General features: G+C 42.6%; 2 protein-coding genes across 2 annotated transcripts in view; one reads left to right on the forward strand and one right to left on the reverse strand.

The window, feature by feature from the left end:
* Nucleotides 1-555, reverse strand: part of VPS18 (VPS18 core subunit of CORVET and HOPS complexes) — an 11,708-nt gene extending 11,153 nt beyond the window's left edge. The window contains exon 1 of the mRNA XM_089521923.1: nt 279-555. Coding sequence (XP_089378049.1) covers nt 279-369 — 91 coding nt within the window. The 5' untranslated portion in view covers nt 370-555. The remainder of the gene's footprint in view (nt 1-278) is intronic.
* Nucleotides 556-6,417: 5,862 nt separating this feature from the next.
* RHOV (ras homolog family member V) lies at nt 6,418-59,981 on the forward strand. Its single transcript, XM_089521926.1, has 6 exons — nt 6,418-6,549; nt 10,489-10,679; nt 19,652-19,901; nt 21,772-22,033; nt 55,498-55,556; nt 56,488-59,981. The coding sequence occupies exons 3-6, from the start codon at nt 19,800-19,802 to the stop codon at nt 56,926-56,928; spliced, it is 864 nt and encodes a 287-aa protein (XP_089378052.1). The 5' UTR covers nt 6,418-6,549; nt 10,489-10,679; nt 19,652-19,799; the 3' UTR covers nt 56,929-59,981.
* Nucleotides 59,982-60,948: the final 967 nt, after the last annotated feature.

A 60,948-nucleotide genomic window follows, 5' to 3' on the forward strand; every position in this document is an offset into this window, starting at 1 on the left:
AGAGAAACATCCTCCCTTTTATAATATTACTAAGCTCTCATCCTCTCCCTGATATTGACTGCCATTATGTTCAAGAATGAGCCAAGCAGGGGTGGGCAACTGAGGCCCTTTAGGTCTTTTTGCACTGGGGCTCCCATCATCCCTCATCACTGTCTCTCTTGGCCAGGACAGGCAAGACAGACAATGATAATCCCTGGCTAGGATTCCTCCTACGTTTCCCTATGATGGGCAAGTGGAGAGGCTGGAGCAGGGACCCTCCTCCTCCTTCTTCTTCTCACCCGTGTGGGGGATGCCCAGGCTGGCGCGGGTCTGTTGCGACGAGGCCGAGTGGGAGAGCGAGTCCACGTACTGGTCCAGAATGGAGGCCATGCTGGGGCCCCGACCCTCCTCAAAACACACACACAGCTGCCCTCTTCCGCTCTCTCTGCAGGGGCCTCTCAGCTGACAAGCAGCACCAGGGAGAGGCACTTCCTGTTTCCGGTTCTATATTTTGACCATAGAGAGGGTTCCTATCTAGGCCCGCAGGAGTAACCCTCACTGCTTTAAGTGTCTAGGCTGAAGGCTATGGAATTCTGGGAGTTGGAGTTTGTTGTGGGGCCCACAACAAACTCCAACTCCCAGAATTCCATAGCCTTCAGCCTAGACACTTAAAGCAGTGCCAAACTGGGTTATTTCTCCAGTGCTAAACTGGGTTTATTCCTCTCACCAAACTACAGTTCCCAGAGTTCCACATACACAGGCATAAGCTAGATACTGTGGCCACATTTCCACACTCTTATTATTAATAGGGCTGCTATTTCACTGTTAGCACTGCCCTGTTTGCCCCCACTTGCATTCTGGGGTTTGTAGTTCAGTCAGGCCTAAGGGCTCCCTGGCTTGAATGCTAATATCCCAGAATGCAACAGGAGGCAGCCAGAGCACTAGTACTGCAATAGAAGCACTGTAAGAGTGTAGTGAGGAAATGTGGTTATGTAGAGAGGTCTTGTCGCAGCTTTGAGACTAACTGAAAGAAAAGTTGGCAGCATGAGCTTTCCTAGACTAAAGTCTGCTTCTTCAGGTGGATTTAGGAAGTTTACAAGTCTAGCAAAGCACATGCTGCCAACTTCTTTTGTATATAACAACATTGCTTCAAAACACACTGCAGAAATAATCCAGTTTGGGACCACTTTAACTGCCCCTGGGACAGTGCTATGGAATTCTGGGAATAGCATAGTCAGCGTTTTGACCACTTGAATACTCATCTGATAAAGTAGGGTTGCATAACTTGCATGTCACAAAATAGTAAAGTCTTCATTGTAGATTGTTCATTGCAGCTTTTGTCCACTATGTGGCAACATGTACCCATGAATAATACAAGTATCAGGTAGGCAGATACTTGCAGAGTAAAATTGGGCCCACTACAGAAAGGAAGGCACATATGTGTTTGTGTTTTGCTGAAATGTTTAAAAACACTTAAAATATCTCCTTTTAGCTCCAGAAGTAATTTAAGAGATAAGAATCTGGAATATGCAATGTTTTCATGACTTTGTTTTAGAATTTTCCATGCTATTCCTTCACTGGAAAGGCAATCCCAGGACACAGTACTTTAAAGAACCCACACAATATAATGTAAAATGTTAATTTAGAATGTCAAAATTGCCCTTAAAATTCTTGGGGAAACAGCTAAAATTATACAGAAAGAGTGCTGTACACATTTATTTTGCTTATTTCAAGTCTGTTTAAATATTTATATTTAAAGTTATTTTATTTATATGGTGCATACAGTATAAATATGGCCAATATACTGTATAAAGACAGTGTCCATTGTAGTATAGTGGTTTGAGTGTTGAAGTGTGACTCTGGAGAACTGGGTCCTAATACCCACTCAGCCATGGACCTTGGGCAAGTCACACTGTCTTGGTCTCTGAGAGGAGGCAAAGACAAAACACTTCTCTGAACAAATCTTGCCAAGAAATTCCTGTCATCATGTCACCTGAGCATTGTCATAAATCAGAAATGACTTGAAGGCAAACGGCAACAAACAACATTGTGGGTCTTTATTTAGGATCAGGGTCTGATATTAAATGCCTTATCTTCTTTTCTTCTTTTTCTTTTACAACTTTTCTTCTTTTCCTCTTCTTTTACAGCTCTATCGTCTGTGCTGCATGAATAAACCAAAATATTCATTCTGTCCTTTATCTCTCATGCATCAGCAGAACACATTTTGGTTCCCCATTTACATTTTGGTGAAGAATCCAACTCTGCATGAACTGTGTAGGTACGTATTCTGCAGTATTTCCACCTGCATGGTTTCCAGATTTCAGTCTATTGTTATGTATAGTTTTTTTTTTTTTTTTGGTTCAAAAATATCCCATGTAATCTGTTGCTTTTTTGCCACTGTAGCATGTGTGTGTGCCTTCAAGGAACCTGTCAAGTTATGGTAACTCCATTAAGTTCATAGGGTTTTCTTAGGCAAGAAATAGCCAGAACTGGTTTTGCCATTGCCTTCCTCTGAAATATAGCCTACAGCACCCAGTATTTGTTGATGGTCTCCCATCCAAGTACTAAGCAGGGCTGACCCTACTTAGCCTCCAAGATCAGATGGCATCTGGTCCCTTTGGGGTACATTGGGACAAAAACATGGACCAAGCTTTTCTCCAACAAACCATCATGCAGCAAAGCAGAACTGATATACCTCTGATTGTCAATAAACTGGCCCCATTCAGAATGGGGGAATAGCAAGGGAATTCTCACTGGTCATGAAATGCAAGAAATGTACATTATATTGTTATTGTAACTCTCACCTTCAATACATCAGACTTCTCACTGAGGTAAGAAAATATCCATCAATTCTTTCAATTTAACTTTTTAAAAAATCAGTTATGGATCATGAGGCGTGATCCATAACTGGTCAGGAAGACACTGTATATTCTGAGTTTGGATGCCGTGTTATCACTATCTTAATAAAACAAGCAAACAAAACCAAGTGTCAAGTAGTTCTGGTTTCTCACAAATGGAATACAGTATACGTATCTAATTTTTCAACAGCAGGTTCTGTACCTGCATTAATAGCTATAAATACATATATTCACTTTGAAAATGGTAGTCGTTAACTGTTTGGGGAGAGACTTGGTAAACGATATTGAGATTTTCTGTCTAGAATCTGCAGAGCTGGGAAAATTAGTTGTTAAAAACAATTATTTACAGCTATGGATCTAAGGCCAAAAAACAGTAGTTATGCCCTGTACAGACTGACCTGAAAGGCTGGCTGGGGGATGGAGTCAGGGCGTAGCGTCTGCCCCCAGGGTGGCGTGACACTATGTGCCACATGCATGGTGTGCAGCATCACTGCGCTTCTCTGCCACAGCATCCACACGACACAGCGCCAAAGGAGCACTATAAAGCCACGGGGCCGTGGCTATGGTGCCCTTTCCAGGGTGCAAAAAGTAGTAACTTTTTGCAGCTCCTTTTTGCACTCTGGAAAGGCCAGATCTGGGCCGTGGCATATGGTTGCTGCAGCCCTGATTTGGCTGCAAAAGGGGCAGCCAGAGGCCGCCTCTTCAGAGCTGTGGGCATAGTTCCTAAACTACCATTACAGTAATTGATCCCAACGAGGCCTATATTTACTCTAGACAGGACCAACAGTTGGATTTAGGCTATTACTTATAACTACACTCGTCCCTCCACATTTGTGGCTTTGACTTTTGTGGATTCGATTATTCATGGATTGTATTAATATGTTCTCTCTAGGAATATCTAGGTCCTCCAGCGCAATTCTGAAGGACCTAGAGATTTCTAGAGAGAACACTCCATTAGGCCTTTGTAGCTCCTCCAGCACAGTTCTATGGTGAATGTCTGGCAGATGTTGACCACAAGAGTTGCACTGGAGGACCTTGAGATTCCTAGAGAGGTGTTCTCTCAGGTAAAAACATAGTGTTTTTGTTATTTGCAGTTTTTCCACATTTCAGCTGTCCTGTGCTCCTAACCCCAGCGAATGTGGTGGGACAAGTGTAGTTACTTGTAAGTTCTGTGTATCTCCCACTGAGATTTTGATGTTCAATTTTACCTTTTGAAATAAAACAGAGATAAGATATTCATTTGAGATAAACTTTGTACATTTCAGTGAGACTTTGGAAATGGCAAATCATCCTGGATAAGCCTTTTAAACAACAGTTTATACTGTTTTCCCTCTTAAACAACGTTTAAACAGCATAAACCTCTCCTTTTAAACAAAACTTTATACAATTCTGCAAAGTGTCATATTTAAATATTCACAGCTACATGCAATCTCACCACCATGAGCCACTTCTAACAAGTGAGATAATTTTCTCACCATCCATGGCCAACTTCTAACAAGTGGAGATTAATTATTTTTCTTTTTCTTTTTGAAATAAGGGAGTTGGCTTTTCACAGTAGACTGGGATGAGCTGTCAGAGAAAATGTATGATGAGTCAGCATTAGCTCTTAGCTGGCTGTGTCACTATTTAGGTGAGAATTAAGTATACAATTGGCGAGGGAGGCACATGTCTCATTTCCAGAATCCTCTGTCTTTTTTAAACCACATCCATTTATTCTACATTATTTGCTTACCATAGTTTACTGCAACCTGATCCCCTCAGATATGTTGGATGTCAAGTCACATAATCTTGCACTAGCTGGAGAATTCTGGGAGATGCAATCCAATCTAGTTGGGCTGCATCCCCATGGTAAAAATTGAGTTTGACACTGCTTTAACTACCATGGCTCAATGCTATGGAATTCTGGGAACTGTGGTTTTGGGAAACATTTAGCCTTCTCTGTCACAGAGCTCTGGTGCCATAATAAACTACAATTCCCAGGATTCCCTAGCACTGAGTCTAGACAGTTAAAGCAGTCTGAAACTGGATTATTTCTGGAGTGCATTTTGGACCTCTGTCAGAGAGCTCTGGGGCCATAAATTCCAATTCCCAGATCCCATAGAATTGAGCCATGGCAGTTAAAGTGGTGCCAAATTCCATTATTTTTGCACTGCGGATTCAGCCTTGGAGAATATCCTTTTGGTTGAAGAAGGCTGTCCTACTCCTTAACTTTGCAGTCTCTCCATTTGAGTTAGCAGAGATCCTAATCTTTTCACCCAACATCTTTTATTATTCTCCAAATGGAGCAGAGCAGAGGTTGCATTCCTGTCCATAGAGATTCACTTGGACATACAGTCCCACTGACTTCAGCATTCTTCCAGATAAACACACAAAGATTCTGGCTTGTATATGCCCTTTCAAGGAGATCAACACTAATTGGTTCATCAAAAACCACATGCTCAGCGTAATCTTGTGGAAATGCTTAATGTGAAGCATGTAAACCTTTGGGTCAATTTCAACCAGATCACTTTGAGACACACAAATCCTTGAGATTTGGAAGGAATAAGGACTTTATTAGAGGTTTTGCTTGTTTGTCAGGTTGATCTACCTGAGACTTGAACTAAAACATTTCCAACAGTGAATGAGCACTCCCTAGCAGTTTACAATGTGTAAGCCAATTGCCCCCAAGCTGGTACTCATTTTACCGACCTACAAAAGGATGGAAGGCTGAGTGGACCTTGGAGCTGATGACTGTTTGTCATGCTCTGGGTTTATATCAACTGATATATGAACAATCTGCACCTCTTTCTCCTTTTTCCCTCCCTCGCATCTGATTTCCTATTGGTCTAAGATCCTGGCTTGCTCCACACTTGGGGCCTATTCACACTACAGAATTATTACAGTATAAGTCTATATTAACTACATGTCTTCAGCCGATGGCATCTCAGGTTGGTATCACCTGGTGTGGGGGGGGGGGAAGCCACCTGCCCACCCAAAATGCTGTAAACTCAGGAAAGGCCTCCAGGGTCCAGCATGGCTGCAGCTGCACCAAACCCTGACAGCACTCCCCAGCAGCAGCCACTACTGGAGGGGTGGTGCTGCAACCTCTTGGCGGCCTCATTTAGGGTCCTCTGCAGCTTAGGGTGAGAGGAAAAGCACTCTTTCTCACTCGCTCCATAGCTGTGCCAATCCCTTTGGAGTGTCACCTGGTGTGGTCTGCACTCACCTAGTCCATTTACACCCCCTTAAAAAACTTTTAAAAAATCACATTTTACCAAATGTTAACTTCAACCATGTTTGAATTTGCTAAATGGCCAATACAGCTGCCCCTGCATATTTTCTGGATTGTGAGATACCACATTGTAGCTGCAACAGGGGATCCCTAAAGAACAAGCCAATGGACTGAGACCTTCAACCAAGGTAAAACAATATTTTTCTTCTTAAATTTGGCCTTTATTAGCATGTTTTACCTCTACACCTACCAAATTATTCCTGATGCAAAAACATGGGGGCTTCTTGAAAAATCGTTTGTCCTCTGCCTCCAAGAGGCCTGTGGCCTCACAGGAATGGAGACAGATTGGAATGCAAGAGAAGAGTCCTGTTGATATGCAAATGGACTTTAAATTTCCTGGACTCTGGAAAACACCCAATTCCCACATTGCCAGGAGGAGGAGGAGCCAGCCTGCAAAATTTACCCTCATACCATCTTAACTAAGGACAGAAAAAACAAAATGTAGGCATCTTACTAACATCTCTAATTTTTCTCCTGTTTGGTTTGTAACATCTTGCCTGATGAAGAAGTCAGTGGAGCTTGCAGCCAGTATACAATCGGTCCTTCTTATACACAGATTTGCCATCCGCGGATTTGAGCATCCGTGGATGGCAAACCAGGAAGCTGTCCCCAATGGCACGCACACCGCCATTGGGGACAACTTCCTTCTCCTCCTCTCCTCCGCGCCTCTTCGAAAGGAAAGGCCCGGCAGCGGCAGAGGCAGCAAAGAGGAGGAATGGAGCGTAGCAGCGCCAGAGGCCTTCAAGGTCTCCCACACCGTCACCCGGCCTCCTCGTCACTGCTGCGGAAGGGCCGGGTGTTGGTGCTGGGCCCTCTTGGCCTCCAACACCGGTATCCGGCCCTTCCGCTGCAGCGGAGGCATCAAGGCCGGATGTAGGCGCTGGAGGCCTTGAAGGCCTCCACGGCGGTTCTGCTTCATCGCCACTGCCATGGGAAAGGCCCGGTGGTGGTGTTGTTGGGGGCCAAGAGGCCTCCAGCACTGCCATCGGGCCCTTCCATGGCGGCCACCGCCGCCACCCAGCTTTTCCCGCAGCGGCGGTGAGGCCAAGCAGTTATGCCAGAGGCCTCCCAGGCCTGAAAGGTAAGTAAGAGGGAGGGAAAGGAGGGAGGCAGGGAGGAGGGAAGCGAGGGAGGGAAGGGAGGAGAGTGGGGAGGCAAGGGACTTTTGTTGCCAATGGCGGTGTGCATGCACATGCGCCGCCATTGGGAACAAATGGGATTTGAGCATATGTGGATTTTGATATACGGGGGGGGGGGGGGGGTCCGGAACGGATTCCCCGCATATACCAAGGGCCCACTGTATTGTGCATTTTGGTTGGCCAGTAAAGGGTATCACTGTTTGGTGGATATTTGTTTGAATTTGCTAAATGGCCAACATAGCTACGCCTGCATATCACACACTTGTCCCTCCATATTCGCTAGGGTTAGGGGCACAAGACCCCTGTGAATATAAAAAAACGCAAATAACCAAAACACCATGTTTTGGCCTGAGAGGACACTTCTCTAGGAATGTCTAGGTCCTCCAGTGCAACTCTGTGGTCAACATCTGACAGACACTGACCATAGAACTGCGCTGGAAGAGCTACAAAGGCCTAGTAGAGCATTCTCTCCAGGAATCTCTAGATCTTTCAGTGCAACTTTTAGTTAAAGTTGACCATAGAGTTGCACTGGAGGACCTAGATATTCCTAGAGAGAACATATTATTCAAATCCGTTAATAATCAAATCCACAAATATCAAAGCCGCAAATATGGAGGGATGACTGTATATGTAAATGCATTTAGGCTGTGCGTATGATAATGTAATTTAAAGATATAATTTTAATTTTGCTAGTCACATCTATTACCATTACATTCAGTAATATACATGAATTACAATTAATGAGTAATATTAGTACCAAAAACATTACTAAGGATTCTATATGGTGTTGTATGGGAGGAGGTCATTGGGGGATGACACCATGAATTACCGCATATAGTGCTATAACTGTGAAAGGGGCAGGGCCTCTGGAAAAACTATTTCCTACTCTGGACATAATAGAACACAATTATTATTGAAGATTTATGTAATTAACCCCAATGGCCTGGTGGTAGAAGACTCAATTTGTTGTTATGCCACTCAGTGGGGACTGGAACCCTAGACTCTTGCAGTCTTGGTCCAATACTGGAACCTCTGCATCACACTGGCTACTTCATGGGGAGGCTCAATATATACATAGACAGATATATATACATCTCATGTCTTCTGTTTCCATCCATTGGAGCAATGACATATTTCCTTATGATCAGACTAGTGCTCAGTTTAGAATCTTAGCCCCAAGTAACCACATGAGTGATGTTGCAGCTCTTTATTATTTTTAGTTTAGGTATTTTTGTATCACCTACCAGCTTGCAAAGTCTCCCAAGGTTATGAACAAATAAACACCAATTAAAACAATACGAATATAAAAGCATGTTCAAAACACATTTTAAAAGAGTACTCTTTAAAAACAATTAATTTTCAATTTAGAAACTAATCCTAGAATCCAGTTTTTAAAGTGAGGACCATGCAGCTTCTGGTCAGCTGTGTGAATGGCCTTGGATTTCCTCATTACGTGCTTCATTTTATCTGTTTCTGTTCTTTGATCGAAGGTTTATAGTAAGCCAAATTTACAAGGCAGATTTATGTAGTCTTTCTACTCAACAGACAGTAAGTCCTTAAGCCTTATCTATCATTAATCATTTTTCTATATGCAGGGCAGTGTAGCAACTTTTTTGTTTTTCTGGTTTCTCTTGTTGACCTTGGGTAATTCCAGCCAAGGCTTTTCTCATGCGGTTACCCTGCCATGTTCACGCAGATTAATGGGAGGTGGGTCTCTAGATGTCTTTTCTCATGCTTACCATCACATCTTTCCTCTTTTTTTCTAGGGAAGATAAATGTAGTTTTAAGGGCGGAAAGGTGAAATAGTTGCATTGAACCGTCTTGCTAGAAACCCAACATTCTCCCTTGCAGAATTTGGAAATGTTACTTTTTGGGCTATAACTCCCATAATCCACCAGCCTAGCATACGAATATTTTGAATTATCATCCTCCCAAAAGGAAGCAGAACCAATACTATAATATATACTATATTGAAAATTAGGCTTGAATGGATCAGGGAGACCATACTCGGCCATCTTGACATGATCACAGTTTCTACTTTTAAGTAACCTACCGTACAGGGTTGTTGCTAGGTACAACAGAACAAATTTAATGCAATCCTAAATTGCGAAGAGGGCAATATTAAAATTATCTAAATACATTGCCTTGAGGGAAATTAAAGGACATGGAGCCAGTGTGGCATAGTGGCTTAAGTGTTGGACTATGACACTGAAAACCAGGGTTCAGTTCCCTGCTTGGCCATTAAATTCACTGGGTGAGCTTGGGCAAGTAACATGTTCTCAACCTCAGGGGAAGGCAGTGGCAAACCTCCTCTTAACAAATCTTGCCAAGAAAACCCTGTGATAGGGATACCATAAGTTGGAAATGAGTTGAAGGCACACAACACCAAACAACAAGTATGCAAATACTGTAAAAGAAATAACCATATCTGCTTATTGAATTGTTCAGAAATGTCTGACCCCAATGGAGACTGCAATCATGCCATCACATAATTTTTTAAAAAATTACAAGTTATTTGGGTGCTGTAGAATTTGCTGTAAAAGAATCAAGTTTTACTTCTTCTTTTTTTCATATAAGCCATGTCCAGAAGCAAGTTCCTCCATGTTCAGTGGTGCTTCTTTCTTTAACTAATGTTCACAGGGATGCAACCGTAGGCAATCATGCAACCCTCTGTCTTTTGTTGAACTGCAAATCCAACAGTTAAGAATGCTTGGAAATGCAGACCAACAATACTTGGAGATGAGAACCAGGATGGTGTAGAGGTCTGAGTGGAGTCCAGGAGGTCATGATTTGAATCCTCATTCAGCCATAGATAATCACTGGGCAACTCTGAGCAAGCCACACTCTCTCCATCTTAGAAGAAGACAATGGCAAACTTCTGAATAAATCTTGCCAAGAAAACCCCTATGACATGGTTCCCATAACTTAGTCAAGGGACATAACAGCAACAACATCTGAACAGCCACATGTTTGCCACTACTGCTGTAAAAATAATGCAGTTTGACACCACTTTAAATGATGTAGCTCCATCCTAAGGAATCTTGGGATTCACAGTTTTAAAAGGTCTTTAGCCATCTCCGCCAAAGAGTGCTGATGCCTCACAAAACAACAAATGCCAAGTTTCTGTAGGATGGAGCCATGGCAGTTAAAGTGGTATCGAGCTACATTATTTCTACAGTGTATATAGATATACCCCTGGTTACGGTTATGACCTAAAAAAAACAATATGTCTTTGGTCCAGATTATGTGAGAGTCAGTATCTCCCCATATGAATCTGACTGAGTCTCAGAGGAGGGTATTCTTTCAGTCCCACCACCCTTACATCTGATGAAGACATGGGAGAGAATCATCTTGGTGTCTGCTCCTAGGCTCTGGAACTCTCTTCCACAGGAGGCTTGGTTGGCACCCTCTCTACTGTCTTCTCACCTGCAGGTAAACACCTTTTTATTTATGCAAGACTTCAGCTCATAACTTGCTGCAGAAAAGTCTTTTAATGGGGTATGCTGTGATTTTAACTTTTTGCTATGTTTCATATGTTTTAAGTGTTATAATATTTATTTAATTGTTTTTAAACTGTATGGTTTTAAACTATATTTAGGTTTTTTAAAGTTTATACTTTGTACACCTTGTGGTAGATGCTGGTATTGATTTAGCTACATTTGGTATTAGTTTATATGGCAAGGCACTATGGGTTCCACATTGGGGGGAACTGTGAGGGATTAAGAGGGTCAGTCCAGCAACATTTTACAGACCTACATATTCCCTGTTCCTGATCCATTGCACTAGGTGTTCAGTTCTGGACTTTTCCTGAGCTAAGAGATATTTTAGTTAGAAAAACAGTGTAGGGAGACTATTGTTTGAAAGTTCTTTGTATTTAAATCAAATTGTACCTGCAAGTTTTAGATACTAGGAGCCAGATAACCTATGAGAAAGAAACCAGTAGGTACAACGGATTTTGTTGTCGCTGCAAATAAATTAATTGTTCAGATTAAGAGAATTCCCAGAGGGTGAAGAAGTCACTTCATTGAGCTGCTGTCAGAATTTAGGAGTGTGCCAGTAAAAAGACAACAGATATTTCAAGAGAGATGTGAATAAACAATCAAATTAACTACAGCAGTAGCCACTCCCTGTTGACAAGCCAAAACTCAAGAGAGTATGGCAGTTGCATTGTTAGAATGGTGGTAACAAGTGCTTGATTCACCCTTCCTTTAGAATCATCTCCTGAGCCATCTCTAGATGGAAAGTTAGAACAGCGGGACAAATTGCAGTTTGCAGGTGGTCCAAAGGCCATTTTTGCAGCCTTCACCAATGCTGGAATGTACCAAAAAAGCTTTTCTTGTATTCCAGGAGACTTCCTGCAAGCAGTAGTTTTGGAGGAAGTGGCGGCAAGGGCCAAGGGCCCAAAAATAAAACCTACAAGTGCATTTTGGGTAATTTCCAGATTTTGTGCACTTTGTGGTAGATGCTGGTGTCAAAGATTTGGCTCCCAGAGCAAGTAAAGCCGCTGATCCCTAAGACAGATAAATTGTTCCTAGGATAGCATCAGCACCTGACATTCTTGAGACACTGGCTATTCTTGCCAGAGTGAAAACTGGAGAGACCTCATGCACTTTTCAATAGTTATGTAAAAGAGGAAATTCATCCAGTGTTACTTGTTATCTGGCTGCATGACAAGCCACTTGGAAGAGCCCACTGTTGATGCCTGGTCTGGAGGAACTGTAATCCTCCCCTCCTCTGGTTGGGCATTCTAGGGCTCTAAAATTTCCCCACAATGTCCCTAACTTAGCATCATTCAGGCATTGTGGGAACCTAAAAGGGAAATTAGACCCAGTCACCCAATAATGCTTGAAGCACTACTTTGACAATTGTGTGGGGATCCTACTAGATTATACTGACCTTGTTGGGGAGAGCAGAGGACACTTTACTCAGTGTCCCCTGCCCAGATCACTGAAGAGGAAAGATCAGAAAGTGGCCATGAAGCTTTAGTAAGGTAGAGCCATGCTGATGAAAAAGTCTGCTGAGACATAGAAAATGTTACAAGCTTTTAGCACTTTCAAGTTAGGTCAAACATGTACAAGGCATTCTGAACCAGATCCTCAAACATCTCAACATGCTTTGCTGATGAGGAGATACCAGTTAGAATAACATTTCCACATCAGATCTGTAAGGCTCCTCAGTTTAAGTCATATATCTGCATGCAAATTTGCTACATATTGGCCCCACAAGCATTCACACCAGACTTGTTGTACATGCGGCTTGCAAGATAGTTTAGACATGTGCAAGATCTAGAGTTGGGTTGAGACCTCTTTCTATACGGCTTTCAGGGATTAGCTATCCCTCAGTTCTCTGTGCAAAATGAGAATGGAACTTAGAGCTGTTGCACTAAGAGCATACAAAGATAAAATCTATTGCATTATCCTTAGTAAAAGCATCAGTAGCTATTGTTCCTTCTGATACGACCCCCAAAGTGGGTCTAGGATACTAATGTTCCCAAAAGAGCTTACAGAAGCGTGTGTGTACATGTCACTTTCCTAATCCTTCTCTGCTAAACATCCTATAGTTGTGGGATCAGCTGTACCAATGATTGTGACACTAGGAATTTTCACATCAGCTCATTACAATAAGTCACTTAGGGTACAATCCTAAAACCCACTTATCTGGAAGTAAGCCAAACTGAACTCAATGAGCTTTATTTCTGTGTACACATATAAGATGCTATCCTATTTGTTGTTGTTGTTGTTCTTATCTGCTGTCAAGTTGGCTTTGACTTATGGAGATCAAATTAATGAGATATCTCAAAAAGGCCTGGGGCCATTCACACTACAGAATCATAGCACTTATTTTACTTTGACTGCCATGATTCCATCCTAGGATTGGTAGTCTGGTGAAGCACTAGAGCTCTCTGGCTGAAAATTAGAAAAGCCCCTCCTTAAACTGCAAATTCCACAGTTCCATAGGACAGAACAATGGACCTTATCACACAGAGGAACTTACCATGGGTAAAATGCTTGCAAAATGTTCCTGAATTGTTGCAGAAGCAGGAAGGTGTGATCGTTCATCTTTGAAGCATCCCACTTCTCTCCCATTGACGAAGTGTTTGCGGAGAAGCTGTTTTTTGAATAACGGGATATCCCATTATTTAAAAAATGGCTTCTCTGTGAACAATTTGACAACTGAAGAAAAGTGGGATGCCTCAATGACATTTGAGAAGTGCAACGAACAATCACACCTTCGCACTTCTGCAACAGTTCAGGAACGTTTTACCCACGGTAAGGCTCCGTTTGATAAGGTCCAATGACAGCTAAAGTGAAACAGTAGTATTATAATTCTGCATGTTAGGAAGGATCGAATTAGGGGAATTTTAATTAGCTCAAATACGAGAGGCATGTCCTAACAACGCATGCACAGGATCGTGTCCCTATATGTATACCAGAGGTCGCCTAGTCCACCCCCAAGAGAAAGAGACTCGGATACCAATGAGGTGCAATTAAACTATGAACATTTATTAAAGTCACACAACAAAAGGGATCTCTCACACACACACACATTTAATGCTATAGCTGGGAAGGGGTGAGTTCAGGGAGTAAAGGAAGGAAGAGAGAGGCACCGTTGGGAATATTACCTTAAACGTCTTCTCCAGGAAGTCGGATGCAATGTAGGATGGATAGTGTATCACGGCCGTGGGGATGGGAAAAGAAAGGAGAGGCCGCGGTGGCTTAGGAGCTGAGTTCCGGCAGGCAAAGCTAACTAGAGGCCCGGTGACAGTGAGCTTGGCTTCGCTCAGTGATTTCAGAGGAGCAAGGATGCTCTTTGGAATCTCAGGCTCAAACAACTGAATGCTCAAAAGCCCAAAGTGGAGCTGAAAACTTGGATCTTATATAGGGCTAAACATATCCTCAGGCAATGGCTTGCCTGCAAGACAAAGGCGTTGATTGCTTGGGCTTTGTCTAAGCCGAAAGCTACACAATAGTTGCACAATGCATGAGGTCTGACACTTTTCAGGAGAGCAGCTACCTTGATGGCCGAGCCGTTAAGCTAATCACTGGCTCATTAAGAAGGAAGTCACAGCTATTGTCTTCCTTGTGCTGGTCCCTGCGAATCTGGTTTTGCAACTCCCAAAAACTTCCTCTGAAAGGTTTAAATCTACCTTTTTCCTGAGACCATGCCTTGGCAGGGCAGCTGGCTACGTGGTCTCCTCGCTCTTAGGTTAATGGCGGATCGCTGTGGGGTCAGTCAGGGGTCATGGCTTCAGACCGCATGGCACCCAAAATTTTATATAAATCCATACTCGGTAACATGCAATATGACTAAGCCCCGACAAACCACACACCCTGCTCATGTTTTCAAGCTCAAGGCCATGGTATCTTTGATTGAACAAATCCATCTGTAATGTGGGCTTCCTCTTTTCCTACTGCCCTCCACTTTACTGAACATTAACATCTTTTCTAACGAGTCATGTCCAATATATCCAAAGTACAATAACAAAGGCCTTTATCACACTAACCTGTTATCTCACAGCAATTGTGTTGTTTAAGCAAACGGAAACATACCAGTATGGAAAAATCACTATCATACCTTCTCTGCAATAGTACTGTGGTGCCACTTGGGTGATACACATTCCTGCAATCAGTCATTCCACATTGCTTTGCTGACACTTACTTCCTCTCCATGTCCATCCTATATAGTGCATGCATACTGCTTATTTTTTCTTTCCTATTTTTTGTCACAATTGCACAGTATTGATGTTTCTTTGCTCTGTCAATTGAAATTACATGCATGCTCAATGCAGCTCATAATCTACCACCTCATTCACATGTTTGCAACATGTGTCTATCCATCTGTTGAAATCATTTTTGAGTAATTGCAGCATGTTGGAAATCTATCACAGCAGCACTATAGTGCAATTATGGCAAAAGAAATTATAAAAAATAAAATGCTGGGGAAAAGAGTAAAAGAAAATGGTTCCTCCACACCATGATGCCCTCTTTGTCTGGACACTGAAAGTGACAGAAGTGACTCTGCCTGAGGACAGAGAGGGGAAGAAGAGAACAACTCATACCATAGCACTGCTGGAATATCAGAATGAATGTATCATACTAGCAGAATAAAACTATCACACCAGAAGCAATAGCTGAAGAGCAGTGATACTGGAGCCCTTAACAGGTTATTTCCATCAATGATGTGGTCCAATAATGATGGAAATGCAACGCAACAATGGGAGAGTCATGTAATCAGATAATAAAGAAAGATCAAACGCAGAACTAGTACAGTCGTGCAACAAACCTATAGTGAGATAAAGCCTTCAGTTTAGTCTTTTTGTGGTTTCTAGTGGGACTTAGAGTCTGACTGCTCTCATTTATTTATCTTTTTAGTCATCCCTATAGTCCTATACCCAGAGAGCAATCATACACATATCTGAGTAGACATGTGAGGATTGTCCTTTCAGCTGTTTTTTTGAGCCATTTATCTCATTCAGCAGCAGTACTCCGTCTCTTCTGCTGGGAATGAATTTGGTCTTAGAGAATGCAGTGCATCACATGCAACCCTCTGACTAAATGCAGGAGAAAAATACATGTTTGGAGTTCAGTAGACTGCTGCACATATACTGCATGAAATGCAGCAAAGATTTAATCTCTTTCAAAAAGCCAAGACTTGTTTGCTTGCCACATCATGTTTACAGAACATAAGAACCGTGATAAGCTCACTGCCCCTTCATTTGTCTTATGTTGCTATGCTCTGTTTGTTGACCAAAATTACCATCCCTGACATGCTTTAGAAATGTATGTAAGCAATGGAGTTTGACCCTCTTTGAGTGAGGGACCCTCTTTGAGTGGGGTTCTGAAATATAATACCTTTTTGTTTTTTAACAGAAAAAGAATCTTTTGAAGAGTTGGCCAGGAGGATTCAGAGCCAGAGTGCCCAGCAAATGGTGCAAATGGCTATGGAAATGTAAACATGACTGACTGCATTCCTTCCTTCTTTTCTTGCCTGATACCTTTGTGGCACAACCTCTTCTTTTCCAAGGCCCTTACTTCTTGATGGTTTTCCTTGGGACCCTCACCTCTCTATCTGCATTCTTGCTTCAGCAAGATCTTCCCTCTTTCTCCTTCAGCCATATTGTCATGTTTAGCAACACTGCTAGTGAAGGTATTTTTCAAAGATCCAGTCTGAGCAACAATATACTAGTGGTATGATCTTCTGGCTATTGGTAGCATATGGATACACCAGTCATCTTAAGCAAAGCTTCGATCTGCTTGGAGAGGTGGGATATAAATTATTATTATTATTATTTGCTGTAGACAAACTTTCTTTGGGACTGGATCCACAAAAGGACTATAATGTTGAGATGGCGCTCAACCCTGCAAAGAGGAAACAATTGGTTGAGTTGACACTGTGGCTGCTGGCACACTGCAGAATGCAGTTTGACATTGCTTTAACTGCCATGGCTCCATCCCATGGAATCCTGGGATTTATAGTTTGTTGTGGCTAGGGTTGCCATAAGTGAGGACCTCCAAACCGGGACAAATGTAGGACAAATGCAGGACAACATTTTCAAATGTAGGACACATTTTTTAAAAATGGAGGACACGCAAAAAAATGAGGCTTTTTTAGAAATGTTAATATAAATCCATGTTTCTTAGGCATGATCAAAATGGAGGACATTTTGACATTATTCGTAGACAGATCACGGAAATGTACTTCCCTTTCTGGCCACCCCCCTCTCCCCATTCCAAACAGCACATTTGGGCATTGATCATGGCTTTATTTTAACATTGCCTCTTGCATATTTCAGAGGCTTATTCCACAAACAAACCCTTTGGTCAAGAGACTTTGGTTTTTCTTCATTTTAACTTGTTTTGTCTGTATTCCACCCCACTAAATAAAGAAGACATGAAATGGAGTTAATGGGTACAAGTTGTTCAACAAAAAAAGTCTTGTGAGACTCTGTAGGCAAGAGGTGCACCATGTTAAGAACTGCATTAAGCACACTTAGGCTGCTGCCACACTGCTTTCACTCTCATCACTCCATCCTATGGAATCCTGGGATTTGTAGTTTGTTGTGGTGCCAAGGCTGGGCTTTGAAATCTCAGGCATAAGAGAGGCAAAAGGCTTGGGCTGCATCTACACTGGAGAAATAATCTGGTTTGAGACCACATTAACTGTCTTGGCTGAATGCTATGGAATTCTGGGAATGGTGGTTTGTTCCAGCACCACAGCAGAATGGCAGTTAACCCCTGGAAAGCTCTCTGACCAAGGTGACCAATGCCCTCACCCCAAAATGTAGGGCACCCAAGCAAAAAAAATGTAGGACATGGCCAAAAATAAAAGCTAAAAACACCCATGTACTTATAAATCCATGCTTCTTAGCCATGATCCAAATGGAGAACATGTCCTGGAAAAGGAGGAGGATGCCTGGTCACCTTGTCTCTGGTCCAAAACACACTGCAGAAATAAAACAATGCTGGACTGAAATGCCCAGAGTTCCTCACCAAAGCTGCATCCACACTGAGGAAATAATCCAGTTTGAGAGTGACTTAACTGTCCTGGGTTAGTGCTGGGGAATGCTGGGAACTGTAGTACATTGTGGCCCCAGAGCTATCTCTGACAGGGAGTCCCATAACCCTCCAAACGTAGTTGAACTGCAGTGCCCAGAATGCCTCCCCAGGTGCATCCACACTGAGGAAATGGTCCAGTTTGAGACTGCTCAGTGCTGGGGAATCCTGGGAATTGTAGTCTATTGTGGCCTCAGAGCCATGACTGACAGAGAAGTCTCAATGTCTCCCAAACACTAGCATTCCCAGGATTCCCTAGCACTGAGTTAAAGCAGTCTCAAAGTGGGTTATTATTCCTGCAGTGTGTGTGAGAGATATAAAAGCTAGGGACTGGATTCATTTGGAGGATCTCTGTGTCCAAAACACACTGCTTGGACTGCCAGGGCTCAGTGCTATGGAATCCTGGGAATGGTAGTTTATTGTGGCACCAGAGCTCTCTGACAGAGAAGCCCAAATGCCTCACAGACCCCAGAATTCCAGAGCATTGAGCTTTGGCAGTTAAAGGGGTCTCAAAGTGCAGAGGGGGGGGGGGGGGAGAAAAGCCAGGGAGTGTGAATGAGCTCTGAGAGGAGGAGGAGGAGGAGGAGGAGGGAGGGAGCCAAGGGAAGTGGCCAGGACCACCAAAGGAGCCCCTGCTTTTCCTCATCATCGCAGCCTTCTCACTGCTGGCAAGAGGCTCTGCCCCCAGCCAGGCAACGCCTCCATTCAGTCTCCTTTTGTCAAAAGAGCTCTGGTGCCACAAGAAACTACAATTCCCAGAATCCCATAGCACTGAGCCATGGATGTTTAAGGGGAGGGGGGTCAAACTATTTCTGCAGCCTTTGCTACCCCAAAGCCTTCTATTATTTACCAGCAACTTGCAAGGCAAAATCTCTTCCTTCCAAGCCCTTGAAAACCAACCCAAGTGGAGGGCTGATGGCTTCTTTCCCATTGGTCAGCTTCGGGAGAAATTTGCATATTACAAGTAAAGGTGTTTAGGGCCTCAAAAACGACCCTGTGATAAAGAATTACAACAATACTGAGTGGTAGACATTTAAAAGATGAGACATTTAGACTCCCAGGGAAACAGGAACGATTGATGGCCTTTTTTTCTTTGCTCACTGTAACCTGAAAGTAATGCCTCTTGCAGGGTATATATACCAAGTGGGCTGGCAATAGCTCTGAGTGGCAGATGTCTTTAAGACCTGCTCTCTAGGCTTAAGTCAGGCAGGGAGGTGGAGAGTGGCCCACAGCCATGGGGAGGGCTGGAGCTGCCTCCAGGGCCTTGCTGGGGGGGGAGGTCCTGGGGGAGGGGCCAAACCGGGGTGGGACTGTGGCCCCGCCCCAAACTGGGAAAGTCCCGCCCCCAGGTGGGATATGGCAAGCCTAGTTGTGGCACCAGAGCGCTATGACAGAGATGGCTAAATAGCTCACAAAACTACAAATCCCAGAGGTCCATAGCATTGAGCCACGGAAGTTAAAGCGGGGTCAAACTGCATTAATTTTGCAGTGTAGATGCAGCCTGAATGAAATTGTTAGGAATTTTCAGAGTACTGGGAACTGAATCATATCAAGGGGGAGAAACCCTGCATTACCTCTTTAAAAAGCTACTTTTTACCTTATTGGGAGCATGGTGGCTGGAGGATTACGTATGGTCTACTCCACAGCATATGATTTTAGTGAACATGGAACTTTCCTATATTATTGAAAGGTTTTGCATTTACTTTTTGAGAATACGCCTGATCCCATCTTTCTCATGGGAAAACCTCTGTTATAATATGGCAAATATGTTGTTTCAAAAACTGCTCTGCAAGCTGCTTGAGTTAATGTATTTATTAAATAAATTGCTTCCCTTTTTAAAAATCATTTCAGATGCTGACAAAAGAACACAACACAAGAGCACCATCCCTTGAGGCATGAATTATTTGAAGCAGAATATGCAAGTCATTTTAAATATTCAGCTTCTAGAAACTCTCAGCCAGCATGGGTAACTTTTCCAAGCTGTGATTTGAAATTTCCAATGATAACACTTTTGGGCAACTTCTTCTCCCAGGTGGCCACGCCAGAAGCAAGTCAGAAAGAAGAGATTGTTGAAGCAAGACTAGCCAAGACTGGTTTGAAGGTGTGCTGTTATAGATGGTAATATTTTCTCCTGCCCCTCACACTCACCCAGGGGTGCAATGACTGGGGAGGCCAACCAGGGCATTGCTTCCTCCCCAAATAAGAATATTGTCGCTATGCATGTAAGCCTTTCTACTCCTATACACTATAGGTCGTTATCTTTTCACACACTACAGCTGCATGTGAAAATTTATTCTCCATTTTGACACATGCCATGACATAATACAGGCATTCAGTGATTTATCAGAGAAGGCAAATTTAATTATCTTGACTTCTGAAAATAACATATTTGAAGGAACTTTAAGTTGACAGTTTCTGTACAAGCCCTGCAGAGAAACCACAGCTCATTGGGATCTGTTAATGGTTCAATTATTATAACAGTATGACTTGCACAATATAGATTTACTGCCTAGTCACTGTTAATTAGTTTACACAGCAATTGTGCATGTGGAAAATACTGTGTTTTAGACCGATTTACATTTGGGGAAGCCTCACAACATATTTTCTAATTAAAATGCATTAATTGTAGGTTATTTTTTGTCATTCCCTATGCAAAAAGTTTTCCACAGTAACTTCTTCTGTTGTAAGTGATACCCAAATCCTTATTGCTCCACCAGCCTTTGGCTTCCCTGCCCTGTGAAAACTGTCTCACAACACCATGCATCCACCCATCTGTCTGTCTTACAGCTGACATTAAACAGCCTGCACTACCTTCACAGGCTGCATCTGCACTGCAGAAATAGTCCAGTTTGACATCATTTTAAATGCCATGGTTCAATGAATCCCACTGTGGGAGAAAGGCAGGATATAAATCCTTGAAATAAAGAAAGAAATGCTATGGAATTCTGGGAAATGTAGTTTGTTGTGGCACCAGAGCTCTCTGATAGAGAAGGCTAAATATCTCAGAAAACTACAATTCCCAGAAAAATAATAATAATGATTATTATATTTATTTATATCCCACTTTCCCCCAAAATTGGGAGTCAAAGTAGCTTGCCATTTAAAAGCACAGTACAATTAGAAAGTGACCATTAAAATAGAATTAAACTATTACAATATTAAAACTGATCACTTGTTTTTGTTTTAAAAAACAGAATACAGTTGACCCTCTTTATCCATGGATTCTTCATCCATGGATTCAAGCATCCACAGGTAGAAAATATTCCAACAAATCATAAATTCCAAAAAGCAGGCCTTGATTTTGCTATTCTATAGAAGGGACACCATTTCAGTATTGTATTGGATTTAATGGGTCTTGAACACCCACAGATTTTGGTATCCATGGTGGGTCCTGGAACCAATCCAAGGACCCATCGTGCAGTAAAAAAAAGATAAAAGCACTTAAAAACCATATCATTAAATTCCATAGCATTGAGACATGGCCGTTAAGAGAGGGGTCAAACTGGATTATTTCTGCAGTGCAGATGCAGCCCCAGAAGTGTAAGAGAAAAGGATGAAATGGCCAAGGAGGAGTTCTTCTGACTTGTTGAAGCACACCCAAAATGCAGAATCAAGTTACAAAGGGTGGAACCCATGCAAATCACAAAGGTTGGGTTTTAAAAAAAAAGCAACCAGAAACCCCAGACTGGTCTGGGAAGTTAATGCAAAGTGAAGAGGGTGGAAATCCCGCCCAGGAGAGAAACCTGAGTTGCAATGTGCTCTCCTTCCCTGCCTCCAGTTTCAAGACACCTGAGGGATGCAGTCCCAGGGAAAGAGAAACTGCTGGGAAACAGGTCTTGACCCACATTTGGACACTCCTGTCTTATTCTGGAGCATCCTGAAGACTTAAGGAGGGGTTTAAAAGATATGTATTAGAAGAAATAATATCTACAACTACCATTTCTTTTCTTTTGCTTTCTTTTTGCTTCAAGTCACCCAACTTTTGCAAAGGAGAGGCACCAAAGGTCTCCCTTCCCACTGGCCAAAGGATGCCTCCCCAGGAGTTACTGGATTACTCCCCCTTGAGAAGGAGAAGAAGATGCAGCACCCCCAGCAGAGGCAGTGGCTCTGAGCTGGGCATCAAATGTGTCCTCATTGGGGATGGGGCAGTGGGCAAAACCAGCCTGATTGTGAGCTACACCACCAATGGCTACCCTGATCAATACCAGCCCACTGCCCTGGACACCTTCTCAGGTAAGCAGCTCATCTCCTTCTCCCAGTGGTGGGCAGTGGATGGGTCTCAGTTTGTCCAGCGTTTGGACAATGCTGGCTGGGGGGATTCTGGGAGAAGTAACTTTTCGAAATTCTGTGGGGGTTTTTCATCTGTGTGTTTTGGTTTGGTTTTAATTTTGGAGCTCTGAACTAGACAGACCGAGGGTGATCTGATGTTCTCACCACAAAGGAGGACAGGGCACCGCAAGCTGTAGGAATTTCAAGAGGAAAAAAAAATGGGGGACATGACCAAATAAAAGCAAAAAACACTCCTAGAAATGTAAATTAATGCTCCAAATGGAGGACCGTTTGAAATCCCCCCCCCCCCTGGATAGGAGGTTGAAATGCAGGACTTGGCCTGGAAAAGGAGGACATCTGGTCTCCCTGGATAGGCAGCAACCATGATCTGTGGAATTTAAGAGGTGAGAAACCAGATAGCAACGTGTTGATCTGTGGGATTCAAGATACCAGATAGATAGCAACATACTAATCTGTGGAATTCAAGAGGTGGGATACCATATAGATAGCAACATAATGATCAGCGAAATTCAAGATACTGGATAGATAGCCACGTAATGATGTGTGAAATTCAAGATACCAGACCCAAAGCAACATATTGATCTCTGGGATTCAAGAAGTGGGATAGGAGATAGTAAGATGATGATGTGCGAAATTCAAGATACGAGACAGCTACATATTGATGTGCGGGATTCAAGAGGTAGGATACCAGATAGATAGCAACATATTGATCTGTAGAACTGAAGATGTGAGACACCAGATACATAACATGTTGATCTGTGGGAATAAGGAGGTCAGATACCAATGCCATTATTGAAACAAACAGATAAATATCATGCTAGCTACTTAGCTAGGATGTATGTCAAATCATCCTGACTCTGTGGTCATTTGAAAGTAAGAGCCTATTCATTTCAGTTGGGCTTAATTCCAAAAAAGGATGGGCAGTTCCTCAACTCCCCTTAACCCAACCCCCATTGTCATAACAAGCAGCAGTTAAACCGAAGCTGTCCTCAACAAGCAGATGCAACAAGAGGGGAAACTTTAACTACCTAATTTCCCCCTTTCATATGGGAGCCTTACAAGGAGGGGAGAGATAACAACGCTGTATGTGATCTCTGCTTCAAATACAGTTGGTCCTCTGTATCCACAGATTCAAGCATCCACGGCTTGAAAATATTTTTAAAAAAATATAAATTCCTAACAACAAACCTTAATTTGGCTATTTTGTATAAGGGACACAGTTTTACTATCCATTGTACTTAATGGGACTTGAACATCCACAGATTTTGGTATCCACAGGAGGTCCTGGAACCAAACCACAGTGGATACGAAGGGTCGACGCTAAATATACTTTGTAATCTTCTGTTCTTGATGCAGCTTTGACCTTACAGCCAACTGCTGTAGAGATCCCTTTTATATTACAAATACAAATATTTTGAATCCCTTGTCTTGTAATTGACCAAAAGACTGCAAATTTCTGGTAGACGTTCATTTTGTAAATAAAGTGGGCCCTGAGTTTCCACCGGGCTTTGGTTCCAGAACCCCCTGTGGATACCAAAATCTATGGATGCTCAAGTCCCACTTTATATAATGGAATAATAAAATGGTGCCCCTTATAAAAATGGCACAGCCAAGGTTTGTGTTTTGATGTATTTTAAAAATATTTTCAAGCCATTTATGGTTTAATCTGTGGATGCAGAACCCATGGATATGTAGGGCATTTACATCAAGCAGGAAGCACATTAATCTTACTTCTTGAAAGTTCCATTAATAACACAATCATATGTATGTCTACACAGAAGAAAACTCCACAGGATCCAGTGAAACTTACTCTCAGGTACATGTTAGACGTTTGGTGTCTAACGTATTTACAGCAGAGGGGTGGGAGTGTGTAGCCCTTGAGATGTTGCTGGACTGCACCTCTCATCATCCATGGCCATACATTATGATGGATGTGACAGGTTGGAATTCAACAACATCTGGTGGGCCACAGGTCTCCCAGCCCTACTTTAAATCATCATGTGGTTGCACATATGGTACAAGTTAAACTCTATTAAACTCTGGTGACTCTAAACTGGTGTTACTAATTATGAGAAGCTTTTTGCAGAGAATACTTCTCCAGACATATGTTGAACCTTCAATAAGAAGTTAGAAAAGAAACAGGTTTGGCCTTTTAACCGAAATATGGGTGGTAACGCTCTCTCTCAGCTAACTGTGCAAGACATCTTAGTCTGCTTGACTGGTTTGGGATGTTTTTAAAAAGGAGAGTAAAGCTCAAGAATTTACTACATTTGAACTGTGTTTCCAGTTAACACTGTGGGAAGAATCAAACAGTTGAATGATATTTGAAATAGAGTTACTAATTCATTCATTCTAGCAATAAAGATAGTATGAAAGGCTTGATTATGTCCCACACGATCGCAGGAAGGACTTTTGCGCGATTGCTATCATTCATGCTTCCCAGAGGAGATAAATGCAAATCCCGTCTGAAAGTCCTTCCTGCGATCGTTTCAGATGAAGTCACGCAGATCCCATCATTTTCCTGCCATTTTCCTGTCATTAAAACAACATTGGTCAGCATTTTGCATTAATGGAAATTTGCGTTAATGCAATGCTACTTTAATGATAGGTTAATGGTGGGATCGGCACTACGAATTGAAAGCCTTTCGTGTCATTGCAGTCACGGACGGGATAATCCCATCCTTATCCCATTGCCATATGAAAATCTCCCAAGTCTTGTGATAGGATGTTAAACTAGAAGTACAGGAAGGCTTACAACACAACATTAAGGCACAGAAGTGAGGGCATTGCTTTCCAGATGACAGAACTTTTCAAAGAGATAGTGGTGCTAGTCTTGTTTCAGTATACAGTAAAAGGAAAGGGTGAGGGGGGGGAGTAGTCTTATAGCACCACTAAAAGGAACAGATTTATTTTACCACAAAACTTTGTGCTTTACAGTCTGCTTCCTCAGGTAGATTGAGGAGATAGGAATCCATAAAAGCTCACGCTAAAATAAATCTGGTAAAGGTTGCCACAAGACTCCTTTCCCCCTCCCTCATTATTTTTAAAACGCTGATAAGACTTGTTTTAATACTGCAGTTGAATGCATGCCTACAGTCTATGCAGAAGTAAGCCCCATTGAAACAAATGGGGCATGTTCCCAATAAAGTGTGTATTGGATTGCTGATGAAATTAAAATTACATCTGTGACAGAATAAAATTGTGCTGGAATTTTGTATCCCTCAGGATGATTGGACACTGGACAGACCTTCCAGTTTCTGAGTAACTGCAACTTACCTAGTAATTATCTAAACCGCTCAGTAGAAAGTTACTACTTGGTAAATAATTATTTGTGTCCAACGTTTGTCTTCAGACCTAGTAGAAAACAGTAATTTTATTATTAAAAATAGTTTGAGCCTGATAAATCTCTAATTAGCATACTCCCCCCCAGTGGCGTCACTAGCGGGTGCAGGGGGTGCAGACCGTAACAGATGATACCTTAAGGGGGGGTTGACACCACTGCTCCTCAAACACTTACTTTTGGGCAGAAATGGGCTGTGGCATTCACCTGCTTCCCTTTAAAATTCTTTAAGAAATGGTAGGAGTGAGGTGATGCTCAGTGGAAGGAGAAAGAAGAGGCCCCAGAATTTTTTTAAATTAAAATTTCAAATTTCAAAAAAATGAAATTTTTAAAAAGTTTAATTCTTTTTAAATTGTCTTTAAAAACATCAAATTGTAACCAAATCTTCACTATGTATATGTACATATATTTAGGTTGTGCGTATGATATTCCAATTTGAAGGTTTAATATTAATTTTGCTACTTGTTTATGTCACAACTATTAGCATTGTATTCAATGGTATATGGGAATTATCATTTACAAGTAACATTAGTGCAAAAAAGCATTACTAAGGATTTGGTGTGGTGTGATATGGGAGAAGGTCAATGGGGAGGGTGGCACCATGAGTTACTACACTGGGGCACACCAACCATAGTGACACCACTGCTCCCCCTCCCCCCCCAAAAAATTGGAAACCTTGCAAATTTATCTTGAGCACTGGGTGACTTTTTTAAAATAATATCTAAAACATAATACTGAATAATATTATTATGGTGCATTTTTAAAATTAGTATAGTACTTCCCAAGAATACCCAAACTGTTTTCTTTGTCCTGTTGTAGCTGCTCACAACCTGCTAGTATTCTTCAAAAACTGTTAGTCATCAGCTTAGATGTATGTCTTCTAAGAGGAAAGACAGAAAGGCTCAGCATGAGAGCTAGGTGTGATAGCTTTTCCTGGTATTCCCTATGAACTGCTATAGGGCAAAGTGACTACCCTGGGAGAAGTGGGGGCAGGGTAGGAATGGGTCTCTAATTAGAGCTGCATCTGCACTGCAGAAATAATACAATTTGATACTGCTTTAACTGCCATGGCTCAGTGCTATGGAATTAGGGAAATGGTAGTTCGTTGTGGCACAAGAGCTCCATTTCCACAATTCTGTAGCATTGAGCCATGACAGTTAATGCGGTATCAAATTGGATTATTTCTGCAATGTGGACGGAACCTGTGATGGTGATCCTGAGTGGTTTGGGATGAAGATGGCCTCTGTGGAAAGATTTTTGGTTTTGCTGTCTCTAGTTGTCAGAGAGTTGTTTGCTCCAAAGTTAAGTAGGATTTTTTAACATACTTGGGCCTTTCCAAGTTTCCATCATGATAGAACAATGAAGAGAATGTCAAAGAAATGTTTCTGATGCAGTAATCTTTTGCTTTCAGCATCTTTATGGTGTCACAGGATTATCTTCATACCTGTGATCAACTAATACAATAACCCTTCTAGGTTGTAATCCTGTGCATGCTAATTTAAGATTAAACCCCATTGACCTCTGTGTGATTTACTTTTGAACAAGAGCAGAGCTGAAGAGGGGTTTTTTGGGCGGTGGAGGGTGAGGGGAGAGAAATGAATGGCTACAGTCTTCCATATAGTTGCTGGAGAGTATGCCCAACTGGATTTTGAAAATATCTTTCTAAGGGAAAATAGCTACACCATTATACTATTAAACAAAGTTGTTGGCATTATTTAGATAGGCCCTTCCTTCCTTTCTTGTAATTATGCTCTGCTATATAGCTGGAAAGATGCAACACTAAAGGAAAAAAGATTGGGAAGAGAAGGGAAAACAAATTTAAAAATAAATTCTCATTGGCATAAAGTTCCTTAGCCTGTTGTTGATGGTTGGAGGCAAAGCCCAACAGAGATGTCTTCTCCAGAGGACTGGTGGTGGGCATGGTTTTGTCTCCTTCTCTTTTTCTTCCTTTTATCCCATTTTCTTTTAGAAGCACCCCAAAACCTGCCTCTCTCTTTGTGGTACTGGTATATTCTTTTGACATACATGGATCAAAGTTGGACTGAAATATTTAGCAAGAGTATATGCACATTGCAAGCATTTCAGGTCATTTGATTATGATAGGGCAAAAGGAGATAATGTACTAGCAAAGAAACGGGTCTAAATCAGCAAATCCCCACTTTGTATCTTGCCTCTGCCATACACTCACTAGGTGGGGGTTTTCATTCCCAGCCCAACTTTCATCTGTAATACAGGGATAAATAATACAATACAGTATTGTCTTACTTTACAGGGTTGTTGTAAGAATTACAAGTTGTTTTACATGAAGGGGTTTGAATATGCTGTGGTAAGAGGCAGGAACATGTGGCCTTTCAAGAGTACTGTCAAACTGCCTTAGCATAACCAGTGATGAGAGTTATGAGAGATGGAGGCATCTGGAGGCCAACATATTCCTTGTCCCTGTACTAGAGTATTTAGAGTTCTTAGTATTATTAGAATTTACTTTTGTCAGCTAGTTTCCCCCCTTTCTCTTTGTTGTGCTCAATTGTCTTATCTAAGAGAAAGAGCAGCCTTGTGCAGATAGGCTGACGATATCTTGAGAAAGTAATATTTTTGGTCATTGTTTTTTTAAGATGGAACAGATGACAGTGGGCAATGGCTCCAATTTGATCTTATAGTGGTCATTTCACTGTTGGTTGCTTTCTGGAGTTACCTACTTCAAGACGTTGCCAGTTGTTTTTAAAATCTTTGGCGGGATACAAACGGGCAGGGGAAGACGTCTTGGAGGTGTATTCTGCTGAATACGGAGCCTCCAGACCGCCCGCCCCGGGGGCGTGGCTCAGGAGATGGGGCTTCCACATGGGGGGCAGTGAAGACGCCTCACCTGGGGCCGTTTCTGACCCGCAGTTTCCATACCGCCGCCTCGGAGGACGCTGCAAAGAGAGAGGCAGCTTCCTCACGGGCGGCCAAAAACGGGGCTTTTTTTTTCCTTTGCCGGCTGGCGGATGCGCAGCTGCGCAGCTGCAGCGCTAAGCAGAGGCGGCAGAAAGCCTATGTGAACATTTAAAGTGCCCAAGCCCCTTTAAAACTTTTTCCCCCGCTCTGCCCAAGAACAATGGTGGTCTCCTGCCAGCTGGTGATCAGCTGGTGTTGGCATCCTTGTCCTCTTGCACTTTGCCAGTGTCACCAGCATCGTGGATGCCTCCTCTCCTTTGGTCCCCGCGCTCTTGCTGAATCTGCAATGCACAGCCACAGCTGTCGCCGCTGCCACCGCTGTCCCCCTGCCATCCCCCATCACCTCCCTTGTATATATGTAAATATTTACAGTTTTAGCGGTTTTTATTGTTAGGTGAAAATGGCACAGGAATGTGTGTAGGGGCTCACTTTAAAGTCCAAACTTTCCAAGCAGTGCATGCGTACATGTTGCTCTAGGGTTAGGGTTAGGGTTAGGGTTAGGGTTAGGGTTACGAGTCTTAAAATGCGCTGCAGCTGTGCTGCAGCTTCCACACCTGCATGGCAGCTGACGCTGCAATTAAAGCCTGACTGCAAACTGCGCATGTTCCAGGACCCCGACTCATTATGCGACGCAGCAGACACGGAGCTTTTAAATGGGCAACTTAAATTAGCGGCGTAGCAATTCTGGCGTACCGGTGCAGCAGCTTACAGACGGAGCTGCGCAGCTGCGCATCAAACGGAAAAGAAGCGGAGAAAAGCAGCACCTTTTTAATGCCGCCTCTTCCTGCTTGGGGCGTGCGGGGGGCGTGTTCATGGCGGCATTCAGGTAAGGCCTGTCTGAAGGCTCTACCTTCATGACGTCATGAATACACCCCTTTTTGCCCGTCTGTATCCCGCCTTAGTGTGTTGTATTTTACCCAGCATGGTAAAATGGTGTAGTGTTTTGAGTTTTAAGACTAAGACCCTGGAGACTAGGGTTTGATTTCTCACTTGGCCATGGAAACCCAATGAGTGACCTTGGGTGAGTCACATACTCTCAGCCACAGAAAACCCTTAGGGTCCTCATAAGTCAGAGACAAATTGAAGGCATACAACAGCGTTGCCCACTGCCCTGAGATTCAATAAAAGGAAGGATCAGGTTTGAGCTTGGCATTTTGTTGAACTGTGATTTTTTTTAAAAGTGTTTTTCTTACTTTAGAAACAGCCATGAGGAAGCAGGCCTACTACGGTATTTTGCAGAGTGAGGCTGCTATTTCAGGTAGCAGTTGGTGGGTAGGACTGCCAGTTCAGGGCTATTCTGAGTACTGAGATTTCAGCCAGAACCCTGAAGGAATTAGGGACTTTTGATGTGACAAGAACCAGTCGTTGTTAATGTCATTAAGCATGACACATTAAGCACCAAGCACAATTGCTCAGAGTATGCCATTCAAATCAAGAACAACATATAAAAGCAAATGAACTTCTTCATTTGGTACATACACACATACTTTCCAAGGCAGTTATCTGAAAATCCTTCCCTTTGCCTTCAGACTGGTAAAAAAGGAGCCATTCCCTGAGATCTGGGAATCTTAATGATGATGTGGAAGGGGCAGTGGGGCCAGGCCCTTGGCCAGTTGCCCTCCACTGTAAACTAATCTAAACTAATCTGGTGTCTTCAGGTGTGTTGAAGGATGTTGTCAAGGTACGATGCAGTGTCCAGTCTGGGTAGTTTTGACAGGCAGAGGGTAACTCTTGTCCTTCGCCTCAGTCAGTAAAATGTCCATGACTGTCCCTGAGCCCAGGTTTTCAAAATTTTGAAGGTTGTCAAGTTTGTTTTTCTCCTGCATCCACAACAGATGGTTCATCTTTTTAAGACCAAGCAAGGCCTTCTCCTGACCAGCAGCCATTGTATATCTGGCTTTTCCTTATCTGAAAATTGTTTTCCAAGACATGACGACAATAGCTTAATTAGTTTTTCTGCCCTACACAATTTGAAAATGCCCATCATTCTGCCTTCTTGGAATAATCCTTGCAATCTCTTTCCTAAAGGTGTGTTTGTTTTCAACACTACTCCAAGGACTCGGGCCGGGATACATTGTGCCCTTATCTCATTCTTTCCCCTTCTTCTCCCAACAGCAACCCTAGGAAATGTTGACTTACCTAAGGCCACCCAATGAGGTTTCCTAGCTAAGCAGTCATTTGATCTTTGGTTTTCATGTACACACCCAATGCTATTTAGTACACTATCATTGCCTCCCTCAAACTAGAACATACTACCAGCATAGTCTCATAAGGATACTATCATTGTGTTTTTTAGCTGTCGTACACTGCCGAATGAAAACATAAACCGTCTAATTTATGAACAATGGGAGTCCTAAGTTACAAACCCAAATCAGGGTAGCTGTAAACCGAAATTACTTTTTCTTGTTAAAGACCTGCTTTATAACCTCATTGGGGTTACCCTTCCTACAACTGAAATTCTATAAAGCATGTGCTTTTAAAAACATATGTTATCTATCACTCAGTGTCACCACAAATCCTTTCCTCAAGATTATATGCATTTCCCCCTGCACTCTTGATGGGCAACTCCAATGCTTCTTATTGGGTTGCTATATCACCTGCTTCATAGAGGACAAAAATAATAATAATAATAGGTTTTATTTATATACTGCCCAATCACTGGGAATCCGAGCAGTTTAAAACAGAGGGGATAATAGACGGTTCCCTGCCCTCAGGCTTACAAAAAGACATACAGGAACCAGTTTGAGACTAACTGGGAAGAAGACATTTCTAACATAAGCTTTCATGGATTCAATACACTTCTTCAATGCATGGAGTGGAACCTCTTGGACAGGTGCAGATACAATCAGAAGAGTAAAACATAATGGAAATGTACAATATTTTTTACAGAGGACATTCCTCCATTTGAAATGCTGTGTGCTCCAAGTCTGATTTAAAGCTAAATGGCCAATAAGAAGGGCAACAAAGGCCTTGAAACAGCACTTGGATTCAGCGTTCAGGCAGGCTGCGCCTCATTACATTATGGAAGTGATCTATTCTATTCTATTCTAGTGTGACTTCCAGGTCCTGACATTATTCCAGGTTGGCTTAAATGGCAGCAGTATAGATTTTTGAGGGCAAAGAGTATCCTAAAATGTCCCTCTGACCCCCAGAGCATGTCTACCCTGCCATAGGCAAATGTGTATCCTGTTTTGTCCTCTTCCATAAATGTGCTTTTAGCAGTCACACTTTTCCTAAGGAGCATACTTGATGCTTTGTGGGTTGTTTATTGTGTGAGTTTTGCAAAAAAGCCAATAATCTGGACATGGTCCCATTGCACAATGCAGCTACTTTGTTGAAGTTATGCAGGCTTGTGTCAGATGTGTTCCTGAATGGCAGACTAACCTTGAATTAAATTGATGCATTCGTATGACATGATAAACCATTGTTTGCATTAACCATGGTGTATTGATTAGTTCATTAATGGTACAGCCGAACTGTATATTGTCTTCCTCATTTCTGGTTTGTTTGTCTCCCACCCCTTTACTGAGGTGATGTTTCTGAGAAGGCAGCAAGGAACAAGCCACAACATGGTAAGCCATGGTTCAAACCAGAGTTTATGAGTCAATAGCAAACCACAGGTTCAGATTGTGTTTTGTGGCTGGTTAACAAATAACACCTTATTAGGAAAATCAGGCTCACACAGCACAACAAGCCAGATTTCAACAAATTATATTGTAGCTTGTTATGAGATTCAGAGTCTGCTTTTTACACAAAAGGTGAAATATAAATGAAGTAAATCAACCAGAGGTTAAATTTGGTTTGAGATGGGCTTTGATCAGATAAATAAATGTTAATTCAGGGTGTGCCCTATACCACACACTGATCTATCATACTTCTTTAATTGTCATTTTAAGGAATCTTGAGATTTGTAGTTTGATTAAACAAAGACTAGTCAGCTCCCCTAAACAAATGTAAGAAACTACAGTTCCAAAGCTACACAGAGAAAAGAGGAATTGTGGATTGTTGTTATGTATGTGACTTATGGTGAGCTTCTCCTATGATGATTATCACCTAGGGTTGGTTTTTGAAATATTTCTTTAGAGGAGATTTGTCATTTGCCCTTCTTTAAGTCTGAATGTAACTTGGTCAAGGTCACCCAACAGATTTCCATGGCTGAGTGGGGATTGAAACCCGGGTCTTCAAGGACTTTACCACAACACCTTTACTCCTGCGCTAGGAGCAGGACGTAAACTTACATAGGTGAATCTTATCTCAAACTTCTGTGCCCAGGCAGTAGGGATCCTGTACCCCGGCCAGACTTCTCCAATACATTGTAAAGAATGGGAAAATCCTGTTCTTTACGAGGTATGGGAGGAGTCCAGCCCAGGTACAGGATGCCTACTACCCAGGTACAGGAGATATGCAATAAGATCTGCCTGTTTAAATTTACATCCCTCACCTTGCGCAGGAGTAAAGGCAGTACGATAAAGTCCCTAGACTGCTATTCCAACACTCCAACACTACACATGCTGGCTTTCTTGATTGAGGATTAAAGCAGTTTAATTCTGGCCCTCATGGTACTAAATTGTAGTTTGAGGGTTGGATTATAGTTCTTTACCTACCATTCCAAACTACAAATCCCTTAGATGAAGTAATGGCAATTTAAACTAGCATGGAATGGATAGACCTGTGTAGTACAGATACACTAATGGACTTCGTATCCATCATGGTATAAAGCTATTGCAAATGGCAAAGGATCAGAGTAGAACTGGAACATTATGGTATTTTGGACAGCACTGGAAAGGAAATGTAGGGGCTCGACAGACCACCAAAAAAGGGCGGGCTGGAGGTGCCCATTTCTGCTCCCGAGAGAGGCTGGAGCAACCAAATGGTGCGGCCTCCCTCCGCCCCAAAAAGAACCGGGTTCTCCTTGGGATGCCACGCAGACCTTACGAGTGCACCATTGGTGCACTGTGGCGCATCAGTGACTCATATGCAGTGCTGCAATGTGCGGGTGCAGCACTGTGCTTGCGCCATGGACATGCCCCCCTTGTGGGCAGTGCCGTGCAATAATGGCACCGCCGGCACATACTAGGGCTCCTGAGCCCTAGAATTGGCCTCATGATGGCAGTTTCCACCTGTCTGTCCCAGGGCGTAGTTCCCATGGGTTTATGGTGAGATCAGAGCTACTGATATCTCTGATTGCAAGAGAGTTTTGCTCTTGGGGTCAGTAATATGCATAAATATTGACCGTCACCTACTAAACTATCCTGTTTAGCCTGTTATACTGAAACTCTTTAGCAGAGTTTACAGGAGAGGCCAATACAAGGTTTAGACAGACATGAAATACCTACAGAACTAATGAAGAGAGTGGAAACAAATGTCTTCACACTAGTGCAGTGCACATTATTTGGCTGCCCCATACACATTTAGATGCCCTCAAAAGAGGTAACCTTCTACATTATCTTACAAAAGAGTGTGTTTTGGAGCTACAGCTTCCCTATTAATTACATGGGCCATGCTTTTGGGGGGGATTCTGGGAGTAGTAGTTCAGAAAAGGAACTTTTCCAAGCTCAGTTGTTATCTCAGTTGAATTTATGTAATTTCTCTGTGGTCATTATTTTTGTTTTCTTTATGTTCAGCAATAACCCTACGTTTGCACTTTCTTGTTTAACTTTCCGTAGAAATTGTTCCAAGTCTGTGATGTTTTCTACTAGTACTAGTTTTCTACTAGTAGTCATCTGCATATCTTAGATTGTTAATGCTCCTTCCTCCTATCTTTACTCCTCCTCCTTCTGAGTCTGAACCTGCTCTTCATGTGATATTTTCTGTATGAGTTAAACAAATAGCATGATAAAATGCAGCCTTGTCTGACACCCTTGCTAATTAGGAACCATTCTGTTTCTCCATATTCTGTTCTAACAATAGCCTCTTGTCCTAAGTACAAATTTCTCATCAGGACTATTAAATGTAATGGTGCTGCTATTTCTTCAAGAACATTCCATAGCTTTTCGTGATATATTCAGTCAAAGGCTTTGCTATAGTCTATAAAGATTTTTTTCTGGAATTCTATGGTGCACTTCATTATCCATTGTTTGTTTGCTATTTAGTGGATGGATGGTCCCTAGTGCCTCCTCCTTTCTTGAACCCTACTCGCACCTCTGGGATCTCTCTCTCTGAGTGGAATCTATGCTGCAGAATTTTCAGCATAATTTTTTGTTTGTATGGGAAATTAATACTATGGTGCTGCAATCTTTTGTGTCTCCTTTTTAGTAGCTAGGGACCTGACAAAAGACAGTAGCACTGTGTTTCAGGTTCAGTCCTGCTGCTTATAATCAGAACTTGGGCTACTTATTTTGGACTAGAATTCATAGAACCCCCTGTCAATATGACCAGTGGTTGGGTGGGAATTCTGGGAACTGTAGTCCAAAGAGTAAGCTTCCCAAACTTCATCCATGCCAGTGGGGGGTACTGTACACTTAACATCATGTTAGGATTATTTCCATATGTGCATATTTATTTAATCATGTATTGCTTGCATTAGTAGGACTCTGTGCATGCCGGCAATGTTCCAGTCACCTTGGGATTGGCAAATACTGAAAGGGAAATGCCCAATTGTATATTGAAGGTCATGCCAAAATCTGAGCTTTTCAGATTTTGATCAGAACTGGATCCTCTTCTTTTTGTGTAGATGTAGTAGTAAAGGTCTTAATTGACTCAACCACAAGAAAACAGTTGCTTTCACATCTCCTGTCTTGATGGGTGAAGAAGCATTACATCAGTCTGGCACCACAACTCTCTCTTTCTTTTTTTCTGTCTGGGCTTACATGCATCTGTTGCTCACATGAAAGCAGCTTCATCTCATAATCAGAGTTCAGAAAAGTTGCTTTTTGGCCTACAACTCCCAGAATCCCTTAGCCAGGTGTCACGTAGCTATCGTCCCAAAAAGTAATGTCTCCAAATTGTCCTCACAATACAGTGGCAGACAAGAAGGTTCATGGAGTCTCAACTGTTGTGACATCGGCATGAGAGTCTAGAAAGGGCAAGCCCCAGACGCTTAAATTCATTAAGGGCACCTTCATCTTTGCCCTCCTTTTAGAAGGAGGTGCCTCTTTCTGCATGTTCAGTGATTACTCCTGATATTTTGCTTCCCAAGGAAGACTCCAAACCTATCCCACCATGACTGGTAATTCAAAAGTCTTTCTACATCATTCAGAATGACACCACATCAACTGTCCCTGTGCTGCATCTGGGACAGCCTTGGATGCAATCTATTGCCCACAGGGCCATCTCTTCCATATAGGCCACATAGGCAATCACCTAGGGCGCAAAAAATTCAGGGGTGCCATCTGTGCTCCTCTTGGAGTGCACGTGTGCACACAGCTCCAGCCCCAAGCAAGCACCAGGGCTCTGAAAGCGCTCCTCCTGGCTTTGCTGGTCTGTGCACCACCAGGGAAGAGCAAAGGGCGCTTGCTGGAGTGCGCACCCAAACAAGTGCCAGAGCACCACTTGCGCTCCTCTTGGCTTCAGGAGGAGTGCAAGTGGCGCCCTGGCACTTGTTTGGGGCTGCACATACACGCTCCAGCAAGCACCTTCGCTCCTCCTGGCCCTGGCTTCTTTTTGCAAAGCCAGGAGGAGCGCAAGTGCCAGCCCTAAACTTTTTGCGGGGCCTGAGGGGGAGGTGCCAGGCCAGCAAAAAGCCCTGGAGGAGAGGGAGGGAGGAACAAGAGGCTGCATCAGGCTGCATCCACACTGAAGAAATAACCCAATTTGGCAGCGCTTTAACTCGTTTCTGGCTCAAGGCTATGGGATTCTGGGAGTGTGAGTATGTTGTGGAGCCCAAATATCAAGGCTTGACTCTTTTCTGGCTCAAGGCTATGGAATTCTGGGAGTTAGAGTATGTTGTGGGTCCCAGATATCAAGACTTAACTCTTTTCTGGCTCAAGGCTATGGGATTCTGGGAGTGTGAGTATGTTGTGGGGCCCAGATAGCAAGGCTTGACTCTTTTTCTGGCTCAAGGCTATGGGATACTGGGAGCTGGGGTATGTTGTGGGCCCCCGATATCAAGGCTTGACTCTTTTCTGGCCTCCTTTTATAGGACACGTCCTACATTTCAGACTTCTACCCAGAAGGAATTTCAAAACGTCCTCATTTTTTGTAAGATGAGCAGATGTCCTCCTTTTCTAGGACATGTCCTATGTTTCAACCTTTTGGCCAGGATGAATGTCAAAATGTCTTCCATTTTTGGTTGGATGACCACATGTCCTCCTTTATCCAGGATTCAGCCTACATTTCAGCCCTGCCCAGGAGCAATGTCAAAACATCCTCCATTTTACCAGCGTGACCAGACATCATCCTTTATCCAGGACACGTCCTACATTTCTGCCCAGGAGGAATTTCAAAATATCCTGGTTTGTTCAGAGAGTTTGCCTTTGCCAGTCTTTCTTTGAGGCTGAGAGTGTGTGACTTACATGCCTAGTGGGTTTTCTTGGTTTGTTCAGAGAGTTTGCCTTTGGTGACTTGGGTGTGTGCGAGTGTATGAGTGTGTGCCTTTTCTTGGGAGGTTTGTTCAGAGAGGGTTTGACTTTGCCATCCTCTGAGGCCGAGAGAGTGTTGACTTGCCCAACGGTTTCCTTGGAAGATTTGTTCAGAGAGGATTTGCCTTCACCTTCCCTTAAGTCTGAGAGAGTGTGACAAGCACTGTGACATCCCTTGTGCGCCACACCATTTGGACACGGTGCATGAGCCACATAATCGACACATGCCCCATGTAAGATATTTAGCCTTCTCTGTGGAAGAGAATCAGATTTTCATTGAATCCTGGTCTCCAGAGTCATAGAGTCATAGAATCATAGAATCGTAGAGTTGGAAGAGACTGCAAGGGCCATCCAGTCCAACCCCCTGCCATGCAGGAAATTCAATCAAAGCATACCCGACTGATGGCCATCCAGTCTCTGCTTAAAGACCTCCAAAAAGGAGACTCCACCACTCTCCGAGGGAGTGTGTTCCATTGTCAAACAGCCTTTATTGTCGGGAAGTTCCTCCTAATCAAACACACAAAATACACAAAGCTATATCCCAACCTCCTATCCAGGAAGAATGTCAAAATGTTCTCCATTTTGAGCATGACTGAGAAACATGAATTTATATTGTTTTTTATTAATGTTTTTGGCTTTTAGTTGGTTGTGTTCTCCATTTTTTGAATGTCCTACATTTTTCCTACATTTTGAGGGGCTATGGGGGGGGGCGCCAAAATATTTCTAGCCTAGGGTGGCCAAATATCTAGAGCTGGCCCTGATTGCCCAGTGACAGCACAGTCCTCCTGTGGGAGGGGTGAGACACTTTTGTATCTGGTTTGCCACATGGAGCAGCCCTGTTATTAGGTAATGGTTTTCTGGCAGCCAGCTCTGTCATTAGTCAGCAGGAGAGGTTCATTTCATCAGTAATCCCATATAATAGAATTGTCAACTGCCCAGGCTTTCTCTTGGTCTCACCACCCTCAGAGGTATGTTTGGTGGAGACATATGAGAGAGCTTTCCTGATGGCAACTCCCAGGTTGCATAATTCTCTACCAGAAGAGAATTGATTGGACCCCTCTATGCTGTCCTACCTTTTTATTCAGGCAGGTTTTTGGAAATTAAGCTAGGTTGCTTAATTGGTGGTTTTAATTGGACAACTGTGGCTTTTTGTTGCTGCTGCTGTTTTTATGTGTCTTCAAGTCACTGGCTTATGGCAGCCCTGTCATAGGATTTTCTTGGCATGATTTATTTGTAGGAGGTTTCTTATTGCCTTCCTCTAAGACTGAGTGTGACTTATCCAGGGTTACCTAGTGGGTTTCCATGACTATGTGGTGATTCAAACCTTGGTCTCCCAGAGCCCTGGTCCAGCATTCTGACCACTACACCACGTTGTTGTTGTTGTTGTTGTGGCGTGCCTTCATAGAATCATAGAATCGTAGAGTTGGAAGAGACTGCAAGGGCCATCCAGTCCAACCCCCTGCCATGCAGGAAATCACAATCAAAGCATCCCCGACAGATGGCCATCCAGCCTCTGTTTGAAGACCTCTAAGGAGGGAGACTCCACTACACTCGGAGAGAGTTTGTTCCACTGTCGAACAGCCCTTACTGTTAGGAAGTTCCTCCTAATGTTGAGGTGGAATCTCTTTTCCTGTAGTTTGCATCCATTGTTCTGCGTTCTAGTCTCTGGAGCAGCAGAAAACAAGCTTGCTCCCTCCTCAACATGACATCCCTTCAAATATTTAAACAGGGCTATCATATCACCTCTTAACCTTCTCTTCTTCAGGCTAAACATCCCCAGCTCCCTAAGTCGTTCCTGACTTATGGCAACCCTAAGATGACCCTATTACAGGGTTTTCTTGGCAAAATTTGTTCCGAGGGGGGTTGCCTTTTCTTCTTCTGAGGCTGAAAGTGTGACTCACCCAAGGTCATCCAGTGAACTTCAGTGGCCAAGTGGGGATTTGAATCCTACCCTCCAGAGTTGTAGTCCCGTGCTCAATACACCGTACTATTCTGATTCTCACATCAGATTAATAATAATAATAATAATATTTATTTATACCCCGCTCTTCAGCCAAAAGGCTATCTGAGTGGCTTACAGTTGACTCTATTTTTTCCTTTTACTGATGTGTAATCTGTTTGAGTTTTAGTTGCATTGGTTTTATTTTTTCACTGAGTGTCATTATTTGGAAATAAGGTGGGGTATAAATTAAATAAATAGTTTTACCACTGTAGTGGCATTGTTTTATTTGGCTATATATGTATAGGTGGCTGGATCACTCAAGCACCAAAATGTCAGTGACTTCCTTACTGCTAGTGCCCCATCATGTGTAGGCTGCATTCAAGTCAAGGAAGACACACTAGCACCCTTCAGTTCACTGCTATGAAGCCTTCAATGTTCATGAGGCTGTTCTGTAACTTAGCTTGTGTACAATGAAAAAAAAAACTTAAAGCTGTCTATTGCCTGGTGGTGCAGTGGTTAAATGCCTGTACTGCAGCCATTCACTCAAAACCACAAGGTTGCGAGTTCAAGACCAGCAAAAGGGCCCAAGCTCGACTCAGGCTTGCATCCTTCCAAGGTCGCTAAAATGAGTACCCAGACTGTTGGGGGCAAATTAGCTTACTTGCTGTTCACTTAGGCTTCCCATATCCCGCCTGGGGGCGGGACTTTCCCGATTTGGGGCGGGTCCGCACGGTCCCGCCCCGGTTTGGCCCCACCCCCTGGACTCCCCCCCCCCCAGCGAGTCCTGCAGGCTTGGCTGGGGCTTGGAGGACGTCTGTCTTCCAAGCCCCAGCCATGCCCTGGGGGCTCCTCCGCGATCACGGAGCCCTCCAGGCTTGGCTGGGGCTTGGAGGACGGCTGAAGCCAAGCCCCAAACCTCTGCCTGGCTGCCTCCATCTCTGGGGGGGGGGGGGGAAATCCCGGGGGTGGGGGCAAAACGGCGACGGAGGCAGCCAGGCAGGGGTTTGGGGCTTGGCTTCAGCAAGGCCCCATTCCCTTGCCTGGCTTCCTCGGTTGGCGACAGAGGCAGCCAGGCAGAGGAAAGAGCCTTTCCTCTTTCTCCTCCTCCTCTTCTTCTGCCTCCTTTTCTTCCTCCCCTTCTTCCTCCTCCTCTTCTTCTTCTTTCTCCTCCTCTTCCTCCCCTTCTTCTTCATCTTTTTCCTCCTCTTCTTCTTCCTCCTCTCCTCCTCCTCTTCTTCCTCCCCTTCTTCCTCTTCCTTCTTCCTCCTTTTCCTCCTCTTCTTCATCTTCTTCCTCCTCCTCTTCTTCTCCATCTCTTCTTCTCCTCCTCCTCTTCCTCCCCTTCTTCCTCTTCCTTCTTCCTCTTCCTTCTTCCTCCCTTTCCTCCTCTTCTTCATCTTCTTTCTCCTCCTCTTCTTCTCCATCTCTTCTTCTCCTACTCCCCTTCTTCCTCCCCTTCTTCCTCTTCCTTCTTCCTCCTTTTCCTGCTCTTCTTCATCTTCTTCCTCCTCCTCTTCTTCTCCATCTCTTCTTCTCCTCCTCCTCTTCCTCCCCTTCTTCCTCCCCTTCTTCCTCTTCCTTCTTCCTCCTTTTCCTCCTGTTCTTCATCTTCTTTCTCCTCTTCTTCTCCATCTCTTCTTCTCCTCCTCCTCTTCCTCCCCTTCTTCCTCCTCCTCTTCTTCTTCTCCTCTTCCTCCTCCTCTGCCTTTTCCACTCTTCGTCCTCTTCAATACCCAAATATGCTGTTTGGAATGGGGGGGGGGAGGTTAGCCAGAAAGGGAAGTACATTTCTGCCATCTGTCTAGGAACAATGCCAAAATGTCCTCCATTTTGATCATGCCTAAGAAACATGCATTTATATTAACATTTTTTTTAAAATCATCAATTTTTTTGCGTGTCCTCCATTTTTTTAAAAATGTGTCCTACATTTGAAAATTTTGTCCTACTTTTGTCCTACATTTGTCCCAGTTTGGAGGTCCAGAATTATGGCAACCCTATGTTCACTGCTATGATCTTTGGAATAGCTGTATATAAATAAAACAAATTATTATTATTATTACTCCAGACCTAAGAAGACTCCTCTTTTTCATCATTCCTTAATGAAGATTGTTCCCTAACTATATATTTAGATATAGAGAGAGCTCTTGTAGCACCTTTGAGACTAACTGAAAGAAAGAAATTGACAGCATGAGTTTTCGTAGACTTCAGTCTACTTCCTCAGGTACAAGTAGAATGAAGTCTACGAAAGCTCATGCTGCCAATTTCTTTCTTTCAGTTAGTCTCAAAAGTGCTACAAGATCTATCTGCAAACTGATTCTACAGACTAACATGGCTATATCTTTGAATTTAGATATATATTTAGATTTACTGAGATTTCTATGGTAACATAAGAATAATTTTGTTATGGGATGAATATGTGTTTTATGGTGCTGTCGAAATTAGCACGGACTGCAGGCTGGATGCAGGCATAATCATACTCAGTGCAGAACTGCTGAAATCAATGGGACCTCAGTTAGTCACTTAGGCCCGATTGATTTCATTGGCTATACTTAAATAAGACTACCTCCAGATCCCATTGTTGAAGTAATTTCTGATTTATGGAAACTCTTTCATGGGGTTTTATTGGCAAGATTTCTTCAGAGGAAGTTTGCCTTTGCCTTCCTCTGAGGCTGAGAGAATGTGACTTGTTCAAGATCCCATAGGCATGTATTAAAACTGCAGTATGAAGTTAGTGTAAACATTAGGAATGGTAGGAGCTGTTTGACAGTGGAACAGTGGAACTTGCTGCCTCTGCCTCTCAGAGTGGCGGAGTCTCTTCCTTTGGAGATTTTTAAAAAGAAGCTAGATTGCTATCTGTCAGGAGTGCTTTGATTGTGTATTCCTGCATGGCAGGGGGTTGGACTGGATGGCTCTTATGGTCTCTTTCAATTTCATGATTCTATGAGTACCCTAGATTTTCATTTCGGTATGTTTAGTTTTATTTCTCTCCAGTTCCAAAATGTCCTCTGATGGCCTTTTTACATGAAAAATGTGCATTTTTAATTTGATGTATGCAGCATTCATACAGCTCCTCAAATTGGTGCTTCTGCTGGTACACATATTGTACTTCAACTGCAGTACTTCAGGAAATATATTTGTTCCCCTAGACCAGGGGTTTGCTGGAACATGGAGCCAAAATTTTACCTTCAACACCCATTGTGTGCCATACACCCAGAAATGACCAAAAGTGCAAAAAATAAAATTGGAAGTAGACTGATGTCCATATCCATTTTTTAACATTTAAATTTCAAAAGGGATGAGGGATTTAGGGAGCACTATGTACCCCTCCAATGCAAAAACAATGATTCCTGGATGCCTCTAAGATCAGAAACATTTTTTATTAAAAATATTAATATACTGTATATTTAAAAAAAAAAAAAAGAAACCCACATTTTGAGGTTAATATTTTTGATGCATGGGTCTGGGATTACAAAGTGGCCTTCGGGCCATCTTTGCTTACCTTTGTTCTAGATTATTCCTTCAGTGCTACTTCTTTGTACTTTAGAAAATGGTGTCCTTGGCTTTTATTGGGTTGTGAAGTGTTTAGCGTTGAACATTGCCATCTTTATAACCTGAAAAACTATGGCCAAGATCTTGCATCATCAAACATAACTGTGATGATGGAGCTCCATAGTCATGGTTATGTCTGACTATACCAAACCCCCCCCCCCAAAAAAAAAAAACCAGAGGAAAGCACAAATCCTTCTTTCTAAAGCTACACATTCTACTATAACTACACAAGCATACCCTCTTTGTCTCAGAGAATTGACTAGCCCAGGAACTCACTGTTCAGAAAGTTGTTTGTGGTAGGATTGTGCAACTGATTTGACCAAATTCTAATTAACAAAGTGAATTGGGTTGATTTGTATTAGGTCTGGAATGAATCAAATTTGCTCTGTTTAATTCTGGAATGAAATACATCATGCTGTAGTGGTTTAAGCATTAGATTATGATGCTGGAGACCAGGGTTCGAATCTCTGTTCAGCCATGGAAACCCAATGGGTGACCCTGGGCAAGTCATATTCTCTCAGCCTCAGAGGGATGCAAAAGCTAACCCCCTCTACAGGAATCTAAAAAAAAAAAAAAACCTATGATAGGTTTGCCTTAGGGTCACCTTAGCTGTAAACAACATGAAGGCACACAACAATAGCAGTTCTGTAATGGAACTCTACAGTAGTAAGTTCTTGAAACAGATGTAGGTGTCAAATGTGAAAAGTCAGTCTGTGACATGACCATGTAAGGAGAAAACTGCGGTGATGTGATGTGATTGTGACATGGAGGGGTGAGAGGAAAGTTGAGCTTTGTTCATTGGCAGCTCTATTGTGCAATCTGGGACATGAATCTCACCACCGCTCTTCTATCACAGTGAAGCACTTGGAGCACTAACATTCTCCAATCCCTTCTAAGTGGGATCAGAGAGATTTGTCAGGGGTTGACCAGTTTGATAAATGAGAGATTATGTGATTGAAGTTATACAGTCAATTCTCTCCTCCAGCATCTCTTCATTGATAGTTATAGCTGTATTAGAAACAGGTCATGAAAGGGGGTGTTCCCATTGGCTTATATTCCGTGTTACAAATCGAATCCAAGGTACATCGTTCCTATTACAAACCGAATTAACTCTAGAACAGTTCTAGAGGAACCCGGAATCGTTCCCACTAAAATCCGATTCGTCAATCGGATTTTAATTTAATCCATTTTAAATGTGCATAACCCGTCTTAAAAAAATAGAAGGGTCGAGCCTACATTTTTTCATTGAATCGGGATAAGAATCGGGTTATTTAAATAGGAACGATCAGCCACAGAAATCGGGTTAGCTGGATGGGAGGAGCAGAGCGTGATGGGCTGGTGTAGTAAGGGGTAGACAGTTGTTGATTGTCATCTGAGTGAGCCTCTCAGACAGGCAGTCTGAGTCACCATAGAAAAGACATAGTATTGTCTGGAACCACTTTGAGGGTGGAACAGATCTCAGGATTGTGTTTTGCTTTCACTGCATCAGATGAACAGGAGTGAGTTCCTGCATGGCAGGGATTTAGACTGGATGGCCCTTGAGGTCTCTTCCAACACTATGATTCTATGAAATTGCAAGGGTATTCAAGCACTCTCAGAGCCTGCTCAACCACCTGAAGAAGCAGCAAGAAATGGTTTTATTCACTATAGAGACAGAGAAGCCCCAGAAGCCAGGCAGCAAGGAGTAGACCTCTAGGGCACACTGAGGTTTGGCCAGGTAACTAGATGAAATGGGATGGGAAATATAGGGCCATGAGAGGGAAGTTTCAACCAAGGTCAGCTCAGATCACCAACTGCCTTAAGCGTGAAATCAAGATGATTTCTGCAAGGTAGATCACTGATTGTTGGTAAAGTATCCCCTTGTCATTAACCAACTTCTTTAAGTTGAATCATTGAAACATACCAGTTGGACTGGTGGTAGACTAAGGAGTTTATTGCACTGACCTTTTTCCCAGGCCAGGTGCAGTCTGTAACCTTTTAAAAATGGATTTTACCACATGCCTCCTCCCTTTTTTTGCAAAGTACAGGAGAAGTCCAGATCGCATACGAGATGCCTCCTGCTTGGGCACAGAGGCGTGCATTAAAATCCATTTTTAAAATGCTACAGCCCATGCCTGGCTCAGGAAACAGGGCAGTGTGATAAACTCCCAAAATGGAAGCATCTTCTTCTCAGACAGCCAGTGTGGTGGAGTGATTTGAGAGTTGGACCAAAAAACTGAAGACTGGGGTTCAAATCCCTGCTTGGCCATGGAAACCCACTGGGTGACCTTGGGCAAGTCACATACTCTCAGCCTCAGAGGAAGGCAAAGACAAGCTCCCTCTGAACAAATCTTACCAAGAATCGCCCCTGTGATAAGTTTACCTTAGTGTTGTCAAAAGTCAGAAGCAACTTGAACATACACAACAACAGCAACAGCAACCTTAAGTCGTTTTTATCATGTTCATATCAAATCTTAAAATTTTAACAGGATTAGCAGACAGGATAAAAGTAGCATGACTTGCCAAGACTGAGCAGTCAGCAGGTTTTCTAAATAGTTTTGTTTTTGAAAAACACCAGACTTCACCTGTGCCTAATATGAAATTACCTGAAGTTACCCTGTGTGAAACTTTGCATGGCTAATTCTCTTTAGTGACAACAGTGTCTTGAAATTTTATGTGAGTGTATGTATGCTTTTTTTTAAGTTATAGTCATTTTACATTTTCTTTTTTAAAAGATTTTATTTTTATTTTCTATACAATTATAAAAAAATGCTTCAACATAATCTACGGAAAAAGGGTTAGTACTGGCAATTTGGATTCTTGAGTGTCTGGCTCGGAATGAATTCATTCTGGATTGATGTGAGTCAAAGGGGTTGTTCCCACTTAAGATTTGAAACGATTTAAAATACAGCGTTTTTAATAAAATCGATTCAAAATAACACTGTTCTTATCCCGCTATCCGAATCGCTTTGTTCATCGTTCCCATCTGGTTATTTAAATCGAAGTTTTTACCTGCAAGCGTTCCTACTTGGCATGAAATCGGTGTTTAAATAAAGCGATTCTTCTCCTCCATACCTTATTTGGAGCTGTCAATCAATAGTACGTCAGAATGACATAACGTTAATCCGGAATATTTGGAAGCGATTTATCTTTTGGCATCGTTTCCATTTCATTGACTGTTTGTGAATTTAGCGAATTTAGGAAAGCGAATTTAGGAAACCCAAGCTCTTTCCAGAGGAACTATGGGATAGGTTTTGCATGACAGCATCCCCTCTTCATGTCTCCCAAGACAGCCAGGGAGAATCCCTTCAGAGAGCCCAGAGATCAATGAAGGAGGCTGCTGGAAAAGCAGGGAGGGAGCATTCTTCCCAAAGATTCTCTTTCCAGGGTTGGAGGAGAAGGCAGATTCCATTTGAGAAATGGAGGGAGAAAGGCTCTATCCCCCCCCCCCCCATTGATCAGAGCCCTTCCTTGCCTGGGCGAGATCAGATGCCTCCTCGCGAGGAGCCTTCCCTTCCCTGTCTGGGCGAGATCAGAGCCCAAGCGGGCAGGGAATGCCTCTTCGAGAGGAGCCTTCTCTTCCTGCTTCTCCTCCGTTAGAAATGGGCTCTCCCCACACAGAGGGGAGGTTGCAATCCACCGGCAGATGCAGGCGCTTGAGCAGCCGGGACTTCAGGCGCTTAAAGCGCTGAAGAGATTAAGCGCCTGTAAACCATTAAAATAAAAAATAAAAATAATCCTTATCTCTTATTGAAAGACCACAGCGGACAAAGGGGTGAGGGAAGCAAAAATGGCCACAGCCACGACGGATGGGGACAGAAAGGGCAACTCCCCCAAGGCCAGCCCCATCGCAGTCCGCTCCTCCCATCCATTTAACACGATTCAAAGGCTGTCGTTCCTATTTAAATGCTCCGGTTCCTAACTCGAATCAAGGGAAAAACGTAGGTCGGACCCTAGTGTTTTTTTAACACGCGTTAAATGAGGAAAATTCGATTTAAATTTTTATCCCGCTCTACGATTCGATTTGTAGTGGGGATGATTGCGGGTTGCTCTAGAACCGTTCTAGGTTTAAATCGGATCCTAATAGGAACGCCACTCCTTGGATTCGATTCAGAACACGGGGTTTCACCTAGTGGGAACAACCCCTTAGCACATTTACATGGGTCTTTCTTAGGGAGTTTTTCCTTCTGATGTGATTTCACTCCTAAGTGAACAGCTCATTAGATATCTAAGCCCATGAAGGTCTTCAATATATGCTACAGTTTAAATAAGAGTTTAGAAAAGTCTTTTTTTTAGACTGCAATACCCAGATCATTTACAATTAAACTTATGTTTTTCCCCCTCAAGGTATTGAGATGGCATAGTGTGTGCCTAAAACAGTAGCAGGGCTACCTCCTTCTTCTAATTTTCTGTCTTTTTAGGTAGGGTTTATAGAACCTTTCAAGGACACACAGCATACTGCCTTGATCCTACCCTTTCTGCAGTCTGTGTACACATGAGAAAAGGTGCTACATGCACAATAATGCATGCACATAAAGCCTTTCCACATGAGAGAGGCTTCCAAGATCTTACAGCTGTCAGCTGTGATGGTTAGTAGAAGTAGTATGGCTGCTGGATGCAACCCACCTCCCCCAACACCCTCCTGGGGGGAGGGTATTTGTGGGAATGTAACCTCTTTTTGAGTGGGTCCTATTGGATGTTGCAATGAAACCTGTGAAGATGTGGGGCTTATGGACTGCGTGAATGAAACCTGCAAGGATGAGCTGGACAGACATTCTTTAGTTACATCCAGTATTTTTCATGAAAACACAGCAATTACTCACGCAGGGCTAAATGGTGAATGGCCTGTTTGCACAAGAAAAATGCAGGCCACAACTCCTCTTAGGCCCATGAGAAGTGTGTAGTTCTAGTTTGCAGACTTGGTACTCAGCCGGTCTAAAGTTCCACTGTTTCACCATAGTGCTGGTGCTGACAACTTTCATTCTAAGCAACACAAGAAAGAATCACAAATGGTTCTTTCTACATGGCAGCTGCATGATCGCAAAAATCCTAGCGCAATAGAAATACAACTACTGGGATAGAGAAACTGATTTGTCAGACACTTGCAAACAAACTTGCACTCAGTTTTCCTTTTATAAGATAGTAGGAGCCCATAATTACCCAGCTATTTATTCATTCATGTTCCCAGACAAAACAAGCTGACTCCCCTCCTCTTTCAGCTCTTCTCAATAGAGACTATCACACGGTGTGTGTGTGTGGGGGGGGGGGAGCTGTTTAAAGAGTACAATTGTGCAATTATGCTGTGCATTATCACACAACGTCGTGCAAAATCTGTAGCAGCAGCGGCAGTAGAGAGCAACATTTCATTCTCGGGGAACTCCCGTGAATTCATTCACGATAACGGGATCAAGCATGATTGAGAGAGTGTGGAAGTCAGTCATGCTGCATTACTGCTCAGAATGCATTGTGGTGGTCGCAATCCATTCTCATTGCCAGGATCAGTTTTGCAGTAGATTTCAGTGTTCCTTGGAGCTGTGGCGCACAATTTAGTCAACACTTGATTAAAACAATGTGATGAGGTAATAAATTTTATTTTGCTAACTTTATTCTTTGTGGTCTGGGAACATGATTAGCAGGCATGTGCAATTGTGCCGATATGCCACACATGTGCAAAACTATCACTTGCGATATACTAACAATTCGTGGATGTGTGCAAAATGCTAGTGTGATATTATTTCAAGTGTGCTGTTGTGCAAACAGATTCTGTGTGAAACATTTGGCAGAACTGTGTGACTGTAGCTCCTCAAACCGCTTCTTTTTCCCCATGTGATAGTGTCCAACATCTTCATCCCTACAGAGCTAAGCCAACCACTTCATGAAGGTGATGTGGATGCCACTTTTGTGGACTTTTTCTCCCCCCCCCCAAAAAAAAAATTTTTTTTAATGGATGTTGTGTAAATCCCCTTTCCTCAGTAGTACTAATCATCTCATTAGTATTTTTAAAAGCTGTGCATCCAAAAAGCACCAATCATTATTGTACAGTTGGGATGTTGTTCTGTTGTCACTGAAGAGACGCTTTAGGCTGAAATTTGATGAGGGAAAGCTTTGTCTGATTATACTGAAAGGCCTGAGGAAGTAAGGGTTATTTCACCCAGTAATTTAAGTAAATGACTACAGGTTCTGAAATCAGTTGTTTTATAGGCCTTTTTAGTCATCTGCTATTGACATAAAGGTTGAAAAATATTAGCCCTCCCTCAGCTGCAAAATAAAAGACATCTACACACCCTAGTTGAGTAAAGGATACAGTGGTAATATCACTAGTTGGTGTTAAGTACCAGGTGTTGTTACCTTTAGGACAGGATGGCTTCTTTCCTCATTACACATGCATGCTAATTATGCATATTCTTTTCATTTCTTTTTCTTTCTGCTTCCTGTATTCTCTCTTCCCTAACTCCAATTTCCATTCATCTTCAGGAGACTGAATTGCTTCACTCAGCAAGCCCATACTTGTCCTAGAACAAAGTGGGGTGTTTGATTGGAGTTTATCAGACACGAGTTTTTGTACCCTCAATTCCGCTAAGGAAGTGAAACAAACATTGCGCAATGACCTTATAACATGATGTTCTACCACATTGCCTGCTTTTCCGTCAATCCCCCGAAACGTTATGTTAGCACTACAATTGCGCAAAAGTTGCGTTTTGCGTGATGCGAAACCATGCATAGCAGAACTTTTTACTACACCAGCGCCTTCCTTTTGTCTTGAACATTTCGCATCAACATATTTGCGCATGCTCCTTGGAGGTTTTGGCGGCATCCTGACCTTTGTGCTTCCGGGGGAGAGAGGGGAGAAGCCCCTTCCAGTTTCTAGCCTCCTATGTATTCCTTCAGGACAGAGTACGGGGCAGGAGTGGAAGGCTCTTGGGGCTCCTTCAATTTCTAGCCTGCTAGGTGTTCATGCAGGGCAGAGAAATTGGGCTGGAATGGATGACCCTTTGGGGTCCCTTTAATTTCTAGCCTCCTATGTATTCCTTCAGGACAGAGTACAGGGCAGGAGTGGAAGGCCCTGTGGGGTCCCTTTAATTTCTAGGATCCTATGTGTTCCTGCAGGACTGAAGAGGGGGCTGCACTGAATGGCCGTTGGGGGAATCCCTTGCATACATTAGTTGTACGTACCCCCCACCCCCCCTCCCCTGGGGTTGTCCTGAAAAAGGAAGGCCACCTTTGGGAATGGGTGAAAAAGCAGCTCAGCATCATGGGAATTTTGCAATCAGTAACATTTGCGTCACTTTGCGTTGCTGCCTACCACACCAAACCATTTCGCAACACATTCGCAAGGGTAACGGGAGACAAAGGCCTGATTTCCCTTTTTTCCCGTAGTGCACAAAAAGGGGAGGAATGACGCTAAAACTATGGGAGCGTTGCGCAACGGGCTCCCATAGAAATGAATGGCGTCTGGAAGAACATTGCGCTATCACGTTATTGCGCAATTTTGGAGGCGCAAACATTGCGCGATAGGCAGGAAAAATTGCCAAAAACTCACGTCTGATAAACTCCATTGTTTTGGTCTTTTGTAACCTCTCTCCAAGTGCTTTTCTGTGTCTATCCCTCTGTCCCTCTTGATCCTCAGCTGGGGCCACCCCACCATCACCATAACCCCACATTTGCAAAGAGGATTGTTAATGCTGCCTCAGAAGGCAAAACTAGATGGGTTTTAAGTCAATGGAGGGTAGATTTCAGATGAAAATTGAAGGAGAAAGTCTTAGAGGTAAGAGCAGTGGCACAGGGAAATGGAACAGGTAGTTTTGTTGGGTGGTTGGATTTTTCATTTTGTGCCTTCTCTGACAAATAGGGCTTGGTGCCGCTTACATTAAAATTATATGTGTGTGTGTGTGTGTGTGTGTGTAGTGTGTGTATGTATGTGTATGTGTGTGTATATATATATATAGAGAGAGAGAGAGAGAGAACTAAAAAGTGTAAACATTGTTTTTTTAAAAATCCAGAATTCTGAAATACTAAATATTCCAAAAACCAAAACTTTTTTTCATGGGTGGTTGAGATAGTGACATCTTTGCTTTCTGACAGTTCAATGTACAATAATTTTGTTAGATGCACAAAATTATTTAAAATATTATATGAAATGAGCTTCAGGCTATATGGTATAGATGAAACATACATGAAGTTTGTGTTTAGACTTGAGTCCCATCTCCAAGAGATCTCATTATGTATATACAAATATAGATATTCCAAAATTAAAAAAAATATCATCCCAAGCATTTCAGGTAAGATTGTAGCAATACAAGAAAGTTACAGTCAGTTTGAAAGCCTCTTTCGCAGAAGCCTTGTCCACAACAAAAATTGCCCAAAGCCTCTGCAATAAAATGACCTTTGCCTTCCAGGACAAGACATATTACTTGTGGGAAACATATACTTGGACACACACTCAGGCATTACAGCAAACCGGGTGCTTCTGGGCCTCTCCATTACAAGCCATGGGTGTGTGCCATTCAGCACTTCTCTTTGGGGGAAATGTGCAATGATATAAACAAGCTGTCCCCTGACATCTCCTTGCTGACTTTCTCAAGGGGTCTAAGGCATAGTGGAACAACAGTCTTAAAACACACTGCTCTATTCCTCCCCCCTGTAGCTATTGTTAAACTTTAAGAAACATTTAAAGCAAGCTTTGTAAGTGGACATAAAATAAAATAACAACTCAAGATTCAATAACCACATCCCATCACAGAAGTGACTCAGATCGGTGGCACTTGATATATGGTGCCAGTCAAGCAACTACCACTTGCCACTTGTTGGAAAAAGGAGTGTGCCAATTGCTGTAGTGAGGTCTCCTTTGCGCTGCAGTCAAACATGGTTACAAGCTAATGCAAGAACATATGATTGCCACAGAAAAGCTGGTAGCAATTGCAGGATTTTTCTTCATGAGATGGGGAAAAAAACATGACAGAGTACAACTCTCAGAACACCCCATTGGTCATACTGGTTGAATAATCTTGGAACTGTAGTCCAAAAGTAACTTTCCAAGCTCCGGTTCACATAAGAAACCTCCTGTTTTTGTAGCTATTAAAGTGACAAGAGTTGAGTGCAGGGGTAGAAATCATGCAGCCCTCCCAATGCTGTTGGATTGCAAGTTGAACATTACATCTCAAGCTGCTGGTTGAGTTGCTTTAATATGCCAAGGTCCCTTGCAGTTAGTCATGATGCAATAGCATTGTTACAAATATTGCACAAATAATCCATCACTAGTGGAGTTTCACTGTTGGTAGTAAACAGCTTTGGATATTTAGAGGAAAACTTCTCTATTTCACAAATGGGGCAGCAAGGGGGCAAGGGAGTGACTGAAAATAAGTTGGAATGCTCATCTTTGAAACAGCTGCTTTTTAACAAGGCATTTCTTTGTAGGAAATAATGAATAATGGCCATACAGATTGTCAAGATTGATTATTGTGCACTTGTTTGTAATAATTTTCATCCTGGAGAGAAGTGACCAGCGGGGTCCCACAGGGCTCTGTCCTGGGCTCAGTACTGTTCAACATCTTTATCAATGACTTGGAGGAAAAAATTGGGGGAATACTTATCAAATTTGCAGATGACACCAAATTAGGAGGAATAGCTAATACTCCAGAGGACAGGATCAAAATTCAAAATGACCTGAATAGATTAGAAAGCTGGGCCACAGCTAACAAAATGAACTTCAACAGGGAGAAATGTAAGGTACTGCACTTAGGGCAAAAAAATAAAATGCACAAATATAGGATGGGGGACACCTGGCTTAAGGAGACAACATGTGAAAGGGATCTAGGAGTCCAAGTAGACCACAAGTTGAACATGAGTCAACAGTGCGATGTGGCAGCTAACAAGGCCAATGCGATTTTAGGCTGCATCAATAGAAGTATAGTGTCTAGATCCAGGGAAGTAATAGTGCCACTATATTGGTCAGGCCCCACCTGGAATATTGTGTCCAGTTCTGGGCGCCACAGTTCAAAAAGGACATTGAGAAACTGGAGCGTGTCCAAAGGAGGGCGACTAAAATGGTGAAGGGCCTGGAAACCAAGCCCTATGAGGAACTCCTTAGGTTGCTGGGTATGTTTAGCCTAGAAAAAAGAAGGTTAAGAGGTGATATGATAGCCCTGTTTAAATATTTGAAGGGATGTCATATTGAGGAGGGAGCAAGCTTGTTTTCTGCTGCTCCAGAGACTAGGACCCGGAGCAATGGATGCAAGCTGCAGGAAAAGAGATTCCACCTCAACATTAGGAGGAACTTCTTGACAGTAAGGGCTGTTCGACAGTGGAACACACTTCCTCGGAGTGTAGTGGAGTCTCCCTCCTTGGAGGTCTTCAAACGGAGGCTGGATGGCCATCTGTCGGGGATGCTTTGATCTGGATTTCCTGCATGGCAGGGGGTTGGACTGGATGGCCCTTGCAGTCTCTTCCAACTCTATGATTCTGTGATTCTATGATTCTATGATGTATCTGAATGCAATGCTCTCTCTCTCTCTCTCTCTCTTTTGCACACACACATACACACAGGGAAAACAGTCAGTTTCACCTTCTTCAGCATTATACAGCACAGTTCATATGGGAAACCAGACTATGTGAGGAATTTGCATTATTTCCATTCAGGCAAAAATGCATTGAAATGCCAAAGTTTATTCCTTTTGTGCTTTGATTTTTTTCCCCCTTTAAGTTACCATATTTGCACATAGAATTTATTTTTATGATTTTTAGTTTTGTAGTGTTTAGCTAACTTTAGGAACTTAAATAATATTTTTGTGCATTATGTGAGCATGCTCATGCATTTAGACACACACATGCATGTACATAAGCACAGAAAGCAATCCTCTAGTGGTAAATTGTGTTTCTTCCTATCTAAATATTTGGAAGGATTAATGTTCTCCAGCATGTGACTGCCATAGCTAACCATTAGCAATGGAGAAGAAACCTCAGTTTGAATAATTTGTCATGACCTCTCTTTTTCTTCTTTCCTTTCCATTATTCCTTAAGAGTTCATAAGCTGGGGAGGGAGAGGGAATGCATCCACATAGATAAAGCAAAAGAGACCTAGCACATTTACATGGGTCTTTCTTAGGGAGTTTTTCCTTCTGATGTGATTTCACTCCTAAGTGAACAGCTCATTAGATATCTAAAAGTTTATTCGGTCATTGACCAGCAAATGCAATAACAATCAAGTCACAAAAACCATTATTAAGCTCTAATTGTAAAAACTTTTAGATTGTACTACAACTATAAATAACAAAAGAGATAAAAGGATAAAATGTAATTGTTATACATAAAATACAATCACAGAGGACAAAACATGAATCATGTAACACAGTCCGCATCTGACTCTGGTATCTTCCCAGTTCTCTATCAATATCGATCTCAGTTGGTATTTCAATTTCATCTCTTCATTAGAGGGCGTGTTTTACATACAATGTAACAGAATTTTGCTACTTTGTATACAATGCTAGGTATCTGACATTTCAAAAGGTTACAAACAAGTATGGTGATTGCCTTGCCTGACCTCCTTGCCAATTGGGAACCATTCTGTTTTTCCATATTGTGTTCAAACAGTGGCCTCTTTTCCTGAGTACAGATTTCTCATCAGAACTATCAGATGTAGAGGGATACCCATGTCTTTGAGAGCGTTTCATTGGTGCAGTACACATGGAGCTAAAGCTCCGTGCTGGTGCCATGCTAGGGTTAAGGAATCACACTGCCATTGTGATGTCGCACTCACGACATCCACCCTGCGGGGCAGAAAGAACCCACTTTTCATGGGTTCTTTTTCCTCTGCAGGGAAGCCGCACGGTTTAGTGGCTGCAGCTTCCCTGCGGAGGAAAACAGGCGCAGGCAGGCCTCCCACATTGGGAGGTCTGTACTGCACCATTGTTTTTTATCTATGCAATCAAAGGCTTTGCTATATTCTATAAAGCATATGCTGACTCTCTTTTGGAATTCCTTGGTCTGCTCCATTGGCCATTGTATGTTTACAATATGGTCCTTAGTGCCTCTAGCTTTCCTGAACCCTGCTGGTACCTCTGGGATGGGGATGTATATTGAAAGTTTCCAGTCTGTTGGCCAACATTTTGTTTTCCATATTGATGGAATATTGATTCTGTATGTAAAAATGTTTATTTTTATTTTTGTATGTGTGAACTGTAGCAGTTTAGTTGGAATGTAATTTGTTCTGGTGACTTATAGTAAATAAATGGAAAAGTTTGTCAATAGATGCAACCTGCTGGTGGACTCTATAAAAAGACTGGGCAGATGGAAATCAGGGGCCTACATAGGCTACATATGCCCAGGAATAAACTCATGTTTGGGACTTTCTTCTGGAGCAGCTTAATGGGTTGGCAGAAGGTGTCCCCATAGGGGGAGGACAGCTTGCAGTGGCGGTAGCATAGGACTTGGATCTGGTGGGCATGGTTTCCAGAGCTGTGTAGCACTGGATCAGGAGTCCAAAAGGGGAATGGGAGTGCTACAGATTGCCATTGCGGGGCAATGTCGGTTCAGAGTCCCCCAGTGAAAAGAGATAGTGATCTGCACATGTGGTCAGCTGGTTACCAGAGATGCAAGTGCGTGATCAACTGGTTACCCCTTGGTCATCTCGAAGCTTGGCTGTGACCAAGCAAATTGGTACATCAATCAATATTGGATTGGTCGATGACAGATCCAGACCTCATGCTTTGCGGGCCAACCCTACATTTCAGCTGTTGTCAATAAATGTGTGGCCTTTTTTCTTCCAAATGGGCGTGGTGTGGTTTATATTGTGGCCTTCCTTCCATGGCAATCTTAATTAATCACCAAAAAGCAAAGCACCAGATCCTATATGCTGTTGTTGTTGTTCTGCGCTGTCAAGTTTTTTCTGGCTTTGGTGATCTTAAGGTGAACTTCATGGAGTTTTCTTGGTTCAAAGTGGGTTTGCTATTGCCTTCCTCTGAGATTGAGAGAGCCTGACTTGCCCAAGTCATCCAGTGGGCTTCCATGGCTGAGCAGGGATTTGAACTTTCTTCTCCAGCATTGTGGCCCAATAGTCACACCACTACACCACGCTGGGTCTGACATAAAGGTAGTGAATGTGAATGGAATGCATCAAACACTTATTCATCTCTTTCCTCTCTGTTTACAGTTCAGGTCCTGGTGGATGGTGCACCAGTCCGTATCCAGTTATGGGACACTGCAGGACAGGTGAGGCATTCAAAGGAGAGTGTGCAGTTTTGATTTTAATTAGGATATAAGGATATGCTAATATGAAGGATATTAGAAATAAGAATGAAATTCTATTGACATGAAGATCAATAAGTAATAACAGTCTCACTCAGCAGATTTCAAGCAATGAATCAGCTCCATAATCTTTACTACAACAGGCCAGTACATCAAAGCTGATTTTAGCAATCTTACAAGGCAAATGGGGAATGCACGTACCATCATGACAAAGCTTGGAAGAGTTACATTTTGAACTACAACCTCCATAATCCTCTGTCCTGCATAGTCATTCTTGCTGAGGTGGATTCTGTGAGTTACAGTCCAAAGAAGTAACTTTCCCAAGCTCAGACCATGCCGAATTCCTGCTTCGGGTAACATTTAAACTGGGGTATCTAGCAAATGAAATGGACTGCGTCTTTTACAGTCAGAGTCCTAAAAATGTGAGATACCTCTTTTTAGAGGTACAAATCTTACTAGAGAAGACATGAGCTTATTTGCCTTTTTCAAATTTCCTTCCTTCCTTCCTTCCTTCCTTCCTTCCTTCCTTCCTTCCTTCTTTTAAAATCCTAAACCACTTCATAGTAAAAATTAGGTTAAAGGACATATTTCAAATATTTATTGGAAGAGCTGGTTTGCTTTACTTGCTTGTGCATTTGTTTATTTAATGGGTTCTAAAATTCTCCTTTTCCATTACATCTACCTGCTCTATACCTGCTGAAACTCCTTTATTTACACTTGGTATGTTCAAACGCTTTGTCGTGTGGCTTCATGGGGCTTGCTTGAAAGAGAGTCTCATACATCCTCCTTTTAGAGCTTTGAGGAAAAGTGACTACTGCTGCATTTTATAAGATCCCACAAACTAAGGAGATATCGATCACAAACTTATCCTGTGCCTCTTCTTTTTCCAATACAGGAAGATTTTGATTGCCTGCGTGCACTCTGTTATTCTGACACTGATGTCTTCCTGGTCTGCTTCAGTGTTGTCAACCCTACATCCTTCCAAAATATTACAGAAAAATGGATCCCCGAAATACGAACTCACAATCCACAGACTCCAGTGGTTCTAGTTGGAACACAGGCTGATTTACGGGATGATGTCAATGTGCTGATCAGCCTGGACCGCTGCCACGTAAAGCCTGTACCAAGAACTCAGGCTGAAGGCCTGGCTGAAAAAATCCGGGCTCAGACTTATGTAGAGTGCTCTGCCCTGACTCAAAAGAACTTGAAGGAGGTGTTTGACACAGCCATCGTCAGTGCTGTGGAACACAAGGCGCAACAGGAAAAGAAAATGACTGCCAAGGGAATCAAAACCCTCTCCAAATGCCGATGGAAGAAATTTTTCTGCTTTGTCTGAAGCTGGTTTGGCCTAAAAGTCAGACATGGACCTCAATACTTCTCCCTGAGAGGGTGAACTAACTGACTAACAGCTCCATCAAGGAGAGTGTTGTAAGCCAAAGTGACCTGGAGCCCCACCTCTTACTGGGTTATGGTAGGACTTGCCTGGAAGACAGGAAGTGGACTTGTATAGCATCAAGACATTGAATGGGCCATGCAGCCTTTAACCAACTGGGAGGTTTTGCCCAGGGCCAGGGCCAAAGACATTCTTCTGCCTGAGGCAGAGAAGACAGAGCTGTCCACACTCAACATACAGAGGTTAACTATACTAGCAGTTGAAGCAGTAGAGCTTCCCCATCAGATGTGAGGATAGGAAATAGTTTAAGGGATACAATGCAAATTAGCTTAGATGGTTCAAGAGGAGCAATGAGAGGCTCCTGCTGTTGCCAAACCTGCCACCTGAGGTGAGGACAAGACTTGGGTTTGTTGCTTTGTTTAGTGTAGACTCTGAAGTTACTTTACATAATCAGGCAGTGTGGTCATTTTCAGAAGCTCCTGAAAATTAATTAAATGTTGATTTCAAACTTTGAAAGTTATATCTAATTTTCAACACACAGTTTAAGATAGACTGAGTTCTTCACAGCAAATAGAATGCAAAATAATATGACCTGCTCAAGTGAAAGGATCAGTTTCACCTTCTCTTCAAACAGGACAAAGGTAAAATGTAAAGTGGGAATTGCAAAATGAGAGAAGCATGTGATGAAAGAATAGAAGAAAGGAGAGAGAGAGAATTTGAAAATGTTACATTTTTGGATAACTGCATCTGGAGTCCCTCATGTTAGATGAGGGATTCTGAGAGTTGTAGTCTATAGTTTCCCCAAGGCCTGAAGTGGGGGGATGCTAGAGTTTAAAGAGGTTTAAAGGAAGGAACAGAGCAACTTTGGGAGGGATAGCTAATAGTGCTGGAGTTTAAGTAGTGCTGGCAGGCAATTGTTAAGCAACTGGAATGGTTGGTTGATTGTTAGTCATACCTCAGATTCAAATGAAGGAAGTTGACCTGGGAATGAGGAAATACAATTGTCAGGGAAATGTTTTATGTGATGTATAAAAAGCAAGAGTAGACTACAATTCTCCTTGCGTGGGGAAAACACTTGGCCCTACTCCCTATGGGTGTAGAGTGAGAACCATGTGTCTAGAGAATAGTTGTGTACTACAACCATTAGGTAGGTATCACGCGGGAGCACACATAGATAAAGATGGAGCACTGAATCGTAATGCAAGCTTGAAGCTTTCTAGAAGACACAGGGAGGCTTACTTTACTCTGTACACACTACAGGGGAAGAAACAGCATTGTTTTAGAAGTGCATACACTGTACTATAATTTCATGGATTCAGCTCTGTTACGGCATTATTCCAAAGCATGTGGAAATGAGACATGAAGGGGATGTGTGGCCACACACAGAAGTTCTGATAAGGTTCTATTCTCAACCTCAATGTGGGGATTAGCGCAAAGGTTTGAAGCAATGAGGCTTAGTTAGGAAGGTTCCTGGCATTGTTGGGTTTCAGCTTCCACAATCTGTCACTATTAGCTATGGTGAAAGGTCTTGCATGGTGACTGGGACTTCTATGAGGTTGAGTCCATCAGCATCTGGAACTCTCCTGCCCTCATTGATAATCTATGGTAGGGAGATTCAAAGAGCATGCAGCTGAATATCTTTGATGGTTTCTTGCCATCTTTAATTCTGTATTCTCATGGTTCCTGACCAAAAGCATTAAGTTGGCAACACTCAGAATATTCCTTTAATGGTTCACAACATTTGGCTTCGAGATGTTTTGGACTGCAACTCACAAAGGCTCCAGCTAGCCTAGTTAATTCTCAAGGATTCTGGAATTAGAAGTCCAAAACATCAGGTGGACCAAAGATTGAGGACTGCTGCTTTAGATATTCATGGTGAACATGCAAGGTCAGGTAGATCAAGAAGCAAGTTGTGGGGAATTGGCATCTACACCTTCTTTACACATTACTTTGACATGGTTTGGCATAATGCATACATAAAGCTTAAGTCTCTTGTAATTTTAAGACTGAAAATGTTATAAATGGGAGTATTTCAGAATTTAAGTTACTTAAGACTGGAAACCTCTTTGAATATTTCAAAATTCAAGGTACTTAAGGCTGGAATCCAGTACTTCCTTGTGCAACACCTTTGTCCTAGATGGTTCCTAGGTACATCCCCACCACTCTAGTCAGTAATTAACCATAGAGATGTACCTGAATGCTGTCTTGTGCATTTGGAAAGAAGAAGCAGCCTCCATTGTTATCTAGGTGCTAAAAATTCCCCTATCTCCCATGGTGTGCAAGAGCACTCTTACAGGCTGACCTTATGCATCCAGGGAAGGAAAAATAGCTAATTAATCTTCCAAGAATCAGCATAAGTAGTAGTGGAGATTTATACTTCACTCATAGGCCAATAAGATCTCGGCCTCTGCAGGTCTTCAGGAAGTGTAAGCAAGTAGCTAGAATGTAAGCAGCTTTGCTTATATGCATGGATCATTGTTCTTAGGGCCACTTCACATATAGTGAGAGAAATATGATTTCTGTGTAGGAAATAGCATCCAAACTGGGCACATGTGATTATTATCAATACCTCCTTTTTTGCTGCACACACTTATAGTGGGAAACTGAGCCATGACTTCCAAGCATTTATATGATCAGCACCCAGTTTTCTGGTTGGAAACATATCATGTGGTTGAAGCATCAGTGTCCCCATGTTGCACAGCATGGTTTTGCTTTATCATTGCAGGGGGAACCTTACATGTTGGGTCTTTATGCATTTCCACTGTGTACACTGAGTGTTTCTTGAAATACAACTGAACATTAGGGCAGTCTAGAGCTAGGGATCAAATCTCAAAGGCCGTGCCAACAGCAGAATTTCTCTGCATCCACCACAGTACTGAGGGATTCATGGGAAATAATCAGCTCATGTAGCATTGTGTAGATGCTAAAATGTTCCTTCCAGAGAAAGAAATAGGACTCAGTCCTGTGCCCATTGTGCTAGAGACTATGTATCATACCCTGTTAAATGAACAAATAAAGATGTTCTGTTTGGCAATGAACATTGTGCGTTATTTTCATGAATGAGAAACATTTCAGCAGATAAAATTATAGAAAACAGCAGAAGGCCAAGAGAGACCGGAAGTCACTGAAATTTCCCATCCCACAGCAATAACAAAAAGAGTGACAAAGAAGAAAATTGATGCCAATGAGCTTGGCTAAACTGTGCACATCAGGGGCCATTTCACACTACACAATTATAATGTAATGACAACATCCTATTGAGGTGAGGGGTATTTAAATGTCTCAGCCAAAGAGCTTTAATGCCTCAACATATAAAGCCCAGATTCCATAGGTTGATGCCATGGCAGTTAAAGTGGAATATAGTTCTACAACTGTGTGCTGTACTATGAATATATATAATGTTTGGAGCAATAAACATAACACAAACAATATGTCCCTAACCTTACAAGACCTCTGAAGATGTATTCATTTTGTGTAGATTCTAATTTAAAGCCACTGTGATAACCTTTCTAATGTATGGTGGCCCCTAGTTTGTAGCAAGCTAGTTATATGTTTCCATATCTGAGCTTGTTTTTGTGGAATGTAAGAAAATTTGCTACCACTGTGTAATGCAAGCTAGATATTGTTTGGGTCAGGCTCACAATGGTGTGGAAACCAATTTATACAGGTTCTTATGGAATCAGAATTGAAAAGACTACAAAGATCAGCCAGTCCAGCCTCATTCTGCCATGCAGGAATACACAATCAAATCACCCCTGACAGATGGCCACTCAGTTTCTGCTTACAAACCTCCAAAGAAGGAGAACACAAACTCCAAGGCACCATATTCCATTGCTGAACCACTCTTACTGTCTGGGAGTTCTTCCTACAAATGTTTAGGTGAAATCTCTTTTCCTGTAGTTTGAAGCCATTGCTCCATGTCCTAGTTTTTAGAGACTTTTCCTGTAATTTGAAGCCATTGCT

Source organism: Sceloporus occidentalis, unplaced genomic scaffold (assembly GCF_023333645.1).
Source record: "Sceloporus occidentalis isolate IW3139 unplaced genomic scaffold, rSceOcc1.0.p SCAF_4, whole genome shotgun sequence".
NCBI lineage: Eukaryota > Metazoa > Chordata > Lepidosauria > Squamata > Phrynosomatidae > Sceloporus > Sceloporus occidentalis.

Bases quoted from the DNA above. Each gene is read 5' to 3' on its own strand.
- RHOV (XM_089521926.1), top strand. From the start codon at position 19,800: ATGATAACACTTTTGGGCAACTTCTTCTCCCAGGTGGCCACGCCAGAA. The intron at 19,902-21,771 runs GTGTGCTGTTAT...TTTTGCTTCAAG, and splicing joins TAGCCAAGACTGGTTTGAAG to TCACCCAACTTTTGCAAAGG. The intron at 22,034-55,497 runs GTAAGCAGCTCA...CTCTGTTTACAG, and splicing joins TGCCCTGGACACCTTCTCAG to TTCAGGTCCTGGTGGATGGT.